Raw genomic sequence first — 71,462 nt, 5'->3', positions numbered from 1 at the left:
TTTGGACCATAATGAAGGTGAGTAACTGGAGACCAAAATTTGACCGAAAAACCTACAGTGCACATCACAGTAATAGTTCTCAGTTCATCTTGAATCAGAGTATCAGACAAACCTGACAAATTACTTACAGTTCAGTAAGGGAGTCATTTGTGAACTCCGGAACGGCTGAGTGATTCTCTGCATGAGCAAGTCTAAGGGACTTGAGCACCTGTATACTTACATGAAGTATTTCCTTGTATTTGGCACAAGTATTCAAATGCTCCAAACAAACATATAATCCTCCGACTCAATTTTGGACGCTACTAAAAATAAACCTTTCACTTGTTCCTGACGCTGGGATCCTTCTGAAGGCTGTACAGAGATGCAAACGAGCCATTTAAACAGGACGTCTCAAAGTAAATGTTCTTTTACTCTTCCATTTGTCCTGTTGTCAGTAGATTCAAGTGTGTGGAGTATGTTAAAATTTGAATGGGTATCTATTTACTGTATCTAGTGTAGACAGCCTTTGTGATTACAATGGGTTCTTATTTGCTTTTGATGATGCCAAAGCTCATTGCCTTTGAGGGAACTGAGCTTTGGCATTTATCAGACCTGGGACAGTCTTACGCATTTACTTCCTGTCAGGTGTACGTGCTCTCAAGTGGCCAAGACTGCAAGTGTGGGTATTGGGACAGGCCCAGACTTAAACTGTTAAAGGGTTAGTACACAAAAAAGATATAGTCATTAATTAATCAGCCTCATCAAAGCCACTGGAAGGCAAGCCTGCAACCTTTAGCCAAAAAAGCGTAACAGCTAATGCTAATGCTCCGGCTTTGTAGGTACACAGGAAAGGAGACCAGAGGACATTTTTTTAATGGATGTCAATGGAGAAAAGGCTTCACTACACTGAATAAACCGCTTTTGTGAGGAAATAGCTTTTCATTTACTGAATCAACTGCCTGTCCGCTAATCTTCAACATGTTTTATGCTAAACAGTAAGTTTGTTGGGAACGATATGTAGATTTTACAATGTAAAAAAGGTTATTTTATAAGAAAAGGCAGAGAAGGGAATGTCGCGACAGGTAGTCCTCATTTACGGCATTACCATGGTATTTAATAGTAATATTGAGTGATATTGTATATTGTCTAAAGAAAGTAAAAAATACTGATGTTTTCTTTCTTTGGTTTTCAGTTTTTACCAGTCATGATACCAGTCAAGACTTTTTATAACTGCATGTATGCATATGATGCTGATATTATGCATTTTAATGAATAAAGAGAAAATGAACAATTTAATTATAAATATTGTGTTATACTGTATGTTGTTTAATGAAAATAAAAAAATTAAGTGTTGTTTTTGTCGCTGCCAGGTTAGACTTGTAATGATTTATGACTGCTGTGCGCATAATGATGGTGATATAATGTTTTTTAATGAATGAAGGTGAATAAATACATATAATTTTAAAGAATGCGACGAGAATACTTTTTGTGCGCAAAAACAAAACAAAAATAATGACTTTCTTCAACAAATTCGTCTCTCCTCTGTCATTCTCCTATGCTATTTACATTGCAATGCTTCCAGGTTCTACGTCAGAACGCCGACTCATTATTGGCCAGCTCCTGTGTCAGTATCACGCGCATGCGTCGTGCTGCTCACGTGTACATCGTCTCATGAACGAAGGTCTTACTGGTTTGAAACGACATGAGGGTGAGTAAAGACAGAATATTCATTTTTGAGTGAACAAACCCTTTAAGCCTAAAACTGTTTCATGCATTTGACAGACTCATTAAAGGGGACATATCATGAAAATCTGACTTTTTCCATACTATAATTGTGAAATGGGACAACCCAGTAACTTTGTTTTGGTAAGCCTTGCTCTGCAAGTATGTGAAAAAACGAGCCGTTCAGATTTCGCTCCCCTTGTGACGTAGGAATCTTACAATAATATACCCCCTGAATCTGTATGTTTCCACCCACGGCGCCGCCATTTTGTTTTCACAAGCAACAACGGTGTACCAGTAACACTGGCCCTGGAGTGCAGCTGTCCTGCACAGTTTAGCTACAACCCTGATCAAACACACTTGAATGTCTTCAGGATTACTAAAGCTAGGTGAAGGAAGGTTAGTTGGGTTGGAGCAAAACTCTGCAGGACAGAAGCACTCAAGAACGACGTCCCTGAGCTTGTGATATGTCTCGGCTATGTAAACATTATCACTGATCCGTTAACAGCTATAATAGTAAACATATGAGTCTCCATAAACTCCTGGCATCTGAGCCACTAAGGATGCAGTGGTGTAATTTTATTTATGAAGGGAATGTGTCCAGATAAATTCATATACCAGTATGTGCAAGTCATTTTACACCAGACTGCTTTGCACATAAGGGTCAGTAAAATACAGGATTTGCACATAAGTTGACTTTCAAAGATTGATCGATACCAAGTGTTCATGATCCAATTTCATCTAAATTTCGTGATGTTTGCAAATTGTCTTTCTGAATGTGTTTTATTAGCATATTGCTAACGTACTGTGGCTAAAGTTACCATTGTTTCTTAGTGTATTCACGGAGACCAGAGCCATGTTTTCATTTTTAACCCGAAAATGCTTGTAGTCTGTATAATTCATAAACACATCTCCATTCTTATCGAGTCTCTCCAACAGTGTGTAGCTTTAGCCACGTTAGCCGTGCAGAATGCTATCAAACTCATTCAGAATCGAATGTTAGCAAACATCCACAAAATACATGCCATACGTGATCTGATATGCTGCATCACGAACAGTTTATAATGATCCATTTTGAGAGTTATATTTGATGTGTGAGCTTCTCCTGTATTATTTGTGCCTCGGTGTATTGGAATCACGAGCTTGGGGGTGGGGAGCACAAGCTCATTTGCATTTAAAGGTACACACACCAAATCAGCAATTTTTTCTCCCACCCAAAAACAGATAGTTAAAATATGGTATAGTAAAAAAATCCATGGGGTATTTTGAGCTGAAACGTCACAGACACATTCTGGGGACACCTGAGACTTATATTACATCTTGTAAAAAGGGGCATAATAGGTCACCTTTAAAAAGAACTGGTTCATAAGAGTCATTTTGTTGTGAATCAGACATCATCGGTTTATTATTTGAGAGAATAGAGAATAAATTAACACCTTACCTTTTACAACGGCCTCCTTGTATTTGTCTCTTGCTAAAACAGCATCCTTAGTTAACTGCCTGTAGGAGCATTTCAACTTCTCAAGATCACCTTTGGTTACCTGTGGGGGGACAAATGCCAAGTCAAGACTGATCCATCAAACTGATGTTCCCTGAAAACGGCAGTGGTGATCTATACAAAGGCTCACCTTGTTCATTTCAGACTCGATCTGCTGGTGGAGGCTTTGGTAACTCTTCTTCACCTGCTGCTTGTCTTTGATCATCATGGTGAGGCGGTGGAGAGGCCCTGAGTTGAGCTCCTCAGCATGACACTTCATGATCTTGCTTAACTGCTCCGTCTGCTGCACCATGTTAGTCCACGACTGATAACAATAACCACATATGATGATACAAAGCGATAGAATAAGAAAAGTATGTGTGTTGGTGAGTGAGTGTGAGAAACAAACAAAGAGATAAAGAGATTGAGATGACAAAAGACAGAGAGAGAATGTTGCAGGTACTGGGCATTTAAAAATCATAAGCATCAGCTCCACTTGTCCACCCATAATGCAGCAAAGAGGACCAGAGGGCCATTACCTTGGAGACACTGCTGACATAGTGGATCTGAGAGGAGTTGTCATGCTTGTCCACTTGCTGGCTGATGTTGAGCAAGAGAGATGCATATTCCTTGTCGCTCTTCACCCGTAATGTCATAAAGCGCTTCACCGTCTCCAGTAGCTTCAGCTCCCAGTCCTGCAGCTTCATCAGACCCTCGTGGGAGTTGCGCAGGTCCCGGCCAAACCCCATCTTACTCGCAAGGCACGCGGTCTCTCTCTCACTTAACGGGGAGTGCCGCTCAGGTCTGCATTGTTACTGGTGCTGCTGAGAGAAGTAGAAATAATGACTGGTTAGTTGAAGGGCATGAACACATGTGCCAATGTTGTACTCTTTGTATTCATGTTTGTTTCATATGGTTTTGAAAAACTTTAAATTAAACCATTTTAATTAAAGTTTAAATGTAAATACTCTAAGACGTAATGTGGCTTATAACCATCAAGCAAAAAGTAATAGCATTATTTTCTTACATTATGATATCAGGACAGTTGTTTCACCCCTACAATTAAAAGGAAAAAAAATAATAATAATTGGTCACATTGTTACATATTAATGTTACGGAAGTGAGACTGGAATTACTAATGACTCGTTTCGGCAGTTCAGAATCGGTTCTTTCTTTTGGGAAACAATAACTTTATTTGTCATGAACCTTGATTTTTAAAACTTTGCAGACCTTTTGCATTCACAAATAGCTATATTACACACTGCATGAAAGGTAATATCCGAGAAAAAAAAAAAAAAAAAAAAACTTTAAATGGGTAATTCACCACTGACAAAATAGGCTTTCAATAAAACTTGTCTGCCTATGCAGTAGAAAGGCAAAAAAAAAAAAATGTTGAAATCAGAAAACTGAGAAAAAAGGCTGTTGTTTTCCTTTTCCCAAACAGGTAGAAAAATTTCAACACTCATAATGCACTGGGCATGTTGCCGTCCAAGGCCACTCCCAGTCTGATCCTACTAATAAGCTTTAGTAGAGTCAAATACCGCCTTGCTTGAGTAGGAAATACTCCTTAGCAAACTTTTAGTCACAATGGTGTCGACTTTGTTCCTAGGTACACGAATTTAAAGAGTAAATGTTTAGTCAGGAGTGAGTTACTTTCGGTTTCCAGCGAAGGATCCAATATGTTGTAGGCAGTGGCTAAAGGCTGCAAAGAAGCATAAATATGGAGATAACACCGCAATGTAAAATCTGTACAAACGCATTTGTAATCGCTATTTCAAACTGGATAACTATGGATAACACAGTGTTTTAAACCAAACAGAGGAGAAAAAAAAAACTGAAAGTTAATTAGGAAGAGGAGGAATGGGGAGCACCTTCTGCCCAACCCCCCAAAGCAAAATGCTAATGTAAGAAGGCTGTTGCCATAGTATTTTTACCAAAATGCTGTTTAAAGAGTAAACAAAGAAATAACAATACAATTTTCAGTGATAAACCTACTCTTAAAATAACAGTTTTTTTTAACAACCCTCTGTCGATCCGACTGTCTGTGGGCAGGGATACAAAAAATGCAGAAATACCATCTGTAGTTTTCACAAAACACATTTTGCGTCATCCAGCAGACTTTTGACAGCTCCAGAGCTTTTGTGAAAACTACAGATAGTCCTTCTAAATTTTTGTATCTGCGTCCACAGACAGTAAAAAAAAAAAAAAAACTAACAAATAAATGGGAATTTCTCAGTCCAGGAAACACAATGAAAGAGTAAACATTGTTTAATTTACATACACTACTGACACTGTAACAATACAAAGCAGGATAAAAATTGGCAAACTCACACTTAAAGACTTTCATTTGCTTAACGGGTTGTTTTACTCTCTATTGAAGCAACCAAATAAACACAAGATGATGTAAGAGGTTGTTTCAGTTGAACACAGACCAGTTATTTTTGTGGGGGTTTTTTTAAAGAAATTTCTATGTTACCTAATAGTCCACAGTCAGTACTTCCACTGCCTCCCAGTAGAAAACCATAGACAACTTTTTAACCATACAATAAGCGGTTATCCAGTGAGGAAACAGGTTTGTCTGAAAAAAAATAAATAAATAAATCTGCAGAAGACCTAGATAACTGACATGTCACACCAAAAACATGATCTGTGTACACCTCAAAGCCCTGACCAATCTTAAATAACCACATAACAAAAGCATCACAAAACATTCTTACCTTGTTATCAGCATGTCTACATTTCACTCAATAACCTCACCCAACCAGTGCGTGCAAGAGAAACCGAGGAATATGGCTTAAACCAGTGAACATTCATTCTAGGTTTCCTAATACAGGTTAATTGAAAAAGAATGTAGTTTATCAAGTGCAAATCAAGCGAACACAGACTTCCTGTATGACGGCCGTCTAAAACCCACATGAGCTATAAACTCAAGCCTGTCAAGAAAACAGCCAGATCTACTGTAAGTCAATGGCTGTTGAACTGAAAGTATGGACAGACAGTAACAGAATGCCACCTCCAGTTCCTTTCAAAGAAACTAAAAAAAAAAAAAAAAAAAGTATGAGAACAACTTCAGGTATTTGTGCCTTGAGGCTAATATGTGACAACATGCTATAATTAAAATGACACTAAGATATAACAGTACTAATATACAATACTGTACTGTCTGCTACAATTAAATCAAAATGCTTCTAATATCAAAAATGGTGACTGTGTTGGACTGGTTTACAGTCGGGACTAAAACAGAAGGTTGTTTAATTACTCAGATTAGTAATGTATTTTAATTCTTCGCAAAGCTCTTAATAACCTCTTTATCTAAAAGTACATGCCTTCTGCTCCCCTATTTCCACCAAAAGGAAGTAACACTGGGTCACATTTAGCTTATAGAACCACTGATTCATTAAGAAGCTTACAGGAAGGCAGCTTATTTTTGAGGATGTTTGCCACTAAACGTGATTAAGACAATTGTGTTGTATTGAAAGACTTACGGAAATCAAATTTAAAAAAAAATGTATTAAATGAGGCGTACTCTTTATCATAAGATATCTTTGTGAGGGTTAAAGGTAGTGTTCTGACAATATACTTTTAAAATGACATTATTGTAATCATAAAAAGGAGCAAGTTAAAGATCTAACTTACATTGGATATTTTTATTCTGTTAAACTACCAAAGTTCACAGCAAACATCCGGTTTGTTTAAACAGTCAACTGGCAGACAACAAAAGGTGGGTAAGTTGTGTCAGTTTTTAGCCACAAGAAGAGACCAAAGCAGACAGACAAGTAGATGTTACTGAATAAGCTGATGAATTTAAAGTGGTTTCCTGTGAAATGTGGTTTCCTGTAAAAATTACTATTCTGACAAACACTGTCTAAATGTGTAAATCAACTTGTGACAGATATATTATGTAGCAAGTTCATGCTCAAAAATGTTAATTTCTTCAATTAATATTTTCTGTTTAACAACATGTTAAAAATGTTTAACGCAATTAACGCAGCATCCGTTTTTTCCTTTTGAAGTAGCTATGCTAATGTCTACCAAATAGGTAGGAAAACTTCAACACCCATAATGCACTGGGCATGTTGCCGTCCAAGGACCCTCCCACCTGTCTGCTATGGATATGCTTGACCAGAGTCAAATACTGCCTTGCTTTAGTAGGAAATACTTCTTAGCAAACTTTTAGTTATAATGGTGTCAACGTATATTGTTCCTGGGTGCAAGTATTCAAAAAGTAAATATTTAGCAGGAGTGAGTTACTTTCAGTTTCCATTGAAATAGGGCTGCATGATTAATTGCACAATTAGAAAAATAACATTGAAATTGCTCTTAAACAATTTGGCTTAGTGTGATTATGAAATTGCAAAGGCTGCAATTATTTTTTTAAGCACAGCTTGTCAATGAAGTATGGCTCCAAATGCAAGCCGTCTTATTTGTTTGCTGATTCAGTTTTTTATTTAAACTTTGTGTAACTTATTTGTTATTTTATACAGTATTAGACCTATAGCATGGTGTATGCCGTGCTTATTTGTTTTGTTAATAAAGCTGTCTTATTCATTTGATAATAAAAGTTTAAGATAAGCTAGTCTGTCATTGTACTGTATTGTTTTTGTGTTTTTCATTAAGAATAATAATGAACCCACCATTCAAGCAATTGCCGCCCTCAATTGCTGCTAATTCAAAAGTGAAAGTAAAATGTGGAACATAAATGAAGATATTTTTGCCAGATATTTTTAAAATCCATGAGCTTTGGCCTCCGATAGACTGCAACGTACGTTATTACCACTTTCAAGGCCCAGAAAGGTAGTAAAGACATAGTTGAAATAGTCCATGTGACTATAGTTGTTCAAACTTAATGTTATGAAAAGACAAGAATACTTTTTGTGTGCAAAAAAACCAAACAAAAACAACGACTTTATTCAACAATTTCTTCTCGTCCCTGTCATTCTTCTACACTGTTGACGTAGTAAACACAGTGCAGCGCTTCCGGGTTCTACGTCAGAATGCTGACTCAGTATTGGCCGATGCTGTTCACGTGAGCAGCACAACACATGCGTGTGCCAATAATGAGCCGGCTCACGGATTTCATCAAAAATATCTTAATTTGTGTTGATGAACGAAGGTCTTACATACAGGTTTGAACGACATGAGGGTGAGTAATTTATGACAGAAATTTCATTTTTGAGTGAACTAACCCTTTAAAAGCGAGGTGGAATAATATGGACTCATTTACAAATTATTTATTTCTAATTTAGTAAATATTATTTAAAATAAATATTCATTTCATTGCAACGTGCTATTTACTATCTTTAAAATAATAAAAATAAACATAAATAGTGTGATATTATATTATATATAACAGCTTTATATCCCTGCTCTCTAATATATCGTAATTGGCAATCAAAAAATGTATATTGGTTGAACATTAAAAATGTGCATACTTCCTCCTATTCACAATGCGGAATGTTTTACAAAGTGAAACGAGACCTGCAGAGGCAGAGGGAGGGGGTTCGGCCAAGCAATCAAACCAAGTGCGAAACCAGTAATAAAATCAATACCAAAAACAGCGCAATTTCCGAGAGGGTCCTCACACCATCAGTGCTCTGGCTCTAATAATTTCAATGACAGCTCAAAAGCAAAAGCCAGACCCATCTGTGAAAACACATCATGGATCTGTAAAATAACCACTGTGCTGTATAATCCTCTCTCACCCATAACACAATTAGGCTGGTTAATGCACATCAGTGGGAGTTTAGCTCAACAAGGATTTGCTGTGTGCAACAGAACAGCTCTGTGGGGGCAGAGCTGCTTGAATAGCACTTCTGAGCACACTAGTGGAGGAATGTCCTTTATGAGTCCTTTATATGAGCGTCTGAAGAATGGGACACCAAACACAACATGTAAACAAAGTCAGCTTCTGGTGACCGCCATCGCTTTGTTAACGATAACATAATGGCGATCAAAGCCATATAAACAGTGTGTGATCTTCCATTGTAATCCAGGTTAAATGCATTCTGGATGTTTCCTACCACATGTTTTAATAATTACTGCCATCAATGACAGTTCTCCCACAGGAAATGAAGAGCACGATGCTCAAAATCCAAAACACTGTTCACAAACATTAGCATACACTACCAGTTGTCAATGGCAGAAATGAAACAAAACAGACTGGGAATAAGCAAAAGGACCGTCACGTGAGTGTTTTAGTCCATTAAAACAAGTTCATTTTCATTCTAGGCATATAGTGGCCACAAAATATATTTGTACACTTGGCTTGTGTCACACATAACTGCATGAATTGCATATTATGCTGCATGTTATGTATTGTATTATAACAAATATCAAACCAAGTGCAATTTATTTTAAATGAAGCCAGACACTTTCAAAGAAAACATTTCACAAGAATAAGTTTGTTGGGTTTTGAATTATGAATTATGGACATGAAAATTTGACAACCAGAAGACGTTGAATAATTTTTGTATTTAGTTGTATATATTATTTTATATATATATATATATATATATATATATATATATATATATATATATATATATACACACACACACAATACCAAATACAAAAGTTAATCTAAACACCTAGTTGTCAAATGTTTATGACTATCATTCAGCACTACTACACCATTAGTATCATCTGATGCCATAACTTTACCATGGTGCCACTACAGTAATGTTTAGTAAGGGTAATTCAAAGAGTTTATGATCATTATATAAAAGGAAATTCAAAGGATTTTTCCCCATCACTGTTCAATGGAATGGAACAATTTCCTTATGCACAAACACACTGAAAGCCCTTCTCAACATTCCTCCTCAATGCACATTTGACACAATCTGACAGAACAACATTACATACTAATAATATGCGATTGGTTGAGCTGGCCAAGGTTAATAAACCGCAGTTTATCTGGTTAACTGCACAGACCCTGATCTTACCGCTGTTGTCAAAAGTTTAAAAAGAGTGACGGACGTCTCTTTCTTTGCTTTCAGATATAACACAAACTCGCACATCCGTAACCACCACAAATAACATTTACTGACAGCTGACAAACTGCAGAACATATTTTATAGGCTTACTGAACATGTTCATTGGCTTTCCTGTGCTGGTGGGACGTTAGCCGCTGCTAGCGCTGCCCTGCTAATGCTGCCTGGCCTTTTCCTTTGGAAAAACAGCAAAACAATTGAATACAAACGCGCGTAACCGAGACTCGCGACACACCAAACACCATTTGCGTGAGAACAAAATTGCGTATGTGATAGAATAGTTCATTGGCTTACTGTAATGATGTATTGTGGTATTTGTCCTTGTTTCCTGATTCCTCGGTATTCCTCTTTTCTTTGACTGGGGTTGGAGGAGTTGAGTTGGGATTCGGGAGGGGTTTCCGCTCACTCCAGTGCTGCCACAGGCTTATGACGTTTACCACACGACCCTCTGAGCCCTGCAACAATGTGTGTGTGTCTGTGTGTGTGCGTGTGCGTGTGTGGTCAAGAATGAGTATTACTGCTGCATATACTGTACATATCTCAAAGTAGAAGACAGACAGGTGTTCATTTATGGTCATTGACACGAGGGGTGTGGGAGTAGGAGGCTGCTGAACGGCTCTTGTCGACATAGACAATTGCTGAAGTGATAGAATATCTCAGTTTTATACACTTTCGAAACACTTTACTTTAAGAGAGAACCAGTCACTCCCTCATACTCAGTGTGTTGAGATTAAATGGATGGTCAGCAGATGTCTGTCTGTCTGGGACACCAAATATCAGTAGTTTGTTTTTAGAGTAATTATAAAAAAATGTCCTTTAGATGGTGCTATTTCCACACATTTACACATTCGTAGACTCTTGACTTTTTAAAACTGTACTGAGTGACCATTGAGACTCTGTGGTATGCATCTATGTATATAATATACATTATATTGCCAAAAGTTTTGGGACGCCTGCCTTTACGTGCACATGAACTTTAATGACATCCCATTCTTACTCCGTAGGGGTTAATATGGAGTTGGCCCACCCTTTGCAGCTATAACAGCTTCAGCTGTTCTGGGAAGGCTTTCCACAAGGTTTATGAGTGTGTTTATGGGAATTTTTGACCATTCTTTTAGAAGCGCATTTGTGAGGTCAGGCACTGATGTTGGATGAGAAGGCCTGGCTCGCAGTCTCCGCTCTAATTCATCCCAAAGGTGTTCTGTCGGGTTGAGGTCAAGACTCTGTGCAGGACAGTCAAGTTCCTCCACACCAAACTCATTTATCCATGTCTTTATGGACCTTGCTTTGTGCACTGGTGCGCAGTCATGTTGGAACAGGAAGGGGCCATCCCCAAACTGTTCCCACAAAGCTGGGAGCATGAAATTGTCCAAAATGTCTTGGTATGCTGAATCATTAAGAGTTCCTTTCACTGGAACTAAGGGGCTAAGCCCAACCCCTGAAAAACAACCCCACACCATAATCCCCCCCTCCACCAAACTTTACATTTGGCACAATGCAGTCAGGCAAGTACCGTTCTCCTGGCAACCACCAAACCCAGACTCGTCCATCGGATTGCCAGACAGAGAAGCGTGATTCGTCACTCTAGAGAACATGTCTCCACTGCTCTAGAGTCCAGTGGCGGCATGCTTTTACACCACTGCATCCGACGCTTCGCATTGCACTTGGTGATATAAGGCTTGGATGCAGCTGCTCGGCCATGGAAACCCATTCCATGAAGCTCTCTAAGCACTGTTCTTGAGCTAATCTGAAGGCCACGCGAAGTTTGGAGGTCTGTAGCTAATGACTCTGCAGAAAGTTGGCGACTTCTGCGCACTGTGCGTCTCAGCATGCGCTGACCCCGCTCTTTGATTTTACATGGCCTACCACTTCGTGGCTGAGTTGTTGTTGTTCCCAATTGCTTCCACTTTGTTATGATACTACTAACAGTTGACTGTGGAATATTAAGTAGTGAGGAAATTTCACGAATGGACTTATTGGTAGGTGGCAACCTATCACGGTACCACGCTTGAATTCACTGAGCTCCTGAGAGCAACCCATTCTTTCACAAATGTTTGTAGAAGCAGTCTGCATGCCTAGGTGCTTGATTTTATACACCTGTGGCCATGAAAGTGATTGGAACACCTGAATTCAGTGATTTGGAGGGATGTCCCAATACTTTTGGCAATATAGTGTATGTATGTATGCATGTATCTGTCTGTCTGTTTTTGTAAAGCAAAACGTTTTCATGTTCCAGTGGAAATGTTATTTTGTTGCCTTCTTCTTCATATTGATTTTCAGTACTTTAAATCAATTTTATATCTATTTTCTTTATTTAGAAACAGTGCTTGGTAAGTTGGAAGACTCCTCTATTATAAGCAGGACTGTCGCTAATGGAGTGAAAGGTGGTGAATATTCACCTTGATTTTGTCCATTTTCTACCCATTCTACCGATTTTCTAATAAATTATTTCCCACCCCAACCCCACATAACAGTCCCAAACGTAGAGAAGAAGCACACACACACACACAGTCACGTGCAAAAGAAAGGACACCCTTTAGAATTTTATGGTTTTACATATCAGAACATAATAAAAAAAATCATCTGGTTAATAGCAGGTCTTAAAATTAGGTAAATACAATCTCAGATGAACAACAAATGACATATTACACCGTTATTATTTATTTAACAAAAATAAAGCCAAAATGGAAAAGCTATGGGTGACAAACTAAGTACACCCTATGATTCAAATGCTTGTAGAGCCAGTTTTAGCAGCAATAAGTTGAAGGATTTTTTTCTGTATGACAGTATCAGTCTCTCGCATTGTTCTGAAGTAATTTTGGCCCACTTTTCTTTACAGCGTTGCTTCTTATGCATCACTCTCTTAAGGTCATGCCACAGCATTTCAATTGGGTTGAGGTCTAGACTCTGACTGGACCACTGAAACACCTTGATTCTTTTCTTTTTTAGCCATTCTGTTTTAGATTTGCTGGTGTTCTTGGGATCATTATCCTGTTGCATGACCCAATATCAGCCAAGCTTTAGCTGTCAGACAGATGGCCTCACATTTGACTCTAGAATACTTTGGTATACAGAGGAGTTGATGTTCGACTCAATGACTGCAAGGTGGCCAGGTCCTGTGGCTGCACAACAAGCCAAAAATCATCAACCCTCCTCCAGCGTGATGGACAGATGGTATGAGGTGTTTGTACTGATATGCTGTGTTTGGTTTTTGCCTAACTTGGCGCTGTGCATTATAGCCAAACATCTCCACTTTGGTCTTGTCTGTCCAAAGGGCTTTGTTCCAGAAGTCTTGTGGTCTGTCATGAACTTTAACATTTGACATGTTAACTGAGGCCTGTAGAGTCTGAGGTGTAGTTCTTGGGTGTTTTGCATTTTCTCTGAGCATTGCACGGTCTGACCTTGGCGTGAATTTGCTGGGAGTTCCACTCCTGGGAAGATTGACAACTGTCTTGAATGTTTTCCACTTGTGAATAATCTTCCTTACTGTAAAATAATGGACTTCAAATTGTTTGAAAATGGCTGTATAACCTTTCTTAGATTGATGGCAGATTGATGTTTTTCCTCCTTGTCATTGTGTTAACAAACACCTGCATGCTCCAGACCAGCAAACTGCCAAAACTTCTGCTTTTATATAAGCGATCACACTTGCTGATGATCAATTAATCAAAGACATTTGATTAGCAGTGCCTGACTGCTACTTACCCTCTTAATTCCTATGGAAGCATAAGGGTGTGCTTAGTTTGTCACCCATGGCTTTTCCATGTTGGCCTAGTTTTTGTGATATAAACAATGACACGGTGTGATATGTCATGTGTTGTTGTTCATCTAAGGTTGTATTTACCTAATTTTAAGACCTGCCAAGGACCAGATGATTTTTTATTATGTTTTGATACATAAAACCATAGAATTCAATAGGGTGTCCTTTCTTTTTCGCATGATTGTATATGTGTCTGACGTTTCGAGCCCAGTGTCTCTTTTGTCTGATGAAGAGCCACTGGGCTTGAAAAGTCACCTCTGGTAAGAACATAAAATAAATATTTTTCTATTTTTGGAGAAGTGGTGTACCAACTTTTCCTTCCTTTTTTACAATTTGTTTGTGGTTGAGCACCCTCATTGAGCTTTTTTGCCTGTTAGATGTGCACAATTTGTGTTGAATCATATTGACATGATAGCATCATGCAGTTGCTGCAGATTTGTCAGCTGCACATCCATGATGCAAATCTCCTGTTCAACCACATCCCAAAGGTGCTTTATTGGACTGAGATCTGGTGACTGTGGAGGACATTTGAGTATAGTGGACTTATTGTCATGTTCAAGAAACCAGTTTGAGATGATTTTAGCTTTGTGACATGGCGTGTTATCCTGCTAGAAGTAGCCATCAAAAGATGGTCATAAAGGGATGGACATGGTCAGCAACAATACTCGGGAAGGCTGTGACTTTTAAACGATGCTCAGTTGGTACTAATGGGACCAAAGTGAGCCAAGAAAATATCCTCCACACCATTATACCACCAGCAGCAGCAGCCTGAAGCATTGATACAAGGCAGGATGGATCCATGCTTTCATGTTGTTTATGCAAAATTCTGAATGTTGCAGCAGAAATCAAAACTCATCAGACTAGGTTTTTTCCAATCTTCTATATTCCAATTTTGGTGAGCCTGAGTGAATTGTAGCCTCACACAGTTTCCTGTTCTTAGTCTTCTGCTGCTGTAGCCTATCTGCTTCAAGGTTCGACGTGTTGTGCTTTCAGAGATGCTCTTCTGCAGACCTCAGTTGTAACTAATGATTATTTGAGTTACTGTTGCCTTTCTATCTGCTCAAACCAGTCTGTCCATTCTGCTCTGACCTTTGGCATCAACAAGGCATTTTTACCCACTGCTGCTCACAGGATATTTTTTCTTTTTCGGGACATTCTCTGTAAACCCTACAGATGGTTATCCGTGAAAATCCCAGTAGATCAGCAGTTTCTGAAATACTCAGACCAGCCCGTCTGACACCAACAACCAGTTACTTAAATTACCTTTCTTCCTCATCTGATGCTCAGTTTGAATTTCAGCAGATCATCTTGACCATGTCTACATGCCTAAATGCATTGAGTTGCTTCCATGATATTTCTGTTAACGAGCAGTTGAACCGGTGTACCTAATAAAGTGGCCTTTTATTTCCCCCAGTAATGAAGCTGGTGACTAAAGTTCAAATAACTATAGATAGAGAACAAGCTGTATAATATTATTGCTATTATATAGAAATTATTGGGTTAGGCTGAATTCTTATATTACAAGCTATATAAATATCAATAACTGAAAACCAAAATCTTTTCAGTTTGGAACATGACCAAAATATATTATTTGCCTCAGTAGCGTTGCAACGATTGCATGTTTTATCTATACTTGGGTACAGTTTAGCCAACTTGGTCCTGTAATGAATAATGAACTGAGTCATGCACAAGATGGAATTCCTTTCACTCTGTCAGTAGATTTCTCCAAGGTGTCATTCAGCTCCTAGCTCTTTAGACCATTCTGCTTTTATTCTATTGATTTATTTTGAAAGCCCACAATGTGTAGAGGAACACAGTGTTATTTTAGTATCATTGATAATATTATAGTTTTTGTTAATATTTTGAGTTAGATTTTATTTTTATATTTTCTGTTTTGGTAACACAAGAAACAAGGAAGACAGACAAGGAACTAAGAACAAGAAATTTAATTACAAAACAAAACAGGAAACCAGGGCCCTATACCAAGAAGCCGGTTTAGTGACTAGCCAGGTATGTATCAGTTTACATTGCGCCAAACGGGTTTTAGGCACCATGAAAGTGGTGTTCATTGTTATAGTAACTTATGCTCCACAGCTAACCTGCTCCGGGGCAGGTTATGCTCTAGGTAAGAAATTTCAAACCGAAAATGGATCAACTGAGCAAAGTGACACGTCTGATGCAATAAAGACTCTGACTCTCTCGCGAGAAGTGAATTGCAGTTTCGCTTGTTTCAAGGCACGTTATAGGCTATTCGCTACTGATGTCACACGTGCACGCGCTTCATGAACTCAGGATCACAGTGCACACACACAGGCACACACACACACATATATATATATATATATATATACACCAATCAGGCATAACATTATGACCACCTTCCTAATATTAACTGCCAAAACAGCCCTGACCCATCGAGGCATGGACTCCACTAGACCCCTGAAGGGTATCCTAGGTAGCCAAAACTCTTCGGCCCGATAGTGGCCCAGATCCGGCAGGCCGGAAGAAATAACTCGGCCCAGTTGCTGTTGCCAGACTCAGGATGGACGCAGGATGAATGACGCGCCAGAATCAGCCCAAATACACTGGCCCAAGTCCGGCTGCCAAAACTGCCGGCATTGGGTCACAATCACGCCGACAAGAATTGAACACTTAACCGGTACTGGGCCGAGTCTGGGTACGGAAACTGAGCCGACACTGCCGGCAATGGGCCACAATCACGCCAGCAAAAATATTACACTTAGCTGGTACTGGTCTGAGTCTTGTTTGCTAAATTAAATAATATACTTGCACTTATCTTAAACAGAATTTTAAAAAAATTGTGTTTTCAGTACAACTTCTAAAATATGTGTATTAAACCAGTTTTATTTTATAAAAACAGAGCTTTGAATAATGTTTTTTCTACAAAATGACATTACCTTAAAATGTCATAAAAAATCTTTCACAGTGTCTTTGTTAAGCCTGCATGTACTTATGCATGTCAACTAAAGATGTCAACTTTACAAAGATTAAGGGTTTGGCCTTTACACTGTTTTTTTTCATGGCATCCCCACCTACCCCATGAATCACCCCATGCCTACCCCATAACATCCATATGTGCTCCTTTCCTTTCCAAAAGATTGACAGAAAGAGAATAAAAAGGGGAACAGACAATGAAACGTACGGTTAGTCAAATAGATCTCAGAAATCTCAGACTGATAACATAAATAGTAACTCTGGTTACATTTGGAACATGCCTTAGGTAGAATTGGTATGCTTTTGGGCCTGCTCTTTTCTTCCCCCATCTCTGTCCGAAGGGAGCTGCAGCCGTCTTTTGATGAACTTTTCAATCTCTTCATCTGATGCACTGGCAGTACTTGGATTTCTTGGCACGGATTTAAAAAAAGAAGAAGAAGAAAAAAAAAGATCATTCGCAATACTATAGACTGTTACTATTCCAGTTTCTTTCAACATCAACAAAAGACATCTTTACACTGCAAAGGTGTAACAGAAGTTGCATCTGGCATGGCATTTATGCTTATTTACACAGACTATTTAAAGCTGTTCATGTACATGTATTTACACAAAAAAATGCATAATGCAAATAAAAAACAACAACTCATTAGAGGGTGAAGCTGCAATATTATCACAAAATCATTATTGTTGATTATTGCTCCTGATAGTGATCATTACTGTCAATTAATAGAATGCTTCTGTGGTGGAAAAAAAGTATGTCATATTCTGACTACAGACAAAGCAATTTAAATTTAGTAAAAATTAAGACTTCACATTGGTTAGTTTAGTAGCTAGGGTCCTGCAGATTGTAGCTCTAACCAGCTCCAAAACACCTGCCTGGAAGTTTTTAGTAATCCTGGAGACTTTAGCTGTGTCTCATTTCATTTAATTTCGAAGGCTGCATCCTCCAGAGGACGCATCCTGTGAAGGATGCAGTATATGGAGTGTCCTTAACCATAATTAAACGAGACGTCCTTTGTAGGACACACAGGCAGGAAAAAAAGCAGAAAGTATTACGTTGCTATGCGAACACGTTAACGGCAGTGTCGTTGCGCTCTCACAACAGTCGAATGAATGAAAATTATTTATAAATTTGGAAAGTAATTTGAAAAGAAAATGTATTTACTGTATTTAATGTATTTTATTTTGGTTAATGCTTGATGAGCTGCGGTGTATGTACAACGGATATCTGTTACAGACACAAAGGAGGATATTAAGAAGAACGAAGGGCTGTGTCCGAAATCGCCCCCTATACCCTTAAATAGGGCACTATTTGAGGGGACAGCCATTTGTAGTGGTGTCCGAAACCCATAGATATATACATCTATCTATGTATATATCTATGTCCGAAACCATAGTGGACGATGTTGAGTGCACTCATTCAATCCCACAATGCACCGCAATAACGAGTGTACAACCGATGCACGCTCGACGGCTAGAGAATACCGATAATGCACTGTGAGAGTCGCGCGCTGAATGAATTCCCGCGTCTCGCCAGGAGATGGCGCCCGCAGCTGAATCAGTCATCCATTCATTTTCCAAACCGCGCTGGTCCAGTATTATCATACAGGTATAAATTCCTTTTTAATTAATAATTAAATCGTTTAAAAGGTTTGAACATGCTAGTTCAACATAAATATTCATACTGGAGCTGCCAGTTAGCTACATTTCAAAAGATTATTAAACAGTAGCACAAACTATGCGAAATCGGCAGCCCTTCCGGTGCACTCAGTGTCCGAATTCACTCACTCGTTTCATTCACTCCTTCAAGTGGACTATATTAGTAGACTAATGTAGGGAATAGTGAATGAGGGTATAGGAGCGGTTTCGAACACAGCATAGCACTGTGTCAGCCAGCTCACAATTATATCTTCTTTGTAAATAAACATTACTTTGATATTATATGTGTAGAACGGTTTATTAAAATGATATTGTATGTTGGATTATCAAAGGTTTACTCACCATAGTAGCAAGTTCTTCTAGTCTTCTAGCAATTAGCAGCACAAAAAGCCCGCCAGGTGTCGCGTCTTGAAACTCATATAGCAGAAATAATGTTAAAGTTCCCTTTAACCACTTTAAGCTTGTTTCATTATATGAATTAAATAATTAATTTCCAAATTTAGTTAGTTAAGAAAAAAGAGAATGTGGGGAAAAAAGTAAAAATACTATATAAATATGAATTAAAATAAAATAAAAATACACTAATAAAAAACGTTGACAGGGAAAGGATATTGAGTTTAAGTTTAAGGGTCACTGCTACATGCAATTTACCACATTGTAAAAGGAGACCCACCCCCAGCATTCAACCTAAATTGGTCCGGTTTGTGTGGCCATATCTCACCCAAAATCAGACCAGCACTTATGGTCCGTAATTGGGCCGAATGTGGCTAAATGTGCCGTATCTCAGTGCAAATAAGGCCAAATCCGCACATCCAAAGCCTAGCCAAATCTGGCAACCATTACTGGGCCAGAGCTGGCTCACTTTTGTTGAGCCGCTGCCAGAACACAGCCGAGTGAGCCGACACTCAGCCGCAATTGGCCCGATTGCGCTGGCTACCTGGGATCTGGCACCAAGATGTTAGCAGCAGATCTTTTAAATCCTGTAAGTTGCGAGGTGGGGCCTCCATGGATCGGAATTGTTTGTTCAGCACATCCCACAGATGCTCAATTGGATTGAGATCTGAGGAACTGGAGGCCGAGTCAACACCTCAAACTCGTTGTTGTGCTCCTAAAACCATTCCTGAACCATTTTTGCTTTGTGGCAGGGTACATTATCCTGCTGAAAGAGGCCATAGCCACCAGGGAATGCCGTTACCATGAAAGGGTGTACATGGTATGCAACATGTCAAAGTAACCTCCACATAGATGGCAGGACCCAAGGTTTCCCAGCATGACATTGCCTACACTGCCGTCACACTGCCTCCACTGGCTTGCCTTCTTCCCATAGTGCATCCTGGTGCCATGTGTTCCCCAGGCAAGCGACGCACACGCACACGGCCATCCAAGTGATGTATAAGAAAACGTGATTCATCAGACCAGGCCACCTTCTTCCATTGCTCCATGGTCCAGTTCTGATGCTCACGTGCCCACTGTTGGTGCTTTCGGCGGTGGACAGGGGTCAGCATGGGCACCCTGACTGGTCTGCGGCTATGCAGTCCCATACACAACAAACTGCGATGCACTGTGTATTCTGACACCTTTCTATCAGAACCAGCATTAACTTCTTGAGCAATCTGAGCTACAGTAGCTCGTCTTTTGGATCGGACCACACAGGCCAGCCTTCGCTCCCCATGTGCATCAATGAGCCTTGGCCGCCCATGACCCTGTCGCCGGTTCACCACTGTTCCTTCCTTGGACCACTTTTGATAGATACTGACCACTGCAGACCAGGAACAACAAGATGCAGTTTTTGGAGATGCTCTGACCCAGTCATCTAGCCATCACAATTTGGCCCTTGTCAAACTCACTCAAATCCTTACGCTTGCCCATTTTTCCTGCTGCTAACACATCAACTTTGAGGACAAAATGTTCACTTGTTGCCTAATATATCCCACCCACTAACAGGTGCCGTGATGAAGAAATATTATATATGAGGTGTGTCCAGAATATAATGAGAATAAAGTTCCTAAGCTCAAGAAGGGCTCTGTGAAGGGAGAAACTGGCCAAGGTCACTTGGGGTGGGGTGCCAGGTATATGTTAGAACAATGATCAGTTGCATTCCAGCCCTGTCTGTGTCGAGACATTCATTTTTGTGACACCCTGTTCAAGTGTCTCGTATTAAGCAAAATCCAAGCGAGTTTGGAATAGCGGTAAGCGATACAATTTTGTGTAAAATTGGGTAGAAGCGCATCAGAGACTTTGTAAATGGTGAGGAAAGCTTATGGAGAAGCTGCGCTATCATCTGCACAAGTGTACCATTGGCACAATGCCTTTAAGGAAGGACTAGAAGGTGTTGAAGACAAACAACGATCAGGACGCACCTCTTCGTCAAAAACGGAATAGAATGTGGATGCAGTGAGGTCTGTTGTCAACCGAGACCGACGGCTCACTATCAGAATGATTCCAGAGGAAATGGGAATTACCAAGTCAATTGTTCATGAAATCATGACTCAGGATTTGAACATGAGAAAAGTGTATGCAAAACGTTTTGCCAAGACCTGTTGGCCCGTTTGGAAAGAGAGCCTGATTTTATGAGTCTAGTAATCACAGGAGTACGATCATAAGACAAAGAAACAAAGTTCAGAATGGCACACACCCACATCACCTCGCCCCCAAAAAACTCGAATAAGCAAATCAAAAGTCAAATCAATGGTCATTGTTTTGTTTTTTTTGATTCACGTGGAATGGTCACTACGCAGGCTCTGAACGCCATCCCACTTAAAGACTTCCAGACAGTGGCATAGCCACGGGGGGCACAGTTGCAACAGTTGTTTTTAGACTTATTGGTTTGATTATTATTATAATCTGTATTTTTTAGAATAGAGATCACGGTTTTTCCACGATTCAAAAAGCAAATTACACAATCAAACAAAATAATATGTAGGGCTAATACTTGAGGTTCTGACAAAATGTTTTATTTAATGTTCAAAATTAATTTATAAATGTCTAAACTGATAGATGAGTCTAATATTTTTATTATTATTATTAATTTAAAGAATTCATCATGTAAAAAAAAAAAAAAAAAAAAAAAAAAATGAAATTAATGAATGAAATACATTTTAACAGTCACTGGTCGCCACCTACTGGCATAACAATATAACAGATACAATGTTTATTTAAAGCTTAGTTTCAAAGGTCGTCTACTCTTTTTGATCGTGGCTACCGCAGCATCTGTATAAAGTTTACTTTCACATAATACAGATAAAAAAAAAAATTAAAAAAAAATAATTATATATATATATATATATATATATATATATATATATATACACACACACAGGTGCTGGTCATATAATTAGAATATCATCAAAAAGTTGATTTATTTCACTAATTCCATTCAAAAAGTGAAACTTGTATATTATATTCATTCATTACACACAGACTGATATATTTCAAATGTTGATTTCTTTTAATTTTGATGATTATAACTGACAACTAAGGAAAATCCCAAATTCAGTATCTCAGAAAATTAGAATATTACTTAAGACCAATACAAAGAAAGGATTTTTAGAAATCTTGGCCAACTAAAAAGTATGAACATGAAAAGTATGAGCATGTACAGCACTCAATACTTAGTTGGGGCTCCTTTTGCCTGAATTACTGCAGCAATGCGGCGTGGCTTGGAGTCGATCAGTCTGTGGCACTGCTCAGGTGTTATAAGAGCCCAGGTTGCTCTGATAGTGGCCTTCAGCTCTTCTGCATTGTTGGGTCTGGCATCTCGCATCTTCCTCTTCACAATACCCCATAGATTTTCTATGGGGTTAAGGTCAGGCGAGTTTGCTGGCCAATTAAGAACAGGGATACCATGGTCCTTAAACCAGGTACTGGTAGCTTTGGCACTGTGTGCAGGTGCCAAGTCCTGTTGGAAAATGAAATCTGCATCTCCATAAAGTTGGTCAGCAGCAGGAAGCATGAAGTGCTCTAAAACTTCCTGGTATACGGCTGTGTTGACCTTGGACCTCAGAAAACACAGTGGACCAACACCAGCAGATGACATGGCACCCCAAACCATCACTGACTGTGGAAACTTTACACTGGACCTCAAGCAACATGGATTATGTGCCTCTCCTCTCTTCCTCCAGACTCTGGGACCCTGATTTCCAAAGGAAATGCAAAATTTACTTTCATCAGAGAACATAACTTTGGACCACTCAGCAGCAGTCCAGACCTTTTTGTCTTTAGCCCAGGCAAGACGCTTCTGACGCTGTCTGTTGTTCAAGAGTGGCTTGACACAAGGAATGCGACAGCTGAAACCCATGTCTTGCATATGTCTGTGCGTAGTGGTTCTTGAAGCACTGAATCCAGCTGCAGTCCACTCTTTGTGAATCTCCCCCACATTTTTGAATGGGTTTTGTTTCACAATCCTCTCCAGGGTGCGGTTATCCCTATTGCTTGTACACTTTTTTCTACCACATCTTTTCCTTCCCTTCGCCTCTCTATTAATGTGCTTGGACACAGAGCTCTGTGAACAGCCAGCCTCTTTTGCAATGACCTTTTGTGTCTTGCCCTCCTTGTGCAAGGTGTCAATGGTCATCTTTTGGACAACTGTCAAGTCAGCAGTCTTCCCCATGATTGTGTAGCCTACAGAACTAGACTGAGAGACCATTTAAAGGCCTTTGCAGGTGTTTTGAGTTAATTAGCTGACCAGATGTCTTCAATATTGAACCTGAGATACTGAATTTGGGATTTTCCTTAGTTGTCAGTTGTAATCATCAAAATTAAAAGAAATAAACATTTGAAATATATTAGTCTGTGTGTAATGAATGAATATAATATACAAGTTTCACTTTTTGAATGGAATTAGTGAAATAAATCAACTTTTTGATGATATTCTAATTATATGACCAGCACCTGTATATATATATATATATATATATATATATATATATATAAAGGGGCCCCTCATTTTTAGATGGGCCCTCCCAAAAAAAAAAAATTCTGACTACGCATACTTTGAAGGAGACAATGTCCAATTGTAACATTTTTCAATAAAAGAATTTTTAAAATATCATTCTCATTACTTTCTGGACATACCAATTACATGTTTTTCAACCATCAACTAAAGCCATTTTCACACTGCAGAGGTGGAACAGAAGCTGCATCTGATATGGCATTTATGTGCACATTTATGTAAATACATGTACAAAAGCAGCATTTAACAGTACTGTTTAATGCTGCTTTTGTACATGTATTTACATTGCATACGGTAAATAGCCTATAATCATGAAGTCATTATAGGGGTGACGCTGCAATATCATGACAAAATCATTATGCTTGATTGGAATAAAATGAATTTTGTAGAATAATTTTTAACAGGATGTAGCTGAAGCTACTAACTAAGGACATTATCAATAAAAATTTACTACATTTAACCAAGCACAAGTCAGGCCATTGCTTAAAAGTAAGGTCTGGTTTGGTGGCGGGAAAAGTGTGGCATATAGTGTTTGAAATGCTTGTCTGAACTGGTTATGTATCTTGAGAGTTGAAATTACTACTGGACTTGAAGTGAACTGATGGCAAGAATGGTCACTTCATTGTGATCAGTAGGCCTCCAGCAAGTGATGTTGACCAATGCACGATTTAGCTTCTGATGTATCTGGAGATTAAAACTTAAATTAATAAGTTACTATACTAACTCACATCCTCGTAGCGAAAAAAAAAAAAATACAATTTCAATATTTAAAAACAGTGAGTTTAATGCTTTATCAAATAAATTAAAATCATAGACTGTAAGATTAAAAAATATACTGCATCACTCGCGCCCCCTAATGGTAGCGTGAAATTATGACACGCTACTAGTCTCGTGCAGTCACGTGATTGTCATCAGCAGTTCAGTGTGACGCTCGTCAGCTGACGTTCAGTCGACCTTCTACTGCGGGAGATACGGACATCCAAACATCTCCATCCGCAGTGTCTCAAATATACCTCTTATTGAAGTATGGCGAGCCAGTCTCAGGGCATCCAGCAGCTGCTGCAGGCCGAGAAAAGAGCCGCAGAAAAGGTCGCTGAAGCCCGTAAAAGTAAGTTCTCGTTTTGCTTGTCATCGCTACAGACTGGAGCTTAGCTAAACATGCTAACTGCCCACCAAGTCATTAGTCTATCATATATGTATACAAATATCAACGTGGTAAATGAATGAATTTGCTTGATTTTAAAAAAAGGACATTTCTCTTATTACTACATCCTATTATTTTCATTGTCGACTAAGTGGAAGTGTTTACCGTTTTTTCAAATGCTCATTCTCTTCAGGTGACAGACTTGCTAACTGCTCGGTAGAAAAGCCTGTATAATTGATTATATTTACACCAATTGTTTACATTTAACATAATTTCATTTCATCATTTCATTTACACTGATGATGTTTGTAAAGGTTTAAAACACAAAGTAAATACGGAAATCAGATTTGTGCTCATCACTCTGTTGAGGAATTTTTGTTGATATTTCTGTGGGAGATATTCAGGTTTCAAATTTGTTCTTTATAGTGAAGGAAATAATGACTGTAAGTGTACTAAATATCTCCTTTACTGGAGGAGAGTGACATTGACTCACTGGACATTCATTCAGTTCCTGTTTTTAAATGGATCTTCTGTTGGTGGCTCTCATTTCCCATATACAAGAGAGGAATTTCCCTGTTAGGGCAATATTTGACTGCTTTAGCTTCAGCTTTTTTTTTTTTTTTTTTGTCTAAACAGTTGGCACTGATATTAATGTACTATTATGAGCATTGTGTGTGTTTTTTTTTTTTTTTTTTTTAATAGGGAAGAATCGGCGTCTGAAGCAGGCCAAAGAGGAGGCACAGGCCGAGATTGAGCAGTACCGTCTGCAAAGGGAGAAAGAGTTTAAGACAAAGGAGGCTGCGGTGAGAATTCCCATTCGTTTTATTTAAGGGAATTTTTTTTTTTAACGTTAACTTACAAACCTTTAAAACAGACCTACTATGAGATATGAGTTTGTTAATAGATGGTATATGCTTTTGAAGACATCAGTACAAATTATTTCAAAAATATTGTTTAACAGTGGATTTCCTAGTGGAAAAACTACATTACCCATGATTCTGCAAAACACTGTACCAATCAGAGAATCAAAAACAAGCACTTTAGCGTCTGCCCACTCCCATAAAGCACTGTGAATGACACACACACACACACACACATATACACATATATATATATATATAAGCATATTTTTGCTATAACCATAAAATATGTTGTTGTTTCTATATACAGTCAACATTAATGATCATTTATATCATTTGCAATGCTTCATGGGATTGTAGTTCTTTCCCTTACTAAAGCCGTTAACTACACAGACAGACCTACCTTTGTCTTTTTGTCAGATTTTCACATATATATTTTTTTTGCTTCCAATCCAAGTTCGTAATGTGATTCATCTCGTAGCTTGTTGGTTTGTTTCAGTTCATGGTTTATAACTCTTTAACTCTTTCACAAAATTAAAAAAAATCCCCTGAATAGGAAAAAAATTCTGGAAAAAAAGTGGGCAGTCACTGTTATTTATAAGATCAGAGTAAAATAAAGCAGTGAGCTACTGCGCTTTACTTGGCCACCTTACAAAATAATTGTGATGCACACCTTCAAGTTATTGCTTTTACTATTTATTGTTCAATAAATAGTTACAATAAACAATTATGAAAATCTCACAAAACCTCTGCAGTTCCATCATGGATCCCTAGGGGTCACACATCCCTAACGAATCCAAATAACGCTGTATTGTAATCAGAAGAAACATACTTGTGCATTAGTATTAGTTCTGAATACAGCTATTACATAGAGTTAATGTCCCATTGCATGGTCCTGCAGGCACTAGGGTCCCATGGAAACTCTGCTGTAGAGGTGGATAAGGAGACCATTGATAAGATGAGACGCATCCAGAGCAGTTTTCAGCAGAATAAGGAGGCTGTGCTTGGAAACCTGCTGAAGATGGTGTGCGACATTAAGCCAGAGATCCACGCCAATTACCGCGTCTCTGGATAAACAGCTCTGTCCAACCACCACATCCGTTACAATCTCTAAAGGCCCACAAAGCACTGAGACAAAGACTGCTACTGGACATATCACGTTACAATCATAATATTAAAAATCATTGGACTACTCTGCTTAATAAAAACACTTTTTATCTGTTTTGCAACAACACATTTCCTGCGATTTAAACAGATATTCATTGATGCATAAACCAATCAATGGTCTTGTACTTTATATACACATTTCGGCAGTATTTTTTCATTTGTTTGCATATATCTTTGATATGAACCAATGCAAGTCTTTGTCTCTGCTCTTTTGGTTAACTGTAGTATTGTCTGGTTTATCAGAGTGAGCTTCTTTCTTTGTGAATGATACCTTTAAATGTTTGTATGAGTGTCTGTATTTTGATGCAATGTTCTTAATTTATAAGTAATCAGATGTTATTGTTTTATCTAATTGATGTATACACAGTTTAATTTTTTTCAACGGCTCTTTTGTGACAAAGCTCATTGTCTCATACAATTATCTTAATGTAGTAATAGTAATTAAATTAGCTCCACAATTCCTCTCTGTGCTCTTGTTCTGTATATGTTGGTGGCATTCCTCTATTTGAACCTGCTGTGAAAATGTAATAAATGTCTATGTGTACAAATGGATCCACACAATATTCTCTCTATGTGAATTTGTTCATTTATTTCTCCTGAACAATGCAGATGGATCACAGTTAGTGAATATTGTTTAACTATGATCTACGTCTTAGATCCATTTGAATGTTACGAAGCTTAGTAAAAGTTTTGGCACTTGCTATGTGGAAAAAAAAAAAAAAATCATGGACATAATTCTATAAGGTAAATGGTCCTGAAAAAAATAGTCACAATTGTACTGTTCACAGTAAAAAATGACAGCATTGTAAATGAATGGGCGACGAATTTCATCTAGCAGAAAGTTTTGGTACTGCGCCCCAAAAAAAATCTTACTGAAAGCTGAAATTGTTTTGAGTTATAAACCTCAAATTTTGAACACAACTTGTTTAGATTTGTGGCTCTGATTTTCTTAGTTTTAGAGCAAAACATTTCATATAAAATTTTTAAATAGTATTTTTGTGTACTTTTCATGATAAACTTTTTTTTAGTTTCAGATTTTTAGTTTTTAACTTAAAGGGTTAGTTCACCCAAAAATGAAAATAATGTCATTTATTACTCACCCTCATGCCGTTCCACACCCGTAAGACCTTCGTTCATCTTCAGAACGCAAATTAAAATATTTTTGTTGAAATCCGATGGCTCAGTGAGGCCTGCATAGCCAGCAATGACATTTCCTCTCTCAAGATCCATTAATGTACTAAAAACATATTTCATGTGAGTACAGTGGTTCAATATTAATATTATAAAGTGCATCATGATTCAACACAAAAGATTCATAATGCTCCGAAGCTTCATGAAGCAGTGTTTTGAAATTGGCCATCACTATATAAGTCGTTATTGTGTTTTTTTTTTTTGGCGCACCAAAAATATTCTTGTCGCTTTAAAATATTCATATTGAACCACTGTACTCACATGAACTAATTTAAATATGTTTTTAGTACATTAATGGATCTTGAGAGAGGAAATGTCATTGCTGGCTATGCAGGCCTCACTGAGCCATCGGATTTAAACAAAAATGTCTTAATTTGTGTTCCGAAGGTCTTACGGGTGTGGAACGGTAATAAATGGCATTATTTTCATTTTTGGGTGAACTTTTAAGTCTGCTCCAAAGCATTCAAGATTTACGAAAATTCATTTTCAGCTTTATGCTCAAAAAGTGGTTAAAAGGTAAATAAATAGATCATAACTATTCCATAAATATAATTTAGTAACATAAAAAACAAAATATTAAATAAAAAATATCGAACTAAAATAGTGCGCATCCATTTTACTGAACGTTCATTTTAATTTTTATTCCTGGGGGGACTGGGTTTCTCACCACACCGCCACGCCCAACTAACGCTAGATGCCGCTAATTAGCCACACTGTCCCCGTCATCACAATTTTTCCCCCTCTAAAACCTATTTAATGTGTTAATAAACTTAATAGTTTAGATGTCTTCACGACACTCTGTTATATTAATTCCATACGAGAAAGATCATCCACACTTTTCCCGAAGAGCTTTAATAAAAAGCTATAAAAAGCTAAATTCTGTTTTTAAGTATATATTTTATAATCTACACAAATGAATAAATCGCTACATTTCTTCTTTTTATTAGCTTAAAAAGTTAATTTTCCATTGGTGTTAAATCATTTTGACTCCATGCCACATTTAACTCATGAAATATCTTATTAATTAAGTGAACGCAGAAGCTATATGTACATAATTACCCGAACAAAGCAAAAACATTAAACACTGCAAAACGTAAATAAAGACCCTCATAAATACATTTTGGCCAATATTGTGCATAAACTTGCCATGTGGCAACGGAAGTACTGAAAGTTTCTATTGCATCACATCACTTGAAACGTCACACGTAGTGTACGTGCCACAAAAGGAGCTTTTCAAAATAGTTGTTTTTAAAATTTTCATTATTAAACAGAATGGTCAATCCATGACTACTTGAGAATCAGAGGTGGAAAAAAAAAAACGGATGCAAAAGTTTTGTTTATTATTATTTTCATTTTATTGTGTTATTAAGTTTCTTTACCAGGAAGCAACTGAGAACAAGTTTGTAATGTTTTTTGTGCTAAAATAATACTAATAAAATTAATTGTTAAAACTCTAAATACTTAGAAGAATAACATAATTTGTGTGTGTGTGTGTGTGTGTGTGTGTGTGTGTGTGTGTCTGTTTTTTTAATTTTTTTTATTATATTACTAGTAAAGAGCGTGCTAATAAAACTTCACTCGGAGACGAAGGGACTTTTATTGTGGATTATATTCAGTTTTGTAGCTGATTTCACAGGACTTCACTGGGCATCTCGCCGCCGCTCGTTGTAGAGACAGTGCGAAGATCAGTTCATTTACTCTTGTCCCAAAACCGATGACCTGCAGTAAATATCAAAGGCACTAAAGGAACCTGTGGACGTATTCGTCGCATGTTGTCAAGGTGAGGAGGTTTACGTGACTCTTTGCAGCTCTGTGATGTAGTTTTTCGTGTAATCACTGTTGCTGTGACCTTTGAGAAGACAGTCCAGCTCTCACCCTCTCTGGCTTATCTTTGTAGATAACGACTATTTGTGATGTTTATTGACATTAATATATTTTTTTATAAATATAATTTGTGTTCAGCAGCAAGTGATAATAGAAATGAGCTGTACCTAAAGTCCGTTATGCAGTATAAATGCTGGTCTGATAATCTTTCTAGTATCTCTACATCAGATAATGAAGCATTTAGGCTGCTGGGTTTTATTGTCAAAATAGTGGTCATGCAGGTCATTCGCGATTGTCATGCTCAGAGTTTTCACTTTTCATAAACTTGAGTCATAAACTGATATGAAGTTGCTATCCTAAGCATAATTAACTGATCGCCTCGCACTTTACGTTTAGAGTGCCCTTGAGCACCTTTAACTTTTAAAACTAAAAGTTAAAGGATTTCTTCACCCAAAAATAAAATTTGTCATAATCTACTGTCCATAATGTTGTTCCAACCCTATATGGCTTTCTTTCTTCTGGTGAACACAAAAGAAGAAATCATAAAGCACGTTCTTGACCTGTTCATTACAATGACTCTTTTTAGATATTCCAGGGCAGTGTTATTTTACATTTATATATTATTTTACGTGTATATATATGTGTGTGTGTGTGTGTATATATATATATATATATATATATATACACACAAACACTAATGTAGTATTTATTAATATTTTACATTTTTATTTAATTTATTTTTAGTTTATATTCTAATTTTAGTTTTAGTATATGATTTTATTTTATTTTATTTTATTTTTTTTCCTATTTTTGTACTTTATCTTGAACTTATTTTAATTAATTTGTTTTTATTTCTACTAATATTTATATTTTACTTTATTTTAGCCTTAATTTGGTTAATGAAAAGTAACTGTTTTAAATAGTTTTAGTTAACAATGACAACACTGTTCCAGGGTTTTTGCAGAAAGCAGTAAATCCAAATGCGGCTTATGGTCATGTAAATGCATAAACGACATTCTTCCTTTTTTTTTTTTTTTTTTTTTTTTTTTAAGAGTGTGTATATGTGTGTAGAAATGACCGGATAACTTAAATAACAAAATGGTGGGGGAAAAAGCTGGTTACCGACTGAGGCGAATGTGTAGAGGGGTTAAGAACTCACTGCTAATACAATGCATGTAAACATAAATGTTGCTTTTGCTTTAAGCAGTTTTCGTGCAATAACTGCTTTCTGGTGTTTATGTAAACCAGTGATTCTCAACCTTTTTGACTCCAAGGCCCCCCATTGTCCACAACAATATTCAAAAACCCCATGACTTTTCCAGTTGTTTGTGATTTAGGATGAGGATCAAAGACAAGAATTTGTAAAACTATTTTTACTCACAATTAGAGCTGCACGATTCTGGATAAATTGAGAATCACAATTTTTTGTTTAAAATAGAGCTCTCCCATGATTCTGAACAAACAACTAAACAAAATAATGTAAATTTACTAGAGGTTCTGACAAAATGTTAATTGCTGCAGTCTATTTAAAAATGATTTAACTTAATTAATAAATAATCAATTCAAATTCACTTGTTTCATTACTTAATGAATCAGCATTGTTGAACAAATCTCTGGAATGAATGATTCAATGACAAATACACTTGTCGCCACCTACTGGTGTAACATCTTTATTTGAAGTGCCAGGTTACTTTAAAATGGTGATTTACTCTATTTTGATTGCTACCGTAGACATCATTGTTTATATCTGAACTATAAACTTTCATCCCAGTACTTTTGTGATCATTTGAATTATTGTGAAAGAAATAAGGATAATGTGTGTTTAAAAAGACTGTTTGTAAAGCTGTTTCATATCTATACTTGAGAACTGCTCTCTGGGCCAGCGGCAGCGCCAACGCAGATCTGAATCGCTGTGATCGTACTTGTCAAAGTTTTAATAGACATAGACGAATCGTTGTCATTGAGGAATACATTTGCAAATGTGTTTAAATCGAGATTGCGATCTTTTAACCATTAATTATGCAGTTCTACTCACAATTTATCCCTGATAAAATATTTCAGAAGCATTACTAGAAAACATATGAAATGCTATGGAAGCTTGTTTCCGCCAATGAACCAATGAATAAAAAATAAAAAATGTAATTGCGACTTTTTATCTCACAATTCGGATCAAGTTGAGCATAAAACGCAGTGCTAAATATTTTGTCCAGTGCAGATGTTAAATTTAGGTAGGAATATGGTGGGTAATTTAACACATTATTGCAGGAAACATTTAAGTTTAATTTTCCCTTTGTTTAGACAGAAAGCAGCTACTGTAATACATCTGACCAGCACTTTATTCCACAGAAAGTGGGACATGTAAAATGGCTTTATCTCTAGACATCAGTATGGCTGAAATAACATGCTAACATTTATTGTTGTAATCAAGACCCCATCAATTAAATTGTTGACTATTTGACTTTTAAGGCTTAATATTGTAAAATTTAAGACATTTTTTAAAACAAGTTTAATAAACATTGAAAAGTGTTTCACTAACTATATATAATTAAAAATATTTCACTTTTAAAATATTTAAATTACTTCAACTATGCAACAACTCCGTTTTTATCAACAATGTAAAATTTAACATTTCATCTCACTTAATCTAGTATACACTTTAATCCAGTATGCCATAGGGCAGAGCTTTATAGCTATACAGCTCAATTCAAGTACACAGGATGGATCAAGGTTAAAACCTAACCTAATATATACATAACTTTCCCTCGTATGACAATGACGTAACTGGAAATAAGCAAATAGACTACAAAACCCAAACCTATCCTCTTAATAGCGCTGCTGGCTAATGTTAGCGTGGTGTCTAACTGAAAATAACTCCTCAGCAACAGATACAGCAAAACACACAAAAAGACTGTAATTCCTTGGAATTTGGGCTGCCGTCATTGACAAGATCATAAATAAATAGTCGATCATCAGGTTTCTTATAAACACCGCATTGTGTGAAATTATTTAGTCTTCTCTTCACCGATTTAGCGTTTTCGTGCGCTCTCTTCCGCTATCGCGGCAACATGACAAAGAACACTGATCCTGATTGGTCCTTGTGTGTGCATTCGAAGTGCTGATTGGCTCACGCAGATAGAACCTTATAGAACCAAGTTAGAGTGCGACTTTCTAAAAAAAAAAAGTACCAAAATATACACAACGTAAAAAAAGAAATATCACATAATGTAAGTTTTTTAAATTTGTGAATAACTCAATTTTGACAAAAATGTCAGATAGAACCTTATAATTCCAAGGGGACGATATAAACGAGTTATAAATTCAGTTATAAACTCAGTATTTGCAAGAAAGTCAGAAGAGATGTACACTCACGATCGCGAGAAATAAAGTAGGAATTGCGAGATATAAACTTGCAATTCTGACTTTTTTTCTCAGAATTGCGTGATATAAGCTTGCAGTTGCGAGTTAGTATTGCATGATATAGCCTAAAGTCACAATTGCAAGAAGAAAAATCAGAATTGCAAGAAAAAAAGTCAGAATTGCAAGTTTATATCTTACAATTTTGACATTATAACTCACAACTGCTAAGTTATATCTCGCAATTCTGAGAAAAAAGTCAGAATAGATTTTTGTGAGAAAGTCTAAATAGATAAAAAGTCGCAATTACATTTTTTTTTTATTTTTTTTTATTTTTTATTATTCATTGGCAGAAACAAGCTTCCATAAAATGCCCATGTGGTTATAAGATTATATTAATTTCATAACCTTCTCAGGTCTAGAAATATATCTCATATATCCAGGTTTTTTCTACGCAACTACCACTTTCAAGCCCCAGGAAGGTACTTTAAGGCATCATTAAAGTAATCTATGTAACCCAAGTGGTTTAACCGCATTTTTTTTTTTTTAAGTGAAGCTATACTTAGTTTGCAAAAACAAAACAAAGCATAATGTACAACTTTATTTACAAAATGTTAAATTCCAACACATGTTCGAGAGCAGCACGGCGTATGCGTGTTGTGTTGACACGAGGGCAGTCATTGTTGTGTGAACAGGCGTTGGAGATTAATATTTAGATTTTTTTTTTTTTTTATATATATATTTTGATTACTTTAATTATGTCTTTACTACCTTTCTGGGGCTTGAAATTGGTAGTTGCATAGCTGTCAATGCAGGGACAGAAAGCTCTCAGATTTCATTAAAAAGATCTTCATTTGTGTTCTGAAGATGAGCAAAAGTCTTATGGTTTTGGAATGACATGAGGGTGAGTAATTAATGACAGAATTTTCATTTGTGGGTAAACTAACCTTTTAATTACTTGAGTAATGGTGAAAAACTTCTTATAGACAGCTGCAGAACTATGGGGAAAAAAATCCACTTACTTTCGCATGACTTGCTTTTGTTCCTGGAAGCAACTTTTTTCTTTTAATAGGAAATTAGTATCAAAAGTCGGGGAAGGAAGGCCACTGGATTCAATGTGTGTTTATTTATAGGATGATTGTTTTGCTGAACCAGAAAAACAGGTATTAAAAACCGGCACCCTGGTTGGATGAGGTCTCATGTCGCCATTTTTCTTCTGCATTTTCTAGGATGTAGACAAAGTAGTATGTCTTTTAAGCTTTAGTAATGCAACATTACTAAACTATTGTCCAAAATTTATCTTAGGTTTTACCTCTCTTAAGAATTACTCTTGTGTAAACAGGTGTAAAGTACTTTGATTTGGATCTGTATGAAAGTGCACTAGCAGGTCAGGGTAACACTACCTCGTTGTCTCTCGGTTGCATGAGTGTGACAATCAGACACTTTCAGATAAGAGCATCTAAAATGACTCTCTTCAGACTCTGTAAAGTGACTGATTTCACTGATAAAGACAGACTGTTGTGTGACTTTATAATCAGCTTGCTAAAGTTATTAATTCGATACAGTATATAAGCTACTGGGCTTCAAAAACAACCAGAACTTGACTTTTTTTTTTTAAAAAATATATGAATGAATAAACTATGTGATTATGATACTTATCAGACCTATTAAAAATTCAAGCTCAAATTATGGTTTGGTGGTTTACAAATGACCTAGCCATATTGCAATATGGTTTGTGTATTTCGTCATACTGTTATCCATGTTGGTTTCTTAAGTAGAGACTAGGGCTTTGTGCAAGACTGCAATTTTTATAAAACTGAAATGTGTTAGTTTCACTAACAACTTGGTTATGCTCAAATGAATGAGTCAGTGGCAGTGCCATCAAAGTTTTGTTTCATTTTGAATTTCATTTTTCGGTCTGGCATTAAAGCTCAAACCATTTGAGCTTTACCATTTGAGGATTTGCATTTAAATTTTATTTTCTGAAATTTTGCCACCATAATTAATAAAAATTATTGATATCTTGATGCATTTTTAAATTAAAATCATACATCCAATTTGCTACAAAAATGCTAATATTATATATATATATTTTAAATGTCTTTTTTAAGTTTTTTTTTTTAGCATTACAATGCTTGTAATGAAAATGTCACAATGCAAAAAAATCATAATAGTCCTAAAATAGGTTCTATTTTCTCAGCATCAAGTCAGCATGTAATGAAACTTCACCCTATCTGTTTTCTAAATGCATGTTATTGATCTTATTGGGAACAATTCATCAGTACATGTGTATTTTTTCTTTTTGACCTTGTACTTTTCAAACAAAAGTCATAATTCGATATTGCAGTGAAATTCCAGACGTCTCTCTGGTGACATATGCAAGACTTCTCAAATAATTTAATGTGCATAACAGGATTCTGTGCTAACAATTTTTTTAATTAAAAAAATTTGGCCAGACTCAGTGGCAAAACATCCTGCAACATGACTGGATTTAATAGGGAAACTGTGAAAATGAGAGTAAAACAAACAATTGTCTTCTTAAATTTAAAGGCAGTTGGACTCAACATTGTTTCTTAGAACTTAGAATATTGTGTCTAAAATGTAAGTAATATTAAATTATTGTAATTGAACTGTTGTACAAGATCAATATCACTTTGCAATCGTGCTGATATTCAGGAAAACATCTTGATCGTCTGATATTGCTTAACTATATCATATGTAAAAAAAATATAAAATCAGGATATTTTTTTGCCCCATATCTCGAATTTTGGTGGCATTTTTGCCCCAAGCCCCTGCTAATTTCTGACCCTGCTTATGATAATACAAATTAAAATGAATATTTTCAGTTAATTTGGCTGGAAAGAAACGGCACGTTAACCTGTTTCACCTTGTAAACGATCTCTGAAGTGTAGTTCGCCACACACAACTTTTTCGCGCCTGCTCTGTTGACTGATGTATTTTGTGAAATATTTTTTCACAGTCGCACGCAGTGATTTTCAGTCACAAAGTAGAGCCCTGGCATAAACTCTGCCCCTTTCTTAAGGTCCTTGCACACTGAGTCCGAAATTTTCGCACATTAAAAAATAAATATGACCTCACCTTGTCAATCATGTTTACACACTGCCTCCGAAACTTTAGTCCGTCATAAAAAAATTGGATCTGATTCAATTTTCTGCGTTTTTCGCATCAGTAGCAAACATTTTGAGAGGTGTTTTGACAATTCAGAGCCACCGTACAAGTGAGCGCCAAAATCCAGAATGGCGTCTGACAAGTTGATCCACTTCATCTTGCAGCACAAAGTGCGGAATACAAAGAGATGGACTATAAAGACGCAATCTTAGGATTGGATGGACTCAAATTTTTCCTCTTCTTTTTCTCTTTTTAAGAAGGGAGAGGAAAACAATCATCCTCACTGTTAGGGCTGGGACAATACATCGATGCGTCGTGAATCGAAAAATCTGCATCAATTCTGATATTTTCCGTATGTATCGCGATTCTCTCTCGAATCGATTCTGAGCTTAGTTTTTAGCAGATGGCACTGCGTGCTTTAGAAACAGCCATTCTCTGCTTCCTTCCAATTCATTACACACACCACTTGAAACTTCTATAAAATAATCATTCATGAAGTTCGAAAAGGTTGAATCGAATTACAAAGGTGTTTGCAGTGGGCTGATTACATTAATCTCACGTCAAAAGCATTCTGAGGTGCAAGTACATTCTCAGACTCAGCCGAACGCACAAGCACTCTTCTTTTTGATCATTTGAGCATGAGGTCAAAAAATAGCCTAGAGCGCCATCTGCTGTTAAAAATTAAGCTCAGAATCGATTTGCGATGCATTTGGAAAATATCAGAGATGATCCACGAATCGTGATGTATCGATAGTATTGTCCCAGCCCTACTCGCTGCTTGAAGACTCCATTTTGTATTGTTTTGCGAAATTCTGTTTTAAAGATCAGTCACTACTTCCGTTTCATTGTGACTTATACATTTTTTTTATTTCAATTTATTTATACTTAAATGACACATTCTTAACTTTTTTAAAGATATTGTGTTATCAACAGTTGATGTGCAGCAGAATTGTTCTCCAGGTCTTTCTTACGTGATTTATATTTTTGATGGGACTAAATTGGATTTTAAATAATTGTTTATCATTAAAGGGTTTTCTCTTTTGCAGTTGATGTGATTTGTTTGATCAACTGTATAATTCACAACTTCTGCTAAACCAAACAAAACCAACATCCAACACTAGACTTGTTTGCTGTTGTGAAATTTTGAAATACACAATATAAGTCAACTGCTGTTGAGTTGCTCTTTGTACCTCATCTTTACCTCTGCACCTGAGCTGGTAGATTACACTACTAATGCTGTTAAACACTGTTAACACTAGTTCAAGTTGCCCACTTCACATTCATTTGTGTATTTTTATGACCTGCCAGTGAGAGAGTTATGGGGTCTGAACATCATAACGATCAGTAATGATTGACCAAATCCTTGTCCTTTGTTTGTGCACTCAGTGTTGAAAGGGTCATTGATATCATCACTTTTTACCTATGGATTAAAACATAAACAACTTAATATAATTGCCATTGAAATAGCTGTGCAAATATTTAACACTCAGGCAGTTTCTCATTTTCTTGATCTCTTTCTCACACCCCTCCCTTTTTTTTTTCCTAATTTGTTTGTTGTTTATCTTTATGGGAACAAGCACACAGCACTTAATTGAAGACCTTGTACATATGAACATTGTTAAAAGCTGTTCTTTGAACATCTATAAAGTTAAAACACTCACGTACTGTCCAGAACTTAAACACAGGTTTGCATTGAGTTATCGGTATGACTGTTGAGGACTTATCCTGGCCATATTTTGTACAAAGAAATCAAAACCTATTAGGACCATTAACTTGTCTCACGTCACAACACAAAACATGTTTTCTTTCATATTTTTGCACTGTTCTGTAAGAGAAAATGTGCACAAAAAAGTTTGCGAAATTGCATGTCTTCAACCTGTTTCCATTCAATTGGCCTTTTACAAGTAAAATGATTATGTCAAACTTAAAAAGACAAAACAAATTTTCAAACCGGTGTACAACCCCCGCCCCCCCAGTTTCATTGTCTATTATGGAAGCTTGTTTCTGCCAATTTGCGACTCTTTATCTCGCAATTCTGACTTTTTTCTCAGAGATTTACACTCGCAATTGCGAGTTATAAAGTCAGAATTGCGAGATATAAACTCACAATTGCGAGTTATATAGTCAGAATTGCATGATAGAAACTCGCAATTGAGAGAAAAAAGTCAAAATTGTGAGATAAAAAGTCGCAATGAACTTTTGTATTTTTTATTTCATGGCGGAAACAAGCTTCCATAGTGTATGAAGTCCAAATAAATTGAACACAAACATAAACAATACCAACAGATGGCAGTAACAAATGTATGCAGATACACGTGTAATTCTGTCATGTGACACCACATTTATTTGTTTAAGCCCTTTTTCTCAACAAAAAGTTTTTCCAAAGTATTTACTAATTTAAATTTACTAATTTAAAATAGTGACCTAGAATTGATGCTCAACATAAAAAGATTGTCTACATGTGCAAAACTGTATCAGTAATTAGCATTTTTTTATCAGCTAGCTATATCAGTAAAAATGTTAATGCGTTTAACTTTTTTGCAAAAACCCAATATAATTTTGATTTGACATTTATGGTCACTACATAATTCCCATACTTCATTCTAAAAAGTAATTCAGGGGACCTGTTACCACAACTTAAATAAATGCATCATTGCAAGTAAAAAAAAAAAAAAAAAAAAAGAAATTTATTGATTTAATTAAATCGTTTGAGTTCTGTTGACATAGTAGTGTTAGTCATTACATTAACATTAACTAATAATAGCGCTATGTTATCTGTGGCATATGAAAGATAAGATGTGATCAGATTAATTGGTACTTATTAACTCAAGTAGTTGAAGCTACTTCTTTTTCTTTTTCTTTTTTTTTGAGTGATCAGCTTAAAAAAAAAGTTTTATGCTACAAATTAAGTTCCTCTAACTCATTGTAGTTTGTTTGGTCGAACTTTTTTTTTTTCCGGAGTTGTCAGAACGACTGATGGAAACTGTTGTTAATTTTTTTTTGAGTCAACACATTATTTTTTGGAGTGTTCTGTTTGTGTTATTAAAACCATAGTTTTGGTGATTTTTATTTTTTTTTATTCAAAACTGTGGAAAATAGTAATACAGAATGAGCAGGTTGTGCAAACTTTTTACTGGCACTATATAGTGAGCAAAAGTGGATGAAGACAAAAGGTTTTTTCAGGCTTTGTGGGTGTGGATAAAACCTTGTGATTGGATTAATGGCAAAAGAGGGAAATGAAAGGCAGATGAGAGGTCACATGACCATGTGATGACCATGCGCACACTATATTCCTACTGCTGTTCCTTAACACTACCACTATCGGGCTGCACTTTACACGATCACTGCACCTGTATGTCGAAAGATATTAAGAAGGAAGGACTGACAGGAATTACTTGCACATTTTTGTGGTTGCCAAGCCAAAAGATCATAAGGAACAAAGAAAGCCAGCTAATAGAGGTGACAGATTTTGTTTGGGTGAGTTATTTCACCATTGGACTTCATTTTAACTTTTGTTTTTATTTTGGTTCCATCAGTCAAATTATTTGTACCAAATTTTTTAATTGCAGAAACAAATGAATGCAATATTTAGCAAATGTTATCTCATTTGGTAATGCCATAGTACTTTGTTAATTACCATGGTACTAAATAATTACTGTAAAATATACCATGGTATTTATTCACATAGTAATTTAAAGAATATAAAACATAGTACTACCAAGATACATGTTCAAAAAATGGTAGTACCATGTACTATCAAAAAATCTTTTTGGCACTGAAATTGAAATCTGAATATCTGAAAATAATAGGTTTTGTACTTAACTATATATTTTTAAATAACATACATATTTTTAAACCAGTTTGTAGGCATTGTGCAGGCTAAAAGAGCAGTCACATGACGTGTTGTACTTCTTGACAACAGTGCACATTGTCTGAATTCTCAGCTATGTGATTATGAAGACATTTATTTTCGGAGTGTACTAGTTTTTTCCCCTCTTTCATTGGTCCTCACTTGACCTCATTTGGTCTTTGAATCTGAGCTGAATCTGAGGGAAAATTACTTTCCAGACTTGTAAAAGAGTAGCCAAGTCTCTGTTTAGGCAAACAAGAACACGCTGACTAATGGTTAGTGCAGATAGTGTAGATAATCATATTCATTAGGCTGATGTGTGTCTTGTACAGCCATTTCTGCTGTGTCTTTTATCCCTGAGGCTGTCCTAAACCTTTAGGAAAGCATGTTTGCTGCTCAAATGGGAAAAGTAATTGTTTTACAGAGGTATTTATTAGATTATCTGGATGATGTTGTCTAAGTAAATAGCCTGGGGTTTATTGGGACATTCGATTAGTGAAGGTCTCTTTTATCTGTTATTCCTTTCTCAGGATTTGATCATTTTCAACAATTGAAAATAACCAGACAGGGCTTCACTTCATACACAGTGACCCTGAAAAGTATCTGAGCACTTAAGCCACTCTAAAACTGTATGAATTAAATTGCATTAGATACTGATACATGTATATATACATATTTATATATAAAAATCAAGTGACATTTACTTTACAAATAAAAAAAAAAACATAAAATATTGTTATTAAAGATGCTTTACATTACAAAAAAACAATTCATATGTGGTTATACTTTCCAGAAAATAACATATTGTGGCACTTTCTGGGTGTCAGACGTCACTCGATTATGTTCATATTTAATGTGATGAACTACTTGATTTCATATGAATTACTTTAACAATGTCTTATAAAAGTTTTGGTGGAATGGACTTTCAGTGGAGGGACAGAAATCTCTCAGGTTTCATTAAAGTATCTTTATTTGTGTTTCAAAGATGGGTTTGAACGACATGAGGGTGAGTAAATGGTGACAGTTTCCATTTTTGGGTAAACTATCGCTGTCCCTTTAATATATCCGCTAATAAACACTGACACACCAGTTAATTAAAGGTCTTTGCAAAAATGGCTCAGAAAAGTAAAGTTAGTTCTGAGAAAAGCAGCATTTTTTTTTCCAGATGCAGCTTGGTTTGATATTTTGTATATAATGCAGTGACATTATATACATGATATTTACAAGCAGGGCTTGACTTTTTTGCTCACCAGCCACTGTGGCTAGTGGTTTTCCAAAGTTACTAGCCACTCAGCGTTAGGGCTGTGACGGTGGCAACTTTTTACTACCGCGGTGGGAAATCACCAACAACCGCCGGTGTTGCGGTGGTGGGGTCCGGGTTGGTTTATATATATATATATATATATATATATATATATATATATATATATATATTACAGGGCTCAACGCTAAGGATTTTTTTCTACTGGTCCAGTCGGGCCAGTGGTTCAAATTTTTACTTGCCCTGCCAAAATGTTCACTTGCCCCACAACAAAAAAAATGAATAAAGAAAATCGGCCTATAAAATAAGCCTAGTTATTGCTTTTGTTGTTTTTGATACTTGTAACCTTAATAAATAGGGTTATGACACCAAAAGCTACTAGATTAACTCACTTAAATTTTAAATATTGTTAGACAAATATTAAGTAATAAAATAGTAACAAATAATCAAATTATGAGTAATAGCCAAAATAAATACAACAGAACAAACATAAATGAAACTGCTTTTCGAGTTTTTCATGTAGGTTTAAATAGGAAGCTACAGAAATTGTAATCTAATGTACAACTATATAACTAGCCTATAGATTAAACTTTATTAAAGTTAATCAGTCAAGAGCAGTTACAGGTGCTTAAATAATGTTTTGAAATGCTGAAAAAATAAATCGTTAAATACTGTTATTTGAAATTATTTAAAAAATGAAGACACTTAAAACGTGAAATTAAACCCGCCAGTAGGTGGCAGCGAATCACTGTTAATGAGCGAGTCATTGAGATTCAACCAATTCATTCAAACGGCTGATTCATTCAGGAAGTTTTGCTCAGAGACGCAAAACAATGCTGTGGACTTTGTTTGGAACTATTTTCGTAGGCAAAATAGAGCGAAACAGGCGATTTAGTGTCTAAAATGTAAGTCACTTGATATTAAGTTCTTGTTCATTAAACTGAACGCTGTATAAAATCAATATCACATTTGTAATCGTACTGATATTTGGAGAAAAACGGTGCTCTTTAATATTGGTTACCTATATTAAATGATATAAATATAAAAGATAGCGCACGCGAGAGAGAGCGCTTCTGTTGTGTGTCATTCAGCGCGATTCCGCCTATCCCGCCTTCACTAACTGCAAGTTAATCGCTAAAGAATTGTGATTGAATTGTAATTTTGTGATACGACGACCTTGGCTACCTTTTGATTAGGCTGTAGTCTGAAATTATATTCAACCCGCCAAAGTGGCTAGTGGGACTGGCTGTCTTACCCGCCACAGCTGAAATCTACCCACATTTAAATACTTCTTACTACTTTCTGCTAATGTAGGTTATTTTTTGGCTGCTTGCTTTAACCTGTTGATCAGTATCCTATCCTTGTATGGCACCAGCATGGTGCCATGACTGAGTTCATAGTATCAAACTCTCATATATCCCTAATTGTACCAGCTGAAAAGCTTCTTTCATGATCCAGGGACACTTGATATGTTGAAGTTTAAATGGACAGTACACCCAAAAATGAAAAATCTGTCATCATTTACTCACCCTCAGGTTGTTCCAACCCTGTATGAATTTCTTTCTTCTGCTGAACACAAAAGATATTTTAAAAAATGTCAGTAACCAAACAGTTGATGGGCCCATTGACTTCCATAGTGTTTTTTTCCATACTATGAAAGTCAGTGGGGTCCATCATCTGTTTGGTTACTGACATTCTTCAAAATATCTTCTTTTGTGTTCTGCTCCTTGCTTTTTCATTTAGCAGAATAGTAATTTCATATACTGAAGAACTGTTTTTATTATTATTCTTATTATTATATAACTTGAATCTGTAAGAATTGTTTGTACTCTGATCTCTCCCCAGTACCTCTGTGCAGTAAGATAAATATGTCACATCCACATATGCATCATCATGCGGACTCAACCATGGAACCTGGTATCACAGGCTCTCATGGGGACCATATGACACACGACCCGGGTCATGGGCAACACGACATGATGATGGTGAGACAACCTGGAATTCATTAAGCCTTAGTGTCAGTATTTAGACAGCTCACTTGATTAAAAAAAAAACATCTTAGCATTAAACAAAGATGTGATCATGTTATCTGATTATTTGAAGCTGTTCGATGGAAGTAAGACTGCTTCTGCATTAACATATTATTAGAATTGCTTTATTCATTATGGGCAAAGATTGGTTGAAAACTGATTTGTTGATTCATTTATACTTTCAGCAAATGACCTTCTACTTAGGCTACAAAAATGTGGAGCTGCTATTCGCTGGGCTGGTCATCAACACACCAGGAGGTAAGACTTCTGAAAGGGATGTTATTAAAGGATTAGTTCACTTTCAAATGAAAATTACCCCAAGATTTACTCACCCTTAAGCCATCCTAGGTGTATATGACTTTCTTCTTTCTGATGAACATAATCAGAGAAATATTAATAAATATCCTGACTCATCCGAGCTTTATAATGGCAGTATGCGTTACCAAATGAGTATGAGCTGAAGAAAGTGTCTCCATCCACATCCATCCATCATAAACATATTCCACACGACTCCGAAAGGGGTTAATAAAGGCCTTCTGAAGGGAAGCGATGCATTTGTGTAAAAAAAAAAAAAAAAAATCCATATTTAACAAGTTATGTAGTAAAATATCTAGCTTTTGCCAGACCACCTTCCATATTCTTCAAAAAGCTTACACTGTACGTCCTACACCTTCCCTATTCAACTTAAGGAACTGACGTGACGCCAGTTCCATTTTTTCTGTAATTCGAATAGGGAAGGAGTAGGACATTAAATATGGATATTTTTTTACACAAACGCATCGCTTCGCTTCAGAAGGCCTTTATTAAACCCCCGGAGCCGTGTGGAATATGTTTTTGATGGATGGATGTGGATGGAGACACTTTCTTCAGCTCATACACATTTAGTAATGCATACTGCCATTATAAAGCTCGGATGCGTCAGGATATTTATTAATATTTCTCCGATCGTGTTAATCAGAAAGAAGAAAGTCATATACACCTAGGATGGCTTGAGGGTGAGGAAAGCTTGGGGAAATTTTAATTTGAAAGTGAACTAATCCTTTAAACTAGCATGTGAATTATCTACTTATGAATACACATATGAATTGGCCCTATAATTTTTTCCCCCATTCCATCTTATTTTTCCCCAAAGTCAGTGTTTCCATTGTAATAGTTTAACTAAATTTTAATTATCATAAAATTATGTCTGATCAGTTGTAAAACTTTAACAGTTGAATAATTTATTAACAATAATAATGCCCTATGAAATGTTTCATTTTTTTCTGGATTCTGTGTTTTATGATTTATTATCATCAAGTCAATGCTCATTTGCATAATTTATTATCAAATCCGGTGTTAATCAAATGAATGAATAAAACTTTAACAAGTCTTTTAAAATGAAATTTGAACAATTCCTTTTATTTTTTGGGAAACAAAGTTCTGCACAACAGAGGTTTACTGTTTAAGTTAAAACAAGGATGAAAAATTGTGATATTCCTTAAAAAATAATGTTTTAACAAACTGTACTATTATTATTGATTTTATTACAGGTTGATTTATTACAAGTAAATTGTACTGTGCAAAAGTAATATATTCCTGTCATTTCTTCAAGTTAAACCAAATTTTTATTTTGGTGGGTTGTAGTGAAGACCTTTGAATTTCTGTGTATCTGACAATATATATTTTTTTTTCTTCCATTACACATGCTTCAGTATGTGTAGTAGACCAAACTGTGCCGCTCATTCACACAAAGACAGAACATATTTAAATAGCAGTCTTATTGCGCATTAATATTCACAGACACAATCTGAGCAAGCGTACTGGGGGTGGACTGGATTCTGTGATTCTGTCCACGTTTTCTGCATTACAGAAATCATAGGGCCCTACTAACAAGAGCAGCTTTTAAAGGAATAATTCACCAAAAATGAAAATACTGTCATCCATTTACTCACCATCACGCTGTTCCAAACATGTATGACTTACTTTCTTCTGTGGAACATAAAAGATATTCTGAGAAATGTGTCAGTGTTTATTTTTTTCCATAAATATGTTCTGGAAGTCAGTGGGCTCCAATGTTGTTTGGTTCGTTCTTCAAAATATCTATTTTTGTTTCTCAAAAGCCATACAGGATCGGAATGACAAAAGGGTGAGTAAAAAATGAAATATTTTTATTTTTGTGTGGACTATCCTTTCCACAGCTGCTCACACTGGCAGCAATTTGCAGTGACAAAACAGTGTTATCCAGTTAAAGTCGCAATTTTGTGGCAACATTTTATGCAAATGAGCATTGACTTGATGCACCAATCGCCAGTGAGAGTTTAAATCGGCAATACAATTTCTGTGTCAACACAACCTTACAGAGAACCTGAAATTAGATATTTAAACAAAAACAAAACCTGTCACTGGTTGTTCCTTGTGAATACATAAAACAGTGACATTTTTGTGAATAATGTCATAAGATCCCCTGTCAAGTGTACTGGTTGTACAGGTTTTACTATATTTGTACTAGTTTTATCAAGCTGATGCATCTGAATTATGAGAACCAAACAGGAAGTCCAGATTACACATTACTAAGATGAAGTAGGTAACAATATAAGGTTTCTAATGTTTCAACCTCTCTTCATCCATGTCTCTAGAGATGGTAGGTGCTTGCATTGGTGTGTTCTTGCTGGCTGTGTTCTACGAGGGTCTGAAGATCGGCCGTGAGGTCCTGTTGAGAAGGAATCAGGTGAACGTGCGTTACAATTCCATGCCTGTCCCAGGAGCTGATGGCACCGTTCTCATGGAGACACATAAAACAGTCGGGTCAGTGAAAGGAGTACTCATGTTTTCAGGAGGTCTGCTCAGGTGTCAAAATCATTGTGACAAAATGATACTGTTTACCATCTTATTGAACCTTCCTGGTCTTATTCTGAATGATTCATCAGTACACAATAATGTGTACACATAATCTTCCATAAAATTGGAAGAACTTTTCCTTTCAGTAGGGATGCTCCAATCAGGATTTTTGTAGCCGATTCCCACTACCGTTTTTTTTTGTCATCACGATCGGCCAGTACTAATCCCGATCCCGATAATTCAGGCTTAATATAAGTGATATGTAAACTCTGTGTTGACAGTCACAGCCACGTTTACATGGAGCATTGTAATCGGTTTAAAAGTCCAATCCGAATGAAAATGCTCCATATAAACACCTCAATCGGAATAAAAATGCCTAAACCGAATGAAATTGTAATCGGTTTGAGAGAGGTGGGATAAACCTTTCTATAAACCGAACAAAATAAAAAGTCTGCCATGTAAACGAGTTAAACCGATTACTTTGCGTCTACGTCATCACGTCAAGCGGTCAGGGGTCGTCAGAATGCAAAATGTCGGCGGCAAAATTAAACTGGAGTAAAACTGAAACAACACATTTATTAAATACACTGAAGGAACTCAATGAATCATTACTACGGACCTTCATCCACACGCTTCTGCTTTACGGAGGAGGGAGGGTAGTATTGAGATGCTCCTTAGAGATGCACAGCCACCAAACAGGTCAGCTTCCTGTTCCCGTCTTTTCCTCACACCATCCAGCAGTAATATGCTACAAATTTCACGCTGTTGCTTGATTAAGAGCAACACTTTACATAAAAATAGCGCGCATAAGAAATAACGCAACTCCATGTTGACAGGAATACAAGGCGGCAAACAGGACATAAGCTAATGTGCGCATGTCACAAAGTCATTCAGATTGAAAGCGCCGGTGCATGTAAACACCATATCGGATTAGATAACGTCTCATGTAAACACTCCACCGAATCTTTCAGTGGGAATTATTTTAATCGGAATGACAAAAAAGTGTACATGTAAACGTGGCTATTGTTAACCCCTTACACCCTGAAGGCATTTTTAATGATTTGACGTGATTTCAAGTGGCATACTTAAAAGTAATGGCTTATAACTTTACAAAAACAACAACAACAAATAAACAAGGTATCAAGTACATGGTCTCTTTTGATATAAAACAAAAAAATTAGAAGAAAATAGATTTTCATCATGTTTGGACGTTCTTATGTTACAACACTTCTGAGTAAACCCCAGAAAAAGTGATGCAATTTATTGATTTATTTTGTGATTTATTCATGCTTGACATGACTATTAGAAAATATAAATGACAGGTCATAAAATAATTTGAGCTTGTTCACAATCATGTCAGCTGCATCTGGGCCAAATTTTGTGCTGATATCTTAAAGCAATCAAAAGTTATGACATTTGGAACCATGGTAGCCTTTTGATTATAATTCCAAAAACCTCTCCAAACAAATGATCTGAGTGTTTTACTGAACATAAGAACTTCTTACATGTGTAAACGCCACAAAACGCCACGTCATGATCGCAACACGATTGGATCCCGGAAGCCCAATACCTTTAGCCAAGCAGCATGTCATTGTCACTCCGTGAGGATTTTCTCAAGATCTACACATCATGTTATGTTGTGTGTGGGCTCGTTCGAATCGAGACAACCTGCTCTAAATAAAGATGTGAGATTTACTATGGTTTACTAATGTTTCTCGAAGTTACAAAGCAGAATATGGTGCGAAACCCTCATCTCTATAATGTTTACATCAGTGTTGGGGGTAACGCATTACAAGTAACTTGAGTTACATAATCAGATTACTTTTTTCAAGTAACTAGTAAAGTAATGGATTACTTTTAAATTTACAACAAAATATCTAAGTTACTTTTTCAAACAAGTAACGCAAGTTACTTTGTTTTCCCATTTATTGACTGACAGCTCTCCTGTGGCTATGTTGAGAGAAGTCATAAGTGCAGAGGTGTTGTGTGCACTGTGTGAACATGATGGTTATTGTAGTTCTAGACTAAACGTGAGCAGGCATTTACTCATCTCACTTGCACAAAAACGGAGTCAGTATTCCTCAAAATGAATAAAAACAAATGCAATCTCAGAATATTGCACAAACCTGCAGTAATTAAATATATTAAATTAAACACTATACTTCATGTATTTAAAGGGTTAGTTCACCCACAAATGAAAATAATGTCATTTATTACTCACCCTTATGTCGTTCCACACCCGTAAGACCTTCATTCATCTTCGGAACACAAATGAAGATATTTTTGATTAAATCCGATGGCTCAGTGAGGCCTGCATTCAAAGCAATGACATTTCCTCTCTCAAGATCCATAAAGGTACTAAAAACATATTTAAAACAGTTCATGCGAGTTCAGTGGTTCTACCTTAATATTATAAAGCAACGAGAATACTTTTTGTGCACCAAAAAAACAAAATAACGACTTTTCAACAATATAGTGATGAGCGGATTTCAAAACACTGCTTCGGAGCTTTGCGAATCGAATCAGTGATTCGGAGCGCCAAAGTCACGTGATTTCAGCAGTTTAGCCGTTTGATAGGAGATCCGAGTCACTGATTCGATTCGTAAAGCTCCGAAGCAGTGTTTTGAAATTGGTCCATCACTATATTGTTGAAAAGTCGTTATTTTGTTTTTTCGGCGCACAAAAAGTATTCTCGTCACTTTATAATATTAAGGTAGAACCACTGAACTCGCATGAACTGTTTTAAATATGTTTTTAGTACCTTTATGGATCTTGAGAGAGGAAATGTCATTGCTTTGAATGCAGGCCTCACTGAGCCATCGGATTTAATCAAAATATCTTAATTTTTAGTTTTGAAGATGAACGAAGGCCTTATGGGTGTAGAACGACATGAGGGTGAGTAATTAATGACATTATTTTCATTTTTGGGTGAACTAACTCTTTAATCTCACTTTATTAACCAGTGTCTTTGCTGCTGACCTTCAATGATCCAATTCAACCATACTAATAAGCAAAAATGACTTTAGATAAACATCACATTTTTGATCAGCCTGAAGCTTTCACTTTTAGTGAGAAAGAGCCTTTACATTTGCCAAAAAAAAACCAAAAAAAAAAACAAGCAAGCCCAGCTGAGAAAAAGTAACGCAAAAGCAATGTAATGCATTAATTTCCATAAAAAGTAACTAAGTAACATAATTAGTTACTTTTTTAGGTAGTAACGCAATATTGTAATGCATTACTTTTAAAAGTAACTTTCCCCAACACTGGTTTACATGTGCTTTGATGGCACCTTTTTATGGTTTTACGTAATCAAATTATGATTGGTTCATTGGCCAAATTTAGTGACTACAGATTGAGTCATAGAACGTGATAATTGGCCGATACCCATCTGCGGCTGATCGATTGGAGCATCCCTACCTTTCACACGGCAGTTGTCAGATATCAGTGCGTGCTTTTCAGGTCTCCATTATGATATGGAACGGCCACTTTACACATTCTAAACAATTCCTGATTCAACACCCTGCATGTTTCACTACATATGACATGACGAATGATAAATGGGTTTCGAATGCAATTTTATGTTTTTTTTTAGCCATTTCAAATGTATTGGTAGTGCTATTGAGTTTTCTGAGGACAGGCAAGCAACTCCTTGTGTCACTGTTTGAAAACCTCTGGGTTTGCAGGCCTCTAGCTATGAGTGAAAACACTTCTGTTTTAAGTATTTTTCTTTCATCATCGCTGTTTGAATGATGAGGTCAGTGAATGACAGGCAAACATGAATCAGCCTTAAGTCTGTTTACACTGATTTAATCATCCCGTGTATGTAGTCATTGCCACACTAGTGACCTCTAAGAGGTAAACATGCATTTCCTTGGTTTTCTTCACACTAATGACCTGACATTTGTAACCTCGTAATAAGGTAAACACCTGGTTCTGTTCTTTTCTCCAGCCAGCGAATGCTGAGTCTCGCGCACTTCCTCCAGACGTTTCTTCACATCGTCCAAGTGGTGGTCAGTTACTTCCTCATGCTGGTGTTCATGACGTACAACGGTTACCTATGCATAGCGGTGGCGCTGGGCGCCGGCCTCGGCTACTTCTTGTTCAGCTGGAAGAAGGCAGTAGTGGTGGATATTACAGAACACTGTCATTAACCTCTCTTGTTTAAACCCTCAAAAAACACCCACTGTACAATCTCAACATGCATCACAGCAACTCTATGTGTGTAGAGCACTGTATGATTGAATAGTTCTTGGTCAATATTGGCCAAGTAGCTCTGTTCATTTTAAAGCTCCATTTTGATTTGATTTTGATTCATTTTATACAATTTAGCCCCATATTTCATATCCCAACTGCTCATCACCATCAATCCCGGTCACTTCCTCTGTAATGTTGAGATATGTGTGCACAACCTAAAGGTTGCAGTCACATTCATAATCAAAGGGCAAAAAGGTCCATTGTCTATTGTCAATAGTGTAGCGACGTATGAAGCACAGCTCACACAAGTCACTTTCAAACCAAGCAACTTTTTCACGGGCAACGCAGCAAATTCTTGTGACCAACGTGAACACTTCGCGAAATCTGCGTGTGGAAATCTTTTGCCCTTATGCAAATTTTTCCAATCATGTGGATTGCTATTGAAATGACTTGATTTCGAATGCAAAACTTCGCTGAACAATGGTAAAGGTGTGGTAACATTTACCGTTGTTAAGCGAATTTTCGCTTTTAAATTATAATTTTAATAGGAATCCACTTGATTAGGAATTTTGCGTGAGGGCGAAAGATTTACTTACAGATTTCGCAATGAGTTCACCACGTTGACCAACAGAAAGCCAGTCAGTTTGAAAGGCTTCTGTGCGAGTGGAGCTTCATGCATCACTACACTATTAACAGTGTTTATTTTTTTTTGCCAGTGAAATTTAGCTGAAATTTTACTAAAGTGACGCACCTTCAATGTGACCACACCTTAACAGTCTACCTCCACATAGTACTGAGAGTCACGGGTGACCTTGTTCATTATAATCGCATCTGTTATCCACATCTCATGATTTATTTTGTTTATGAAGGTGCTTCTGAGTGCGATAGAGCCTTACTAAACCCATTGCCTTAAACAAGGGAACACACGCACACCCAAAAGGGTGACAATAGACTCTAAAATCCAAACAGGATCTGGACCCAATATACAAGCACTAGTGGTGGGAGGGTGTTTTTTTTTTTTTTTTTTTCCTTGGAGGTTGTTATGGCCAAGTGTTTCACATCAATGAAACTACCGTTAATAATCAGTGACCATTGTTTAGACATAAACACTGGACTGAATGATGTTTGCACAAGAAAGAGAGGTTTTGGGACTCTGAGTTTGAAGTCGAACTTTGCTCCCTTTGGAGTGCTTTTAAGTAAATACGGGGAGATTGGTGAAAAATAAATTATATCTGATGCCAGTGTCACCGATTTCGTTTTATAATTTATATTTGTAACACTCAACTATGACAGTGTACTTGATATCAATGTTTTCTAGCAATCTTTATGTAGAACCTTTTACGCTGACATCTTTTAAAAGAAATATTGTGGCGCATTTGTGATGTTGAGGAAATCATGAGCTGTTAAACATATTAAGGTCATCGCTCTGATTGTTACTGGGTCCCAGAATGTGAATTTTATGTTGAGTAAATTGATGATAGTTATGCTCCTTAACTGAAAGGAGTATGCCTTTACATATGGGACCCAAATAAAGTGCCCAAGAAGTGTCTGAATTGCTTGTGAAAACAAAAGGCTGGAAAAGGCTTTCTTACTGACAAAATCACAAAACTACATATATTTTAAACCAGTAAGCATGTGGGTTTTAGAAGAAAGCCTGTTTAATTTTTTTTTTCGTTGTTCCTTTGTAGATTTCTTTTCTATAATGATTTTTTTTTTTTTTAGTTAAAAGCAGAAAAAAAATGTAATTTCAAAAGAAAATATATACATTATGTTTTTGCAGCAGGTGCCACTCTGTCGTTTTACATTTGACGATCTCGGCTTAGTCATATTGCAAATTTATTTTAATGACAAAATAAGTTTGCATTGTCTTATATGGAGAAAAACTACAAGCTGTTGGGTAGAAGGACTGAACCTTATTTCCAGTGCTGTGGCAGTGTTAACTTTTTTTTTTTTAGGCTGGTTACAGTTCAGTCATGTCTGTAGAGTTTGAAAATGTAAACAGTACTATAATCATAGTAAATGATGAATAAATATTATATGATTTCAAAGACAATTATTGTCACCTCATTTATAAACCAACCTGCTTTTGTTTTTTTTTATTCAGCTCACTCATGAAATGTTTGTCCTTGTAATTTTTTTTTTTTTAAAAGATGTGAAAAGATAATTTCTCCATTCAACTAGCAGTCTTTATTTACTCAGTAGAAAAATAGTCCTTTGAAATCAGTTATCATAAACAGATAACCAAACCCATAATGAATGTGCTTTCAGTCCTTTTCAGGTCAGGCAAGATCAAAACAATGTGTGTGTGTGTTGCAGATTCTCAAGACCTTATAGTCCATTTTTCAGGTTTGCAAATTGTCAAAACTGAAGGTTTCCAAAAAGTGATGGTAATGTGTTAGGCTTTGGGTGAGGTTTGTATCCGATTCGCTCGTGGATCATCTGCTCCCTGGTCTTCCCGTCCGTGCCACCACCTGATGCTCCGCTCATCTCACTGGATGTGGCTACACCAACTACATCCACTTCATCCCTCTGTTTCTTTCGGCTCTGGACAGACATGGGAAAGTAATGTGCAGATCATAAAAACAAGATTAATCTTTACTTACACTTGACCATGCTGGTATAACCTGTTTGTTCCAGCAATGATAGTTGGGATACGATTAAGGAACTGATGGGTTGATACAAATGTTTTAAGTTTGAAAAATATAGAAGTTTTTTTTTTTTTTTTTTTAATAGATAATGAGATTCTGGCCAATATGATGTGGTCTTTGACTTTTTGGATACTGGATGCCAGCTTAGAAACTGGCAGGCATTTTTGTTACCTATTATTAATTTATTCTGCAGTTTTTATATATATTTATAAAACGGTTAGTTCCTGTCCTTAATTCTGATTGGTCAATAGCTGTGTTTTATTCACGATAAAACACGGCTATGACCACTTCACCCAACGGTTCTGTGTATCACTAAACAACACTCTTAGCAACCACTCTCAATTGATATTGTTCATTGAAGCTTACTGTATTATGTAGAAGATCAAGTGAGCAAGATTATTACCTGCATTCAGATTTAGCATTATCCTTCAGTCAAACAAAAAATCTGTCCGATGTATTATCCTGTCCTTTTAACAGTTAAGGGGTTTTCCCGTGGCTGACAGCGCTAGTCAAAGCATTTGTCAGTTGCGTCTTGTTCCATGTTCACAAAAATTCAATCTTTTCAATATAAAAGTCTTCGCTACTGACTGACACACTCATAAAGACAGTCTTTGCCGCCATCTAATGGCATAATGTAACTTCTGTTGCTGTTCACGGTCAGGGACTATTTTCTCCAGCGGAAAAAAGGCTTTTATTTAAAGTTTACTTCATGAAAGTTGTATTGATACATATTTCTGGCTTTAATATTTGTATTGTGTGGTAACTGTTTTATAAAAGCAATAAGGTACTCAAGGCTAGTGCTGTATAAAGCACAGCCTCTCGTACCTTATTGCTTACATATATATATATAAAAAGGGTTGGTAAGTGTGATCACAAGATAATGAACATGTCCTATGTTGAATTGACCAGCTTCTTCTAGTATGTGATTTTAAATATTTGTCAAAATTAGTATTCAGTTCTTTACTTAATTCATTTAGGCCAGAGAGACTGAGCCTGGTTTCTCCTAAGGTTTTTTTTTTTTTTTTTTTTTTTTGCCACTGTCTCCTTTGGCTTGCTCACTTGCGGTTTAAAAGACAATATTCAGCAATACTTCTGATTTAACTGTACTGACATCGGATGACAAGTAAATTTCTAGGACTACTGAATGGAGCCGGATAACGACACTAACTTTGCAACATCTACAGTTATTGAACTGAATCAATATTGAACTGACTTCTGCTGAATAATAACAATATTGTCTTCTGTAAAACTGCTTTACAGGTGAAATTAAATTTGTTTCATAATTTGCAACTTTGACAGTTATTGAACTGAACTGAAACAACACTGAACTAAACTGAGCTGAATAATAACACTTGTGTTCTGTAGAGCTGCTTTAAAGCTGAAATTGAATTTGTTTCAATTCATGAATTAAATTAATTCTGTTATTTTCCTGTTTATTAATGTGAAGCTGCTCTGAAACACTCTGTGTTGTATAAAGCGCTATATAAATAAAATTGACTTGACTTTGATGTAAAACTGGAAAAACGTAATTTAACTCTTGGTTGCTTCAATGTACTTTTGTGCACAGTAAACTTATTTGTATAGAAAGCATTAAGTCCGAACTTAAGTTACTGGATAAACAGCTAGATTTTACCTCCAGCTCTTTCTTCACACTTTCAAACTCCTCCGTGTCATCCAGCTTGAGCTCAAGGCGCGTGGGTTTCCTGCGCAGCATCTTCACATCACCGGTTTGTCGTTGCCTGGAAACATACGCTGATATTGAGTTATTGTGGATAAAATATTGTGTGTTTTGAGTCCTGGAAACATACGCTGATATGGAGTTATTGTGGATAAAACACTGTAAAATACACTTATATATATATATATATATATATATATATATATATATATATATATAGTGTTTAGCTATGCTCAACTCTTGTTGGCATGTTTAGAGGAAATTACTATCACTAAGCCGATGATTGCAAGATTGACATTTGTATACATAACACATCTTTTAAATAAATATCATTATTTAACGTTTACATCGTTAAATATTGCATATACTGTCAATTCACTGAATCGACTCCTGCTGCAGCAACATAACGTTCTTGTTTAGCAGCTACATGCTAATTAGGCCAATAGCTCTGAACTCTGAGTCTTAAACAGTTACAAAAAGCAGGATAATGAACCATAAAGACTGTTGTTAACTTTATTGAACATGACAGATTCATGATAAAGAATTTAAACTGAAAGATATGACTTTTTCACCACACCACTTACCGCAATGACACTCGCTTGATCTCATAGGATGTTCAGAAGGGGATCATGGGAAATGTAGTCAAAGCGCATAGAAAGAAAGGACAGAAATCAGTGGAACGATGATGGGGAAAAAACTGTGGACTTGTTTGACTTATTTAGTGTTTTATAATTCTTTTACTGTTTGCATTTAGTTGAAAAACCCATAATAAGGTATCTGATAGCAGGTTCTGTAATATCATAGTAATCTGCATGTGTTCAGAACTACATATTTTCTCATGGGCAATAACGGTGGTAAAGCCTTGAAATTTACCCTTTTTAAGGACCTTTGTATTTATTTTGTAATTAGAGATTTGAGTTCAGTACCCCTATGTTTATAGTTCTACATTTTTTGTGTTATTTTGTGGTTTGATTTTTTTATGTATCTGTATTATTATTACTTGTATTTTATTATCATTTGTTCCTTTTTTTAATGATTTCCTTGCTGTTATTATTATTGTTATTTTGTATTTAATTGTTGTGTGATTTATCACTAGATAAAACTTGTAAAAACTGACTTTCAATTAAAAAAAAAATCACTGGAGTAAAAACGCATGAAAACTAGCCCTACAAAAACGTAATATCAAACTTGTGTTTCTATCGGTTTCCATTCACTGCGGACTGACATGTCCGCTAGATGTCACTATTTATTCATGGTAAAGAGTAAAACAGGCGGATATGACGAATTACTGTGCGCCGGATAGCCCGCGTCGTGTGGTCGTGTTTGTAGATAGTACACATTAGATTTCATATAAACAAACTGTCTTTAAAGGACACTATCTGTGCGTTTGTGAAAGCATAAAGGGTGAGTGAAGAGCTGGTTATGCATGATGTGTTTATTTTTCCTTAACTTCTTATGTTTTAGGTGAAATTAGTTTAGTTCTCTGAACACCCTCCAAAAAGTTGTGTGGTACAGTGATGTATCATATGGTGCATGTACTTAATAATTGCCGTATTCATATACAATGGTATTTACATTAAAAGAATACCAAGTACCACAGTGCTTTTTTGAGTTTATCAGTATAAGTTGTTCAGCCGCCTGACTTTAAGTCATACCTATTATGTCCTATCTTTTGTTGAGTTTGTATATTCCAGCAATTGCGTATGTAATTCTAATATTTGGTAATATTGAAAATATTTAGCAACCAAAGTAAAGGTTAGGTTGGTTGGTATGATGTAGTACTGTCCGTACCTGATTTGTAATACATGATGGTGTTTCAATAATTATGCCTCTATTTCAGGTCAAATATTCTTTGATTGCCGGACAAATAGTTGAAACCATGTCGGATGAAGACGAAGCTCCAGTTGTGAAAAGGGCCAGAATCTTCTATGGAAGCCTTGAAGAAAAGGAGAAGGAGCGTCTTAGTCGTGAAGGAACATCTTTCTCTGCCAAAGATGCTGTTAAAGCCGGCATTGCGGCTGGGCATATTAATATCTCCAGTGGTAAGATTGATATTTCAAAGCAGCTATATGCTGGATATATAGTGAATGTTAGTGTTAGGACATAGGACCCAACTCTTAAACCACTACATTCTTTAAGTATAATTTTGTCCAAGTCTTTTAACCCTGTAAAACCTACTGTATCGAATTTGATACATTCATTTCTAAGGCCTCTAATCAATCAGGATGATTGAAACTTTGCTGAAAAACCTGTTGTACACCTTCTACTACATGCCTTATGCCCTCTGATTGATAGTTCATACTTTTTTAGCATGTGAATGAACTTTTAGTAGTATAATTCTAAAAATGTCCACCTTCAGATTTTGGTACACGTGTCTTTTTGCTGTGTCTTTGCATAAAGTAAACATAAGAATAACTTTTATATTATAATTTCTAAATGAACATTTACCGGACGAAAGCAACTTAACTTTACTTGATTATTCATACATTGTGTTTTAGAAAATTCATTTTAAATTTGTGAGTATTAAATATGATGCATCAGACTTTTGAGGTATGTTTATTTGTCTTATCTTGTAATCAACAGTGTATTGCGCTGTATTGTATGTTTTGTCCCCTACAATTAAAACAACAGAGCTTTGATCATAAAACTAAACACTTAAATTTCATCTTACTAAGGCATATTGGGAGATATAGTGTGACAACTGATATTTATATGCAGTTTATACAAATAGTCTGTTTTAATAAAGATCTCTTTGATTTACAATACAAGCTATCAGAATTTCATCTTACTTTTTGGCCATATAAATATCAACAACTGCACCAAATTTAATATTTTTCCTCAGTTTGGACCTAAAAAAATAATTAATATTTTATTCCTCCTCAATTGTGAGCTCTATATTCTCATTATATCATAGTGAATGAGCCATAAATGTATCAAACATGATACAGAACATAAAAAATTTTTTTTTTTTAGGTTTTCTTTTATTTTGTTTTAAGGTTCAATAAACTTCCATTTCAAAAATAGATTTTTCTGACGTCTATTTTATATTTTAAGCTTTACAGGGTTATTCTATGACTGTTTGTGACAGGAAGTGATGTTTGTTTGTTTTTTAGTAGTGTGATTTACTTAATTTTTTTTTCTCTCTCTCTCCTCAGGTGAGTCCATGGAGATGGAAGAGCGTGTGAGTGAGCGACAGGCTGAAGTGCTGGCAGAGTTTGAGCGCAGAAAAAGAGCCAGACAAATCACAGTCTCCACTGATGATGTGGAGGTTAAGGCCTGCCTCCGAGCTCTTGGCGAGCCAATCACGCTGTTTGGGGAAGGGCCTGCGGAGAGACGAGAGAGGTGGGTGACTTTTGTATAAAGCTTTTCTGCTTATTCTGGCCAAGAACTTCCCACTTAGACAGGAAGAACAGACATTAAAAGAAATGGTGATTAGCCATTTTGCATGTCGTTTGATAGCAGCTAATTTTGAAGTTAATGATACTACAACTGTATAATAGGGAATGTTAACTCTATGGAGAAATGAGTGATTACTATAGATACACTAGTCTCTTTTGTTCACAAATACTGCATTTATTTGATCAAAACACAGTAAAAGGAGTAATTACAATTTAATATGAATGTTATTTTAATATATTTTATGTTATTTATTCCTGTGATGAATTTTCAGCATTATTACTCCAGTATTCAGTGTCACATTATCCTTCAGAAATCATTCTAATATGCTGATTCCGTGCTCAAGACCTTTTTTTTAAAATTATTATTATCATGACACTTAAACAGTTGTGCTGTCTAATATTTGTTTCCATTGTTTTCTGACTGTTTATTTTCCACAGATTGAGGAACATTCTTTCAGTACTTGGTCCTGATGCATTGAAGAAATCGAAGAAAGAGGATGAAAAAGCAAAACGCACTCAAGAAGAGGTAGGAACATTTCAATTTTAAAAAAAGTTATTATAGAATATAATAGATTTGAATGTCAAATGAATGTGATTATCTGTGCATGTTTTGTGCAGTATCAGCAGACATGGTACCATGAAGGACCTTCATCTCTGAAGGAGGCACGTCTTTGGTTAGCCAAGTATTCACTGCCCAGGTAAACACTGGATGGATAATATTTTACAGTAACATCTAACAATGTAAATAATGACTATAAAATGCGAACATTTGTCAATAACTGTGTATTTTAAACGTTTTGGATTTGATTTTGTTTGGTTCTCCAGAGCAGTGCAAAGGTTAGATGCTGCAAGGGCCCAAAAAGAGATTCCAGAGTCTACAAGAACAGTTAAACAGCAAGAGCTTCACAAGAACCTCCGGGTATGACAGTATGTCAAGAAAGTGGAAAAAGACAGACTTTATGATGTTGTAATTTTCAGTCCCTTTTAATGCTGTATGTAATTATTACAATTGTTTTGTTTTATTTAGAATGTGAACAACTTCTGCAGCCAAATTGGTGATGACCGTCCAATATCTCACTGCCAGTTTAGCCCCAACTCTAAGCTGCTTGTGACTGCGTCTTGGTATGCGTTTTCTTATTTTTATTTAAATTATGTATAATTATTTATTATTTTATTTTTTTATGCATTCTTCACAAAGACATTTTTTAAGAAGGTTATTTAGATGTTTTATATATTTTGCTTTGTGTGCCAGTAGGAATCATCCATTTTTAGACTTCTATATGTTTGCAAATATTGTATATAATCCAGTAATCCAATGAGATTTTTGAATGAACAAGTGATTTTTGTGAGTCCTACAACAGGATGGTATGGCCCATACACATCTCCCTATCATAGTCAGGCTTAAAATACATGAAGAGACTGAATTAACTGATAAATCCATAGAAAAACTGTGGCATCTTCTCCAAGATGCTTAGAACAACCTACCTTTACCTCACTTAATCTAAGTTTAGGCACTTCCTGTATTTTTGTTTGTTTTCTAAAAATAATTCCATGAATAGTTTTTGCTCATCAGCTAACTTCTATTAACTAAATCAAATAATTGGCAAACTGGCACACAGTTTGTGATTTATTATGCAGGCAGGTTGTGGGCCATACCTTCTGTTGTAGGATTAGTTTAAAAAAATCTCTCTGGATTGATAAATGATTTACAAAAGGAATGTTTGGAAATGTAAAATTAATTTATAAGTAACATTTTAAATGTTTTTTGGAGCATGTAATATTTAAAAGACACAATTTTGTACCAAGTATGTCTTTGTCTGTTGTAGGAGTGGCTTGTGTAAATTGTGGAAAGTCCCAGATTGTACACTAATACGCACATTAAGAGGTAAATATAACAAATATGCTCTGTAGTGTTTATTCTTGAAGTCATGTCTGTCGTGTTAAACTTTTTCATTACCCTCTTACAGTGTAACATTGGTTTTATTGATGGTGAACTCTTTTTTTTCTCAGGTCATAATACCAACGTGGGAGCGATTAGCTTTCACCCTCAAGCAACACTCACACTTGAGGAGTCGGATGTCAATATGGCCTCCTGTGCTGTGGATGGATCTGTTAAGCTGTGGAGTTTAGACAGGTGTGTATTATTAGTAGTACTTAATTTTTCTGTCTCAGTTTCTGAAGTAAAACATTGTAACATTCACCTGTACATATATCTGTAGTGATGAGCCTGTAGCAGACATTGAGGGGCACTCTATGAGGGTGGCTCGGGTGGCCTGGCATCCCTCTGGACGGTTTTTGGGTACAACTTGGTATGTTTTTTTTGTTTTTTTTCCTGTTTTAATATAACATTTTTTTTTAATAGGTAAAAGCAAACTAGAGGTGTGAATATTGGTGTTTGGCTAAAACCTTTGTGTCATATAATTAATAGAATTGGCATATTTTGTTTTTCTTAAAGTTATGATAACTCATGGAGACTTTGGGATCTTGAGGTCCAAGAAGAAATTCTGCATCAGGAGGGTCATAGTAAAGGTGTCCATGACCTGCACTTCCACCCAGACGGCTCTCTGGCAGGAACTGGGTAAGGGCCTCGCACTGAACCCTGAGGCACTCCAACTGTTTTTGTGAAAGAACAGACACAACCCTCTATCTATACAGCTACTTTGATGCTTGTGATTATGAGTCCAAGCATGCATGGTTTAAGGCCTCTTTAAAATCTTTAATCCATTGTGCATGGTTCCTCACCCCTGCAATATTTGCATTACCAGAGCCCAAACCAAAATAGGCTTCCACTTCATGTTGTGATTGTACATTAAACCTGCTTTGGATTGATTGAATTGTTTGAATAGGATATATTATATCTGACCGTGGAGCTCATTGATGTATTAATTTTATTTATTGCTACAGTGGTTTGGATTCATTTGCCCGTGTCTGGGACCTGCGGACTGGTCGTTGCATCATGTTCCTGGAGGGCCACCTCAAAGAGATTTACAGCCTTAATTTCTCACCAAATGGGTGAGAAAAAGAAAGGGCACATTTGGATGATTTACTAAAGCCGTTTACTGTTATTAGATCTTAATTAGACAATTAACCCTGAAATCTTCCTTGTGTAGCTTTCATGTGGCAACAGGAAGTGGCGATAACACCTGCAAAGTGTGGGACCTTCGTCAGAGGAGGTGTATATACACAATCCCTGCCCATCAGAACCTTGTGTCCTCAGTCAAGTTCCAACGTAAGTATTCAAGTCAAAATGAGATTTAATTTATTTTCAGTCATTTAGGGAATATTCACTCAAAAATAAAGTGTCATTATTTACTCACCCCTCTTGTCGGCAACCTTAGTCCCCAAAATGAAAAAGCACTGTGAACATTGAGCAAAATATCTTTGCGTTTCACAAGGTTTACAGGTTTTGGGTGAACAAATATTTTAATCGTTTCCTATAGGTCTACCTTCTGTGTAGCAAATGAGTCTTAATTCACCTTGATTGGATTTGTGACATTTTTGGAATGTCAATATTAACAAGGGTCCCTTCCTTTTTAGCTAACGATGGGCATTATTTGCTGACTGGTGCATATGACAACACAGCAAAAGTGTGGACCCATCCTGGCTGGTCACCTCTGAAGACTCTGGCGGGGCATGAGGGGAAGGTCATGGGGCTTGACCTTTCACCTGACGGACAGCTTATTGCAACCTGCTCTTATGACCGAACCTTCAAACTCTGGATGTCAGAATGAGATTCTGTTCCTCCTTTAAATATTTTCATTTTTAATTTTTGTTATACTTCCTTTTATTTTTTTAAGTTTAGTTTTTAAAGAGCTGGAAAACAACACAGGAGAGCTTTAAACTGGAAGCTGATTGACAGTTTGGTTCAATCAAATCATGAATACAATCAATGGTTTCCTATAGTTTGAGTTGTTGTAACTATCATCTGTAATTCTGTTGGATTTTCTAAGATCTGAAATCCAGTCTGTCCATTCTTCCATCTTTATCATATTAAAAGTATCTCATGTCCATACATCCTGTTCCATTTTGAACTCAAGTCCACACTGAGTTTTGCAGAATTTGTTATATTACTGATCCATGTGGTACTTAAATAAATTGCATTTTATTGTCCCAGGCAATTTTGTAAAGGGATCTGTTGATGAGTTCTGGACAGTGGGATATCCATTGCAAAAAAAAAAAAAAGTGTCCAAAGACATATTGTAATCTCATGATCATGGAGTTCAGTTTATGCACTATCCACAGCAGAAAGAGATTCATAGGAGTGTGAACATGAATCTAGCACCACCAGCAGCAGAGCAGGCAGTGCTTGCAGCAAGGGCTTCTGCGGAAACGATGCTCTGCCAGTGCCACATTGGCCCAGGCCGAAGGAGGTTGATCTGTGATTGGCTGTTTTATAAAGGAGGATTTGGTCTCCAGCGGAGACTTCTGGCTGTAGGTTCGCTGGTTTTCCACTTCAGCTTTAACACCCAGAAACGCTGCCAGGTCTAGGTCTAGTCCAGTGGCACCTCCGCGAGGTAGAGGAGTGTTCTGCCTGCACTGAGGACAGGGGATCCACATCTGTGTGGAAGAGACATGTCAGTAACAAACAACACACACAGGTGAGGTATATCAACACTTTAGGAAAGGTCAAAATTACTTCATGAATGTATGAACTTTATTCACACAAGTAATTTTGTCATGTTAATTAAATTTGCTGCAAATGAAAATCTTCACAGAATGCCAAGAGGGATAAAACTGAAAACTGGTGTATTTGCTACTGAAGTGGACGTTTTTTGTCTCGGTGCAAGAGGAAAAATTGTCTGGTTTCACAGAGAGGGTGTAGACTAAGCCAGGATTAGGCCTTAGTTCAATTAGGACATATAAGTAGCTTTTATAAACGCACCCTAGAAAAAAACTTTACTGGTGTGAATCTTGAGACAAACCAATGGCACAGAAATATTTTAAGATATGTCAGTACAAGTTGCTTTCAGTTAGAACAGCTCATGCATTTTAGTCTAGGACTAGCTTAAGCCTCATCTGCGAAACCAGGGGATTGTATTGAAATTAAACCTATAGACACATAGATAAAGGCCCGGTTTCACAGACAGGGCTTAGCCTAAGCCAGGATTAGGCCTTAGTTCAATTAAGATATTTATGTATCTTTTATAAACGTACACTACAAAGACAAAACAATGACACTGACATATTTTAAGATATGTCAGTACAGGTTGCTTTCAGTCAAAACAGCTCAAATATGCATTTTAGTCTAGGACTAGCTTAAGCCTTGTCTGTGAAACCGGGGGCATGTGTCATAAACACTTAAAGGATTAGTTCACTTTCAAATGAAAATTACCCCAAGCTTTACTCACCCTCAAGCCATCCTAGGTGTATATGACTTTCTCCCTTCTGATAAACACTCTCTGAGATATTTTAATAAATATCCTGACACATCCGAGCTTTATGATGGCAGTGAACGGGACCCATGAGTATGAGCTGAAGAAAGTGCTTCCATCCACATCCATCCATCATAAACATGTACTCCACACAGCTCCAGGGGTTAATAAAGGCCTTCTGAAGTGAAGCGATGCGTTTGTGTATAAAAAAATATCCACATTTAACAAGTTATGAAGTAAAACATCCAGCTTCCGCCAGACCGCCTTTCGTATTCAAGTTACGAAGAAAGTGTAAACTGGCGTCGTGTCACTTACACTTTTTCCGTAAGTTGAATAGGGAAGGCGTAGGACGTAGCGGAAGCTTTTTGAACTGCAAGAGTTTTACACTTTATTCGTACATTGAATACGGAAGGCGGTCTGGCGGAAGCTAGATATTTTACTTTATAACGTGTTAAATATGGGTATTTTTCTTAGACAAACGCATCACTTCATTTCAGAAGACCTTTATTAACCCTCCCGGAGCCGTGTGGAGTACATTTATGATGGATGGATGTGGATGGAGACACTTTCTTCAGCTCATACTCGTGGGTCCCATTCACTGCCATTATAAAGCTTGGATGTGTCAGGATATTTATTACTATTTCTGGGGCAATGGGCGGAGCGTGATGTCCAGCTCCTCCTCTCTGGATGTAATCTGGGCATAATGGGTGGAGCTAGAAGGTCCAACCACACCCTAACCTTACCCATAAAACCATATCCCACCACTCATTAGATCCACAGCGGTGGAGCAGGGACAAGCTCAAGCTCCACTTGTCTAGACAGGTGGAACTTGACGTCATTTGGCTCTGAGCACCACTTGGGCTCAAGTGGTCGCACGAAACGTTTTTAGAGTCTGTTAAGCGCAAACCCTGACCCGCATCCAATTCTAAAGATTTCATTGGTCATGTCAATCACAGTACTGACTGTCTACACAACAAAAGGTGCGTTCCGGCATGTTGTAATTATCGTAAATACAACATTTCAACTTCCTCGTAGAGCTCGTAAGCTTGTAAGATGAGAATTTTCGGAGAGCTCCTTCTTGTACCACCTGACTGCTGCAGATTCATTTAGGCGTTAATAGTGTTGCCATAGAAATGCATAATTCCCAGTCCGAAAACATTCTTGCTTCAGCAATAATAAAAAAAAAACAAATGTGGTTTATCTAAAGTAATTTTTGCTTATGGATGAATTGGATCATTGAAGGTCAGCAGCAGCAAAGACATTGGTTAATAAAGTGATATTGAATACATAAATTATATTTATGTTATGTAACATATTTAAATATTGCAGGTTTGCGTAATATTCTGAGTTTGCATTTCACTGTTTTTTTTTTTTTTTCATTTTAAGGAATACTTAATCTGTTTTTGTGCCTGTTCACATTTAGTCTAGAACTACAGTAACCATCATGTTTACACAGCGCACACTTTCTCTGGACTTACTCTCGATTTCTCTCAACATGGGGACAGGAGAGCTGTCAGTCAATAAATGGGAAAACAAAGTAACTTGCGCTACTTGTTTGAAAAAGTAACTTGGATATTTTGTTGTAAATTTGAAAAGTAGTGCATTTTAGTTACTTGAAAAAGTAATCTGATTACATAACTCGCGTTACTTGTAATGCGTTAACCCCAACACTGCTAATAGGTGTCTGTATAATACATCAAGTTTTTTAATATTGCATTTACACACCTTACCTTTAATTTAAACATTTTCATTAATTGTCCAGGTTCTTTATAAGCATATACTTGGATGAATATATTGCTGAAAATGTGTAAAAGAAAAAACACACACATTTGGCATATAACTTAAAACTTTACATCGCTCATGTTATCAGTATTGTCTGACCACAAGAATCACAGGTCAAGCAAATATTCATGAAATTTGTGATTAAGCATTCAGGTTGAATCCTACCTGCTCATTAATGAGGGTGTCCAGCCGCTTCAGACAGGCCTGGCAGAACGTGTGACCGCAGTAGAGTTTCCGGGGGAGTCTCTCTCCCAGGTTATACGCGCTGTAGCAGATGATGCAGTCCAGTTTACGGCTGTCCCTGGAGTTCTGTGCTCCAGTCTCCACATCACTCTCGACAGGAGCCTCACACACAGGCTTATCCGAGATCCTACAGAATGAGCTCAGTATGATACAAACATCTCTTTGTGTTTGCCTGAGATGTTTAGTGCTGACTTTTGTAATGGTTAATTATTTGTGGCCAGCATGACTGGCCAAAAATTTTAGGTACAGAGCCCCTAAAAACATATTTAGAGATAAAATATTGTTTCCCAAAGCAACTTCATACATATACTAAAAATAAGTGACACCAGTTGGTTAAAAATAATTGCATAAATTCCACAAAATAGCCATTTTCTCCATAATATTTGATTGTTTCAGATACACAAGGTCAGCTGGTGAAGAGTGTGTAAGCTGAGCTGCATGTATCTGTTTACTATTAGTGGCCAGCAGCAATGAAATTTATATACACAAGAAGTTATGCTAAAACATGTGTATATTGTAGGTTTTTATCCTCTTACAAATGTTCTTTTTATTCCCTACCAGCTGTCCAAACAAATACAAAACATAACCATGATCATATGCTCAATCACCTTATGAGAAATATTTGATGGAAAAAGTTTTATTTGCATGACTTGTCAACGTGATTCCATAGTTTAGACTGAGAGCATAAGGAATGTTTATTTAATGGAAATCCTCATTTTATGTATAATATGTAATTCAGTTATATTAAAATTTTATGTAAGAAACACATACATAATCTGAAGAAGAAATAAGAACAAAAATTAAATAAAAAAATGACATTTTTGTGAATAAATGATTTTGTCCCCCTTATTCCTCATTTTATTTTAATTAAGCAGAAATTCAAATATGTCTTATTTTAATTCATAAGCAATTTCCTGTGAAAAAAAAAAAATATCCATGCAGAAGGTCTACCTGTCCTCTTCTTTCTCAGGTCTATTCTGTACGCTGTTGGTTTCTTGAGGTTCTGCCGTTCCGCTCACAGTTCCATCCATGTTTAATGTACGAATAGTCCAACTTCTGTTAACATTTTACATCCAACTCTGTCTTGGTTTCTTCATGCTTCACATCCTTTGTCAGATAGTTTAACACTTGAGTGCACCCTCTGTTGCTTTCCCTGAAGTTGTCCTCACAGTTCCCAGCAGCACTGGCACTGTCTTTGTTGCCGTTTGCGCTCTCTCTCTCTCTCTCTCTCTCTCAACCAACCAACCAACCACAACTGCCTCTCTGAAATGGAGGGCAAACAATGGTGTGCTTCCCTAGAGCCTTTAATATTTAAGTACCACCTGACGCTGTGAACCTGTGCCTTTACACACACACACACACAATTGCACGTTCACCCTTCTGAAAAAAGAAAAACCATCAGTGATTGTGGGAGGAGGGTTGCATGTTGTTGAGCAGGTATTTTATTAATTAGTCCAGAGTTGCACTTGTATCTTCTCCTCTTGGTATTATATTATTTTCTCTTACTAATTTTCCCACTAAGCACTTAATGTTTTTATTGTCTTGAATATGATAAGGAACAAGTTAATCGGTGATCTAAGAACAAAGGAATATGCCGTAGATACAGTGGCCTATGAAAAGATTTGGGTCTAGTTTTGTGGAAAAACATGAAATGAAATTCATCAGACACGTTTAGGGTGCAAGAAAGTAGAATGGGAGGAGAGAGTATAGCTTTACAGTCACAAAACAGGTCTGAAATTCAAGCCTAGTCAGCCACAGACAGTCTGTCATCAACATGTCCCTGCCAAATTAGTTCTGAGACCTTCAGCCCCCACATCGCAGGTATGTTCCTATTGGCCGATAACTATTATTATTGACCAGGAGAAAGTGAAGTAGAAGGGGATACAGATAAAACAGAGTCAAGCGACACATTAGATTTAATGAAAGTGAGATCTGATGACCTGAGTTCCCAGATGTTGGGGGTCTTTAGGGGGGTTTGAGCAGAACATGATTGATGAATCAATCTGGAGCCTCAGGAAAATAGTAAAATAACATAGCTAATCGACTGATGGCACCATAAGAACACACACAGTCCTAGTGACATCAAAGGCAGCAGACTAGGAAAATATTACAGTAAATCAATTGAACAAATCAAAATTGGTTATTGGCAAAAAAAAAAAAAAAAAAAAAGGATGTATTAAATTCAATTAATCAAATTGTAAAGGGGTCCTATAATGCCCCTTTTACAAGATGTAATATAAGTCTCTGGTGTCTCCAGAATGTGTCTATGAAGTTTCAGCTCAAAATACACCACAGATCATTTATTATAGCTTGTCAAATTTGCACCTATTTTGGGTGTGAGCGAAAACACGCCATTTTTGTGTGTCCCTTTAAATGCAAATGAGTTGCTTTCCAAAGAGGGCGGAGCTTTAACAGCTTGTGCTTCGTTTGTTTAACAACAACAAAGCTGGAGAATCTCACACAGCCAAAATGATGATCATCAGTAACGGTGTTCAGCCTTACATTGTTCAAACCGGAGTCGGACACTGATGGAGAGACTCAGGAAGAAGTTACAACTTATAGAATGCAACTAAACGTTTCTGAATGGTTAGTGGATGAATTATATACTTGCTGTGGAGTTGATTCAGCTCATTGACTAGCATGTGCTGTCGTTAATCTCGTTTGTGAAGCAGTCCGGCGTAAAATGATGACATGGTAACAATGCTCTACTAACAACTCTTCCTCTTCTCTAAAGTAGCCCAACATGGCCTCACCCTCTTTGTTGCATGTTCTCGGGGCAGGGTTTATGTAAATTTTAGGGTTAGTGATGTCACTATCCCAGGAAGAAGCTCGTTGTAGTCCCTTCCAGCCGTTTGTTGTAGTCTTTAAACAGCTAATTTTTAAAAAGAAAATATCTCCCTTTGCATTGAACTTTGAGCATCGTAACTTTGCAGATGTTGTTTGTGCTCTAACAGCAACATTACACACTAATTTAAGTTAAAAAACTGAAATCATAATCAACCACCCCTTTAAAAAAAAAGTAAATGCTGTTCTTTTAAACTTTCTATTCATCAAAGAACCCTGAAAACCTGCATCACGTTTTCTACAAAAATATTAAGCAGCACAACCGTTTTCAACATTGATAATTATAAGCAACGTTTCTTGAGCACCAAATCAGAATATTAGAAATGATTTCTGAAGGATCATGTGACACTAAAGACTGGAGTAAATTCAGCTTACCATCACAGAATAGATGACATTTTTAAATATATTCAAATAAAAAACTTGTATTTAAAATTGAAGTAATATTTCACACTATTACTGTTTTCAATGTATTTTTTTATCAAATAAACGTAACCTTGGTGAGCATAAGAGATTTCAAAAATCTTACCGAGCCCAAACTTTTGAAGGGTAGTGTATGTTGCTTGCAAAAATATAGGTTGTCAGCGATACATGGCTACTTTTGAATGTTCACCAGTAAAGAAATAATAATTTCTGGCAGCAGAATGGTATTGTTATGGCATACCAGCAGGGGCTAACCTATCTAAACTATTGGATTGGCCAATACTGCATTTTAGCTGTAATAATATACAGAACAAAGCAACAGGTAGGATGGGAGCATTACTTGCGTAAAGAGACGGTTCACCCAAAAACGAAAATTCTGTCATCATTTACTCACCCTCGTGTCATTCCAAACCTCCGACTTTCTTCAATGGAACATAAAATATTTTATAGAACCCAGGGAACCAAACAACACTGGAGTCTATTAGCTTCCATTGTATGGACAAAAAACACTATGATATTTCTTAAAATATCTTCTTTTATCTTCCACAGAAGAAAAATGTTTCGTAACAAAATAGTAGTAAGCGATTTTCATTTTTGGGTGAACTATCCCTTTAAGCGATAAGATACAAGAGTTGGTGCTATATTTTAAGTACAATCACAACTTTTCACAACATTAAAGAAACTAATTTTTATTAAAATATGTTCATTCTTCAATTAGAAGATCTGAAATGTAAACTAAAGTTGGTCTCTAGATGCTGTGCAGTGATATACACAGTAGCTGATGAATGGGTGCATCACATCAAGCTGTTTCTCTTTAGTCGGAATCCAGAAGTAAAAATTCCATTCATTTTGTCCATAGGGATATTGATTTTTAACAATAACTTATAAATCTTTAAAGACAGACCTGTTGTGAGCTCTGAGGTTGTTTATTGATGGTATATGCTGTTGTTGAAGCCATAAGTTCAAATTTTTTAAACTTATTTTAAGAACCCTGTTATGTCTATTTACGTTCATATATTTTTACATGTAGCACTGTGGTCCTGTGAGGCAATACATTTCATTCCTTTGTATGTCTGCACATATATCGGAATGACAATAAAGCTCACTTACACTTAACAGTGGAATTCCTGGTGAAAAACTACATTATGGTGCTATGAAGAAAATTTCACCAATCAGAGAGCCATGGTGAGCAGATCGTGCCAAAAGATCTCTACAGGGAAACGTAATTGAGTTGGTCTTGCCATGCTCTCAAAATACTCAAATGTTTGTATAAACACTATGCAAGTATTGGGACACCTGACCAGAACACCAACTTTAATAGACTTTAATGACATTGCATTCTAAATACACAGATATTAATATGGAGTAGGTCCCCCCTTTGCAGCTATGACAGCTTCCACTCTTCTGGGAAGATTTTCCTCATAAGTGCTTTGTGGGAATTTTTGCTTATTCATCTATTAGAGCATTTGTGAGATCAGGCACTGATGTTGGACGAGAAGGCCAGGCTCACAATCTCTGTTCCACTTTATCCCAAAGGTGTTCGATGGGGCTGAGGTCAGGCCAGTCAAGTTCTTCCACACCAAACTCATTCAACCGTGAATTTATGGACCTTGCATTGTGCAATGGGGCAGTCAAGCTGGAACAGAAAAAGGGTCTTCCTCAAATTGTTCCCACAAAGTTGGAAGGATAGCATTGTCCAAAATGTCTTGGTATGCTAAAGCATTAAGATTTCCCTTCACCGGAAGTAAGGAGCCTGGCCCAACCCCTGAAAAACAGTCCCATACCATTATCCCTCCTCCACCAAAATTTACAGTTGACACAATGTAGTCAGGCAGGTAACGTTCTCCTGGCATCCGCCAAGGAGACTCGCCCACCAAACTGCCAAACAGAGAAGCGTGATTCATCTAAAAGAAAACATGATTCATCAGACCAGGCAACCTTCTTCCATTGCTTCATGGTCCAGTTCTGACACTCACGTGTCCTTTGTAGGCACGTTCGGCAGAGGACAGGGGTCATCATGGGAACTTTGCAGCAAACTGTGATGCACTGTGTATTCTTACCACTTTATATCAGGGTGGGTAGCATTAAGGATTTCAGCAATTTGAGCTACAGTAGCTCTTCTTCTGTTATCGGGCCAGACGGGCTAGCCTTTGTTTCTAAGGACATTAATGGGCCTTGGGCGCCCATGACCCTAATGCTGGTTGTCCTTCCTTGCACCAATTTTGGTAGGTACTAACCAATGCATACCAGGAACACCCTACAAGACTTGCCATTTTTGAGATGCTCTGACCCAGTCGACTAGCCATCAATGTTTGGCCCTTGCCAAAGTCACTCAGATCTTTTTGCTTGCCCATTTTTTCCTACTTTCAATGTGAAATTCAAGAACTGACAGTTTACCTGCTGCCTAATATATCCCACTCCTTGACAGGTGCCATTGTAATGATATAATCAATGTTATTCACTTCATCTTTCAGTGGTTTTATTGTTGTGGTTGATCAGTGTATGATCAACAATTTTAATCTAGTATTTCATAGATTCAATTCGATTATGTCATTCGCAATGCTTCAAGGGATATAGTACTTTCCCTCATTAAAGCGGTAACGTCTTGTACCTTTATCTTTTTGTTGGATTTTCAAATACATATCTTTTGCTTCAAATATATTTTGTAATGTTGTGAATCACCTTGGAGCTGGTTGGTTTGGTTCATGGCTTATAATGCTTTAACAAAGACTTTTTTAAAAAAATCCCTGTGGGAAAAAATACT

General features: G+C 36.6%; 6 protein-coding genes across 10 annotated transcripts in view; 3 read left to right on the top strand and 3 right to left on the bottom strand.

The window, feature by feature from the left end:
* Positions 1–10,665, bottom strand: part of fer (fer (fps/fes related) tyrosine kinase) — a 46,365-nt gene extending 35,700 nt beyond the window's left edge. The window contains exons 1-5 of one of the 5 annotated variants that reach the window (XM_051892890.1): positions 10,462–10,665; positions 4,206–4,234; positions 3,718–4,002; positions 3,330–3,503; positions 3,143–3,242 (exon numbers count right to left, since the gene is read on the bottom strand). In XM_051892890.1, the coding sequence (XP_051748850.1) occupies positions 3,143–3,242; positions 3,330–3,503; positions 3,718–3,927 (484 nt within the window). In that variant the 5' untranslated portion in view covers positions 3,928–4,002; positions 4,206–4,234; positions 10,462–10,665. Of the gene's footprint in view, positions 1–3,142; positions 3,243–3,329; positions 3,504–3,717; positions 4,003–4,205; positions 4,235–10,260; positions 10,279–10,461 lie in introns of those variants that run through there. The other 4 variants (XM_051892891.1, XM_051892888.1, XM_051892889.1 and 1 more) reach the window with 4 other exon arrangements.
* A 13,698-nt stretch (positions 10,666–24,363) lies between these two features.
* Positions 24,364–27,224, top strand: atp6v1g1 (ATPase H+ transporting V1 subunit G1). The gene is made up of 3 exons (XM_051894853.1): positions 24,364–24,600; positions 25,339–25,439; positions 26,398–27,224. Exons 1-3 carry the CDS (start codon positions 24,519–24,521, stop codon positions 26,569–26,571), a joined length of 357 nt encoding a protein of 118 aa, XP_051750813.1. The 5' UTR covers positions 24,364–24,518; the 3' UTR covers positions 26,572–27,224.
* Positions 27,225–29,463: 2,239 nt separating this feature from the next.
* slc31a1 (solute carrier family 31 member 1) lies at positions 29,464–52,366 on the top strand. The gene is made up of 5 exons (XM_051894117.1): positions 29,464–29,634; positions 43,118–43,257; positions 43,488–43,560; positions 45,918–46,086; positions 50,069–52,366. Exons 2-5 carry the CDS (start codon positions 43,141–43,143, stop codon positions 50,268–50,270), a joined length of 561 nt encoding a protein of 186 aa, XP_051750077.1. The 5' UTR covers positions 29,464–29,634; positions 43,118–43,140; the 3' UTR covers positions 50,271–52,366.
* Positions 52,367–52,466: 100 nt separating this feature from the next.
* On the bottom strand, positions 52,467–55,297 carry cdc26 (cell division cycle 26 homolog). Its single transcript, XM_051894118.1, has 3 exons — positions 55,224–55,297; positions 54,595–54,700; positions 52,467–52,857 (listed from the first exon to the last, which is right to left on the bottom strand). Exons 2-3 carry the CDS (start codon positions 54,673–54,675, stop codon positions 52,672–52,674), a joined length of 267 nt encoding a protein of 88 aa, XP_051750078.1. The 5' UTR covers positions 54,676–54,700; positions 55,224–55,297; the 3' UTR covers positions 52,467–52,671.
* Positions 55,298–55,882: 585 nt separating this feature from the next.
* prpf4 (PRP4 pre-mRNA processing factor 4 homolog (yeast)) lies at positions 55,883–62,049 on the top strand. The gene is made up of 14 exons (XM_051895191.1): positions 55,883–56,043; positions 56,480–56,681; positions 57,795–57,981; positions 58,476–58,563; positions 58,656–58,735; positions 58,863–58,956; positions 59,065–59,159; positions 59,864–59,922; positions 60,048–60,171; positions 60,257–60,346; positions 60,493–60,615; positions 60,942–61,049; positions 61,148–61,266; positions 61,575–62,049. Exons 2-14 carry the CDS (start codon positions 56,519–56,521, stop codon positions 61,766–61,768), a joined length of 1,524 nt encoding a protein of 507 aa, XP_051751151.1. The 5' UTR covers positions 55,883–56,043; positions 56,480–56,518; the 3' UTR covers positions 61,769–62,049.
* Positions 61,791–66,702, bottom strand: rnf224 (ring finger protein 224). The gene is made up of 3 exons (XM_051895192.1): positions 66,386–66,702; positions 65,357–65,561; positions 61,791–62,594 (listed from the first exon to the last, which is right to left on the bottom strand). The coding sequence occupies exons 1-3, from the start codon at positions 66,463–66,465 to the stop codon at positions 62,313–62,315; spliced, it is 567 nt and encodes a 188-aa protein (XP_051751152.1). The 5' UTR covers positions 66,466–66,702; the 3' UTR covers positions 61,791–62,312.
* Between the last annotated feature and the right edge of the window lie 4,760 nt (positions 66,703–71,462).

This window comes from Ctenopharyngodon idella, chromosome 5, assembly GCF_019924925.1.
Source record: "Ctenopharyngodon idella isolate HZGC_01 chromosome 5, HZGC01, whole genome shotgun sequence".
Lineage (NCBI taxonomy): Eukaryota > Metazoa > Chordata > Actinopteri > Cypriniformes > Xenocyprididae > Ctenopharyngodon > Ctenopharyngodon idella.
Note: the sequence above shows the minus strand (reverse complement) of the source record. Positions and strands in the feature narration are given on the sequence as shown.

Bases quoted from the DNA above. Each gene is read 5' to 3' on its own strand.
- rnf224 (XM_051895192.1), bottom strand. From the start codon at position 66,465: ATGGATGGAACTGTGAGCGGAACGGCAGAACCTCAAGAAACCAACAGC. The intron at 65,562-66,385 runs GTAGACCTTCTG...CTCATTCTGTAG, and splicing joins CCTGAGAAAGAAGAGGACAG to GATCTCGGATAAGCCTGTGT. The intron at 62,595-65,356 runs GTAGGATTCAAC...TCTTCCACACAG, and splicing joins ACACCCTCATTAATGAGCAG to ATGTGGATCCCCTGTCCTCA.
- slc31a1 (XM_051894117.1), top strand. From the start codon at position 43,141: ATGTCACATCCACATATGCATCATCATGCGGACTCAACCATGGAACCT. The intron at 43,258-43,487 runs GTGAGACAACCT...TTATACTTTCAG, and splicing joins GGCAACACGACATGATGATG to CAAATGACCTTCTACTTAGG. The intron at 43,561-45,917 runs GTAAGACTTCTG...CCATGTCTCTAG, and splicing joins GGTCATCAACACACCAGGAG to AGATGGTAGGTGCTTGCATT.
- cdc26 (XM_051894118.1), bottom strand. From the start codon at position 54,675: ATGCTGCGCAGGAAACCCACGCGCCTTGAGCTCAAGCTGGATGACACG. The intron at 52,858-54,594 runs GTAAAATCTAGC...ATGTCTGTCCAG, and splicing joins GTGTGAAGAAAGAGCTGGAG to AGCCGAAAGAAACAGAGGGA.
- atp6v1g1 (XM_051894853.1), top strand. From the start codon at position 24,519: ATGGCGAGCCAGTCTCAGGGCATCCAGCAGCTGCTGCAGGCCGAGAAA. The intron at 24,601-25,338 runs GTAAGTTCTCGT...TTTTTTTAATAG, and splicing joins GGTCGCTGAAGCCCGTAAAA to GGAAGAATCGGCGTCTGAAG. The intron at 25,440-26,397 runs GTGAGAATTCCC...ATGGTCCTGCAG, and splicing joins TTAAGACAAAGGAGGCTGCG to GCACTAGGGTCCCATGGAAA.
- prpf4 (XM_051895191.1), top strand. From the start codon at position 56,519: ATGTCGGATGAAGACGAAGCTCCAGTTGTGAAAAGGGCCAGAATCTTC. The intron at 56,682-57,794 runs GTAAGATTGATA...CTCTCTCCTCAG, and splicing joins GCATATTAATATCTCCAGTG to GTGAGTCCATGGAGATGGAA. The intron at 58,957-59,064 runs GTATGACAGTAT...TGTTTTATTTAG, and splicing joins AGCTTCACAAGAACCTCCGG to AATGTGAACAACTTCTGCAG.